This window comes from Mirounga leonina, unplaced genomic scaffold, assembly GCF_011800145.1.
Source record: "Mirounga leonina isolate KUSES-001 unplaced genomic scaffold, KU_Mleo_1.0 Mir_168, whole genome shotgun sequence".
Lineage (NCBI taxonomy): Eukaryota > Metazoa > Chordata > Mammalia > Carnivora > Phocidae > Mirounga > Mirounga leonina.
The window spans coordinates 25,696,222-25,755,021 of record NW_023270426.1 but is presented as its reverse complement, the minus strand read 5'-3'; the positions used below and the strand labels follow the sequence as shown (position 1 = coordinate 25,755,021).

Here is a 58,800-nt window from a genome sequence, read left to right as displayed (position 1 = left end):
TGGATGGATGGATGGATGGATGGATGGATGGATGGATGGATGGATGGGAGGGAGGGATTATTTCACATGCTGTAATAAAGGAGGGTGGTTTTCTAGAATTGCAGCTTCCTATAGGAAGACCTCCTTGAGTTGGTGACCAAAGAATGGGTAGAGGGGTCCAGCAGTATTACCTAGAAAGAGACTAGAAGCAGGGGCAGCACCCCTAATCATAGCCAAGACCACCTAAAGGGCATTCCAGGGATGGATTTCCCTCCCAAGGACAAGCTTTGGAGGTTGGCGTCCAGGATGAGAGAGACCTGGGTCCTTCTGGTCTGGCTGTCTAACCCAGGTAAGTGCCTTCCCAGCTCCAGGCCTCACACTTGCTTCACTTAGAAACGGAACACTGAACTAAATTCAGTAGTCTCAATCCTGGGTGCAAAATAGAATTCTCCAGGGTGATTTTCAAAAGCAATGATCCCAGGTGCCTGGGTTGCTCAGTCCTTAAGCGTCTGCCTTTGGCTCAGGTCATGATCCCAGGGTCCTGGGATCGAGCCCCCCATTGGCATCAGGCTCCCTGCTCTGCAGGAACCCTGCTTCTCCCTTTCCCACTCCCTCTGCTTGTGTTCCCCCTCTCATTGTCTCTCTCTGTCAAATAAATAAATAAAATCTTAAAAAAAAAAAAAAGCAATGATCCCCCTGATCCCACCTCAGACCAATGTTATCAGAATCTCTGACAATGAAGCCTAGACACTGGCATTTTCTTTAAGGCTCCCTGGCTGACTTCAGTGTGCAGCCAGAGTCAAGAGCCAGTGACCTAGATGATCTCTAAAATCTAGGTTTAAAGTGCAGTGAGAGCTATTTGGACTTAGTGTATAATCATTCACATCATTGAGTACTTGCCATCTACCATATAATGTACCAAATATGTCATGCATGTATTTTATTTAAGTTACAGAGGAAAACCCTACCAAATTAGATAGGTACTACTATTATCCTCATTTTACAGATGAGGAAACTGAGGTACAGAGAGCAAATTTGGTCAAGAGCTTGAAACCTCTAAGCTGGAGTGCCTTTCCAGTGACAAGAAGCAAATTTCTACCTAATGGAGTTGTTACTCACACAGAAGAGCTACCAAGAGAAGAGCATGGGGTACTTCGAGTGAACACATCTTGGATGCAGGCACGGGACTGGCCTGGTCATTCTCATAGCCCCACAGTGTGCACGCCCAGAGTGCACGTCCCAAATGATAAGAGTGTAACTCTAAGAAAACAGCCTTTCATGTTTCTCTGCATTGATCTTGGTCATTTTCAGAGATGATTCCCATAAAATGTGGGGTTTTACCTTAGGCAGACAGAGGAACCATTTGGCTGGGTGAGGAGAAAGAACTTCCTGTGTACCCCAGTATGGCCAGGACAGAATACACTCACCCGCCCCCACTCCTTCCCATATGGGGCCCACCACCGCCTTTCCCACCTTTTGACCGCCTTCCCATTTGTGCAGTTCTCTGAGGCAGGACCCAGAGGACGGCATGTTAAGTGGGAGCTGAGAGAGGTTCCCAAGGAAGTGAAAGATCAGTGAAAGCAGAGATTAGGAAAAAGGGAAGATGGTCTATTCTTAAAGTGGAATACTGTGCTGCCATTAAAAAGGGGAGAGCTGTACGGGTAGATGCAAAAGATGCTTGTGATACACAAGGTACAGAACAGGATCTTCTCACTGATATTTATATAAACACCACACACACTGGGCGCCTGAGTGGCTCAGTTGTTAAGCGTCTGCCTTCGGCTCGGGTCACGATCCCAGGGTCCTGGGATCGAGCCCCGTGTCGGGCTCCCTGCTCGGCGGGGAGCCTGCTTCTCCCTCTCCCACTCCCCCTGCTTGTGTTCCCTCTCTCGTTGTCTCTCTCTCTCTGTCAAATAAATAAATAAATAAATAAATCTGAAAACAACAACAACGAAAAAAAAACACCACACACACACAGACACTAGCAGAACCATCTGGAAGGACAGATTCCAAACTGTTACTAGTGATGACTGGGCAGATGCACGGGGGTGGAGCTACACGGTAGGGTAGTGTGTTGTATTAATGGCATACTTTTACTTTCTCCATTAATCACCCTATTATTTAAACTGTTGACAGCAACTGTATATTAATTTTTTTAGATAAAGGGACATCAATTCATAAATCAAAAGAAATACTAAAAAGGGGAGCATAAAAGCCCATGCCAGGTCCCGGGAATTCTGTCCAGGATAGGCCCCCAGCAAGGTCATCTTTGCCAAGCTTTCCAGCCAGTGTTAGTGACCCCATTGTTCTCCCCTGCTTGCTCTCTTCTCAGCATGCCATTCCAGTGGCAGCCTCTTACCTGGGTCAGCTGCTTCCCCTCCAGGCAGGGAGTGGCCCAGGGAATTTTGGGGTTGCAGAAGATGGATCTGAGAGCTAGTGGCCCCAGTTGATGTAAGAGATGACAAAGCTTATTTGGGAGGGAAAAATTGCCCAAGATGCTACTTGCCAGCAGAGGTGGGTAAAGGGCGGGGCGTTCATGTTAAGGCCTCTGACTTCCCTGCGCTTCTGTGTGTTGCTTTGGAAGCTGAGAAATGGAAACTGACACACCAAGACCTGAAGAAAAGAATAGTGCTTTGTGGTCAGAACCATTTCCCAAAAATCCAAAAGGCTAGGGGCAAGGGTCCGCTTATAACATTATATGCAGGACAGTCCCCCTCTCATGAGGACCTGATAACTTGGCAACTTCATGGCCTGCATGAACAGCAGGAGGTGGACTTTCCTTCCCTAGGGAGGAATAGTCTAGCCACTCTCTGCTTCCTCTTTATGTTTTCTTACATCTTTGTCATTTATAAACAGCATAATGTTGTGGTTAAGAGCAGGAGCTAAGAAGACAGAGAACCCAGGTGGGATTCTGCACCACTTCCCTAAGCCTCCATTTCCTCTAAAATGGGGATAATAATAGTACTTACCTCATGGAGTTGTCTGCTAAGAATTAAATGAGATAATGCAGGAAAAGTCCTGAGCCCTATACCTGGCACATGCAGTGAATAGTAACTGTTGGTTTTATAACTAACAATAACAAGATCCACAGCAATTATGAACTGTACCTTATGAACTGTACCTTTCAAATGACAGTAAGGAAGGTGACTGACGTTCACACACTTACTCGTTTACACATCTTTTTTTTTTTTTAAGATTTTTAAAAATTTATTCATTCGAGACATAGAGATACAGAGAGAGAGAGAGAGCACGAGCAGGGGGAGAGGCAGAGGGAGAAGCAGGCTCCCCGCTGAGCCAGGAGCCGGACATGGGGCTCCATCCCCCGTCCCTGGGATCATGACCCGAGCCCGAAGGCAGATGCTTGACCATCTGAGCCACCCAGGCGCCCCTCGTTTACACATCTCTAACATAAGTCCGAATCTAAGCTTCTAGAATTAGAAGTCTTTTTTTTTTTTTTTTAGGATTATTTATTTATTTATTTATTTGACAGAAAGAGACACAGCGAGAGAGGGAACACAAGCGGGGAGGGAGAAGCAGGCTGCCCGCTGAGCAGGGAGCCTGATGCAGGGCTCGATCCCAGGTCCTGGGACCATGACCTGAGCCAAAGGCAGATGCTTAACGACTGAGCCACCCAGGCGCCCCTAGAATTAGAAGTCTTCCACAAGACCTGTGTCCACCAAAGTCCTACATAGCTGAGCTTCCAGTGCATCCAAAAATTATCACCTTCCTCTGAAGTCATTCAGTAAGACCCTAATTTACTTGGCTTTTACATTTGCTAGCTGCTGTACAGACTGATCAGGACAAATAAATTCCTTCCTTCCAATCAGGCCTGGCCATCTTGGAATCTTCTCAAAGCCCTTAGAAATAGGAATCCTTTCTTTCATTTTTTTTTTTTTTTTTAATCTCTGTTCCCTCTTCAGTCTAGTTAGGAGAAAGAAAGTTTCTGGGGGTAGGAGGTTTAAACTGATGGGCCATTAACAGGATAACAAAGCAAAAGGAATTTTCCAGGTCACCAGCCAACGACTTTAGAGTGGTATTTAAAATTCACTTGCTTAGGGGGAGGGAAAGAGGATGGTCAGGAGAGGGTGGGGAAGGATTTCTCCCAGCTGATGGGGAACTGGGGAACGCCCTTTTTTATGGTTAGCAAAACTAGTAAACACCTTAACAAGCTGCTTGGTTTCTGGGCTGATCTTTTATCATAGTACTTAAGATGCAGATACTGAAAAGAAAACAAACGTCAGTCTGCTGAATTCATGAAGAAAATGGTCTCCTTGGTTTCAGATTTAGGGAACATCTGGATCCCTGCTACAATACAACATATCCATAAATTTCTTCTGAGCCCACTGAATAGACAAAGACACAGACACACACAAACTACTCTCTCATCCATAACTTGCCTTATTCCAGCTGTGACAAAGTTCAGTAGAAGAGTCATGGTCATGCTGTGTTCCCCCACCCCAAGTTTGTATTTTGGAAAATTTATTTGTTGGCAGTCTGGAAGTCATTGGGGAAGGCAGTTTCAGCACTTAATTGGTAAAAAGAAATACTCTTCTAGGGATCACCTTTGCTGCTGAAGGAAGAATGACCAGCAAAGAGTCCTGCTGGAATTTGGCAGCTGAGCCTTTCCACCTCCCTATTCCACTCTCTCCTCTCTCACAGTGCACTGCTTCAGGAACCTGCACAGCCCTCGCAGCTTCTGGAAGCCCCACCAAGTTACACAAGGCTGCTTAAGTAGTAGTTGTACACAGTTTTAGGTTTTTCTAGTACAATGATTTCCAAACTCTTTAAAACTCAGCAGAATCCTTTCCAAAGGAACACAAGGAAAAATAGATTGATTAAAACTATTGCTTCTGGGGCGCCCGGGTGGCTCAGTTGTTAAGCGTCTGCCTTCGGCTCTGGTCATGATCCCAGGGTGCTGGGATCGAGCCCCGCATCAGGCTCCCTACTCAGAAGGAAGCCTGCTTCTCCCTCTCCCACTCCCCCTGCTTGTGTTCCCTCTCTCGCTGTGTCTCCTCTCTCGCTGTGTCTCTCTGTCAAATAAATAAATAAAATCTTAAAAAAAACAAACAAAAAACACAACTGTTGCTTCTGGTAGGAGCCAATCACAAGGTTGCTCAAACGGGTCCTTGGGATTAAAAAAAAAAATCACTATTTTCAAATATCACTCCACTATTACTTTAGGTAATTTTGTCATTACAATCAAGTCCAAACTCCTATTAGATCTTTAGAACCCTATTTGATCCAGCCCCTGCCTACCTGAGCTTCATTCGGTTATTCCCATGTTGTCGGCTCTCTTGATTTACTCCTTGATTTTGGTGGTGCAGGTCCTCCACTAGCTTCCTGGGAAGAGATACATGGGAGGTAAATTTTTTTGAAACCTTGTATTTCAGCATATATCTTGCCTTTTGTTCTCGCTTCATAGTTTGACTGGTAGTTTTTCCAGGTATAAAAATCTAGGTTGTAAATCATTCCCAACAAGCCTAGGCCTCTCCAGCATCTAGGTATTTGAACTGGAAGTTCCTCTTTTTTTTTTTTTTTTAAAGATTTTATTTATTTATTTGAGAGAGAGAGAGAGCACAAGAGGGGGCAGGGTCAGAGGGAGAAGCAGACTCCCCGCTGAGCAGGGAGCCTGATGCGGGACTCGATCCCGGGACTCCAGGATCATGACCTGAGCCAAAGGCAGTCACTTAACCAACTGAGCCACCCAGGCGCCCTGGAAGTTCCTCTTGCATAGAACACACATGCCTCATGCTCACCCCCTGCACTTGTGTAGATAATACTTCATTGTTCTTTTTCTTTTTTAAGAGTTTATTTTTTTTTAAGTAATCTCTATACCCAAAGTGGGGCACGAACATACAATCCTGAGATCAAGAGTCATATGCTCCGCCAACTGAGCCAGCCAGGTGCCCCACACCTCATTATTCTTGTCAGGGAAACTTACCTGCCCAACCACATATCCCTCTTAGTTGCTCCCACAACTTGGTGGTTACCCCTCGTTACACTTCTTACACCGTATTATCACTACCTATTTACTTATCTGTGCCCTGTTCTAGTTTGTGAGCATGAGGGCTAAAAACACAGAGCCACAGTGCCACTCGATAAATATTTGTAGAACAACAAAATAAATGAATGGTTGTGATATTTTTTTAAAGATTTATTTATTTATTTGAGAGAGAGAGAGAGAGAGAGAGAGAATGAGCCCAAGCACGAGTGGGACGGGCAGAGGGAGAGGGAGAATCTCAAGCTGACTCCATGCGAAGCCCGGAGCCCAATACGGGGCTCGATCCCAGGACCCTGATATCACAACCTGAGCCAAAACCAAAAGTCAGACACTCAACTGACTGCACCACCCAGGTGCCCCAGATGATATTTTTTTATTATAAGACACAATGTACAGTAAAATGTTTGACAAATGCCCTCACCAGCTGGTACATGCTGGGGGAGTAGAAAGCAGGACTAGTCTCAGGGAAGATATGCCACCTTGAGACTAAGAGCATAGTAAGAACACTTATAATTTCTTGCTCAATATGTGCCTTTCATGAGGACAGGGACCACATCTGGTCCCAACAATCAGACCATAATGACAGCTTAATAAAGAACTGTTGAGTGAATGAACTGGTCCAGACAAAGGGAGTCCTATGCACTACACGACCAAGAAAGCAGAGAGAAAAAGTCCCTACCCTGTCTTACAGTCATAGGAAAAAGGGAGCTTTGGAATGAAAACACAATTCCTCATCGGCTCCCACCCCACCTCCAGCAGCAAACCCTCTCCCGATTCCCTGTTCCAGATATAGACATTCCCTTCTTTGGACACAACTCAACTACCTGGCTTGAATCCTTGTTTTTGTAGTCTGTTTATTTTCAACCAGCAGGTCCTGTTGCCTCCTCTTCCTTCTCTCCCTTTACAGCAGCTTTCACCGCGACCCTCCTGCTTCATTCCTCTAGTATGGAGGAGTGAGGCCTCCGTCACCCCAGGGAGGCCTCCGTCACCCCACACCTACATTTTCCCATGGCTCTGTCCTTCACTCCAAGTCATTTTGACGCCTCTGTCAGATTAATCTCTCTGAAGCATCACTTTGCAGTGTCTCCTCACTGTCCCAAAATATCTCCAGAGGCTTTTGACTTCCTCTCGTGTTAAGTCACAACTCTTCTGCCAGGTTTCAACCTTCAGAATGACTTCTGATGCTCTGTTTTCCCTCCTCACACACACCACCTCACTTATCACACATACACAACTCTCAAAGATTAGGCAAGATGCCTCACTGTCTCAGAAACAACAGAGCAGACTTCTGCACAACTTGTGCATTCTCTTCTCTGGAATGTTCTCCCCACCCCTCTCTTAATCCAATCCATCCTTCCAGACCTGATTTAAATCTTTCCTCCTCCAAGATGCCTTTATTTACAACTTCAGGCCTTGCACATCTTCCCAAATTTAAAATCCAAATAGCACTTATCATCTTTGCAGCCCAGTTACATCTGGATGTGTGCCTTATATAAAACACTATATAGCCCACATGCATTGGTGCAGTCTTCCCCAACTAGCCTGACCGCCCCTTGATGGTAAGGATGTCCTGTTCTTGGACCTGAGGGCCCTAGAGTTCAACACAGAGTAGTATGCAGGGGGTGGTAAGAGAGCTGCCTTCAGAAACAGACAAACTAGGGTTAATCCCAGCCCTACCAATTCTAATTGTATGTATTTGGACTCTCTGAGCTTCATTCAGTATTCTCATCTGTAAAACTGGGATAATAATAGTGCTATCTCATAGGTTTGATGTGAAAATTTAAATGAGATAATTAAAGCAATTTGCGCATTGTTTTGATACAGGATAAGTACTCAGTACATGTTAACTATTGTTATTAGAGACTCCAATCCCTGTTCTTGGAGTTGAACTTTGGCCTTGATTTTGCTTGAGACTTTCGGTCACTGAGCCAGCCTTGCAAATAGTGATTTCCTGCCAATCCCTGCCTCTGTGTCCACCCTTGGCTGGTCAAAGCATTCTCTGTAAGCAGTGGCTAAGAGAAAGTTCCATCATGCAAAGTCATCTCAGGCCCCACCTGTGGTTCCTCCTGCCCTCAGCACTACTGGATTCAGTGCTGAATTGTTTAGCACCTTTGGTTTGTGAACCTTAAGCTTTTCTTTTTTCCACTTCTTCTTTATCACTATCATTGTATTATAAAAACAATATATGCTCATTATTTTTTTTTAAAGTACATAAAAATATAAAGAGCAAAAGTCTCACTCCGCACCCAAACCTCCATTCCTACTCTTTAGAAGAAACCAGTTAGCAGTTTCTCATGTGTATTTCCAGAAAACACAGCTATAGAAACATACACACACATACACTTGTCTGTGGCTTTATTCACTTAATAATCAGTCTTGAACATCTTTCTCTACCTATACTTGATAGGGTCACCACACACTGTTCAATGGCAGCTTAGATTTTTTTTTTTTTTTAAGATTGTATTTATTTATTTGAGAGAGTGTGAGTGGGGAGGGGCAGAGGGGGAGGGAGAAAGCATCTGAAGCAGACCTGGCACTGGTACAGAGCCCAACATGGAGCTCAATCCCACAACTACCAGATTACAAACAGCTGAAACCACAAATCGGATGCCCAACCAACTGCACCACCCAAGTGCCCCTTAGATTTCTTTTGTAAAAAGCAACCAAAGTTGATTTCGTCAATCCCCTACAGATGGGCATGTAGGTTGCTACTACTAAAACAATGTGATGAACATCCTTGTATATATATTTGTGTACTCCTTAAGTCTTCAGGGTTCTGATTGCCAAATTAGACTAGATTGGGGGTGATTCATCAAATTTGGTTCTACCTCCCAAGTCTCCACCCAAATATAGCATTCAGTTCTTATACCCACTGACTCACTGCTCAGTGGTGTGACTACCTTCCTCTTCACTTTAAAATAGAAGAAAGAGGTCACTGGACTGTTTCCTCATGATCCCACTCAAAAAGAGTTCACAGAAGCCATGTTTCTCCCTTTATCTGGAACCAGAGGGGAAATCCCAGGCATTGGGGAATATGATTTCAGAATCAGGCTGTGTTCTCAGGTAGCCCTGAGGTAGCCCCAGAGAAGGAAGGAAACACGTTTTTGGTTCATGAGACACAATCCCAGCTGTTTTCAGTGGGGCTGAGAGGGATGTGAGTGTGACAATAAGGACAGTAGCTGAGACAGGCTTCAGGTAGTAGTTGGGGGATGGTGAACACATAGGGCTTTCATCAGCAGTGACTCGGCATTATTATCCTAGCCCACATCCGTCCCTTTACACCATGTCCTTGCTCAGGCCAAGGACAGGATGGAACAGCAGGAACTTTGCTTATCCCCAGCTCAGCCTGACTCATGCAAGACCCCAAGCCAGCCCCTTACTGTACCCTGGGTGAAACTAGGGCTGGAAAAAGTTGTCCCTGGGATGTATCTAAGTTGTTTACATATAACTCTATGACCCACAGCGAGCTACCAAACCATTTTAAGCTTCAGTTAGCCCATTCCCCTATCTATAAAAAAAAGTAAATGCAACACCAATAGTCCGTGTGTTACACTGTCCTTGAAGGCAGGAGGTATACCAAGTACTTAACAAGAACATGGCAGTGCATAAGCAGTCAATAAATCTCTGATACTTGCTTCACTGATATCTCCTTCTTGCCTAGCACAGTGCCCGATTCAGAGTAGGTGCTTAATTAAAAATTTTTTCAATGAATGAATGAACAACCTCTTCATCTCTGAAGGGCAGACAGGAAAATTGCAAAATAACCCCCAAGGCCTTTCCAACCTCATGTCACCCTATTCTCTTCCTTACAGTATGGAAGTTTACTGATAATGGAGTTTGGTTGGGTTCATTCAATTCATTTTCTCTCTCTCTCCCTCTCTCTCTCTCTCCTTTTCTTCCTCCCTCCCTCCGAGAAAAGATGTTCTATTCCCCCTGGTTTGTCCTCAAGACCGAGCCACATCAAAGAATAAGCTCAAGGGCAAGGTCCTGGAATGCAGCCTCACCTTAGAGTTTCTAAAGAGAAACCAAGTCCTAGGACCATGGAAAATCAGAGGAGGGAGGAAAGAAAATTCATTTATTCATTTAATAAATATATATGTGGAATATCTATTGTGTCTAGAAGTGAAACCAAAAGCTTGCTGCTTGGCCTTCATCTACTCTCTTGCCATGCTGTCATCTTCCTCAAACCCTCAAAGCCTGATCTCCAAATGCCTACTGAAAAGGCTTCCTTGTAGGTAGTCCTCAGGTACTCCCACTGTTAATGCAGATGCCCTTGCCCCTTCTTGTTCCTCACTACCTCTCTCCCAGCACCTTTCTCATCCTTTGGTTTCCCTCCTCTGCCCCTGATTCTTACCTTCTGTTGTGAGCCTAACTGCATCCCTCCAAAATCCATGTTATAATCCTAACCCCCTGCACCTCAGAATGTGACTGCATTTGGAGATAGGGTCTTATAAACATTTTATTTATTTATTTATTTGAGGGGGAGAGAGAGAAAGTGAGTGAGCATGAGCGAGGGAAGGGGCAGAGGGGGAGGCAGAGGATCTCAAGCAGACTCTGCACTGAATGCAGAGCCTTATGGAAAGCTCGATCTCATGCCCCTGAGATCGTGACCTGAGCTGAAATCAAGAGTCAGATGCTGGGGCGCCTGGGTGGCTCAGTCATTGGGCGTCTGCCTTCGGCTCAGGTCATGATCCCAGGGTCCTGCAATCAAGTGCTGCATCAGGCTCCCTGCTTCTCCCTCTCCCTCTCCCACTCCCCCTGCTTGTGTTCCCTCTCTCAGTCTCTCTCTCTCTGTCAAATAGATGGATGAAATCTTTAAAAAAAAAAAAAAAAAAGAGTCAGATGCTCAACCAACTGAGTCACCCAGGCGCCCCTGGAGATAGGGTATTTATTTATTTATTTATTTATTTATTTATTTTTAAAGATTTTATTTATTTATTTGAGAGAGAGACAGACGAGAGAGAGTGAGAGAGAGCATGAGAGCGGGGTGAGGGTCAAAGGGAGAAGAAGACTCCCTGCTGAGCATGGAGCCTGATGCAGGGCTCGATCCCAGGACTCCAGGATCATGACCTGAGAGGAAAGCAGACACTTAACCAACTGAGCCACCCAGGCGCCCCTGAGAGAGGGTCTTTAAAAAGTAATTAATAAAGTCATTAGGGTGGGCCCTAATTCAATATTACGGGTGGATTTATCAGGACACAGGCAGAGGGCAGACCATGTGAAGACAACGAGAAGATGGACATCTACAAGCGAAGGAGGGAGGCCTAAGAAGAAACCAACCCTGTTGGTATTTTGATCTCAGACTTCTAGCCTACAGAATTGTGGGAAAATAACTTTCTATTGTTTAAGGCACTCAGTCTGTGGTACTTTGTTACAGCAGCCCTAGCAAACTATTACAACCCTGTATTGTAAGTCACAGTCATCACCCCCAAAGATCCCATCCTCTTCTATTAACCCACCTCCATGGCCTAAACTATCATCCCTCCCCTTCCCAGTGGCCTACTCAGGTTAACACATCCATACACTGAAACCTGAACTCTCATTCAGATCCCAGCTCCAAATTCCAGCTGCCTACCAGACTCTTATGCCTGAATTGTTTTGCCAATCCTGAAACCTTAAGAGGTCTAAAACCACAAAATCCCTGTAGGTCAGCCCAACCACCTTGCTTTACCCATAAGGAAACTGAGGCACAAAACAAAAACAAACTTGGCTCTCTTCCCGACTTCCCTATTCCTAAAAGCACCATCTATCTGGTCACTCAAAAATGTGGAATCATCTTTTACTCTGCCCTTTTTCCTCCCTCAGAGCCAATCAAGGAACTTCCAATGGATTCCAAAACAAGATAGAGCTAGGGACACCTCAGGAATGGTCCAAGCAAATACAAATTCTCTCTAAAGGACTACAATTTTAACCAATGCATTCAGGAATGCCCATAAAGTCCTAAGAAACTGGGCCTAAGCTAAAAACCACAAAACACACAAGGAAACAAGGCACCATAAGTGAGAATCAGCAGGAACAACAGACCTACATAATCATATCCATAAAAGTATGACACAGAAATTATCAAGTACAGGGGCACCTGGGTGGCTCAGTCGTTAAGCGTCTGCCTTGTGTTCCCTCTCTCGCTGTAAAAAAAAAAAAAAAAAGAAAGAAATTATCAAGTACAGAAAGTGAATATATCTTTCCTTCCTTCTTTCTTTCTTTTCTTCTTTTTTTTTTTTTTTTTGAGAGAAGGAGGGGCGCAAGAGGGGGGAGGAGCAGAGGGAGAGGGAGAGAGAGAATTTTTTTTTTTTTTTAGTAAAGTGACATAAATTTACTAAGTTAAGATACAGAAAAAGCTCTCAAGAATGAGAAGGGTCCTGACAGTGTTGCCCAGGAGAGAGAGAATCTTAAGCAGGCCCCATATTTCAGCACAGCACCTGACTCTGGGCTCAATCTCATGACCCTGAGGACCATGACCTGAGCCAAAATCAAGAGTTGGATGCCTTACCGACTGAGCCACCCAGGCGCCCATATTTCAAGAAATAAATGTGAGCCTTAAATATACGAGCCAGGGGTAAAAGACTAAAAAAGTAACCAAGCCAATTTTGAAAAAAATTGAAACTAAGATGAATCCAGTAGCAGATTAGATACTGTTAAAGGCAGAATTAATTTACTAGAAAATGGATCTGAAGAAATCTAAAAAGTGACCCAAAAATATAGAGAGATGAAGAATACAAAGAACTATATATGTGACATTGGAGGATAGAATAAGATGGTCTAATATATATTTAATTGTATTTACCAAAGAAAATGAAGGAAAGAATAAGAAAGAGGAGTGTTTGTAGAGTTAGGACCAGGACTAGAGTGAAGTGAGTGAGGTACCTAGGGCATAAAATTTATTTTAGACACTCATTCTCAGGGCCAATTCTGCATTTACACAAGCTCAAGAATGAGTGTCTCCTAAAATTTGGTGCCCCAGGCACCTCACTGGCTTCACATTGGTGCTGGCCATGCTGAGAATTTTTCCAAATTGTTGTAAGACAGCAAACTCCGGATTCAGAAGTCCCAAGAAGGATGAAGAAAAATATATTCACAACTACTTACATCACAGTGAAACTGCAAGGGCCTGGGACAAATATAGATCAATAACAAAGAAACTGCAGTTAGACTGACAGTAGACTTCCCAGCAGCCACAATGGGAACCAGAAGGGTATCTTCAATGTGCTGAGACAGAGTAACTGTTGTTCGAGAATTTTATTCAAGAATTTAAATATGAGGGTGAAAGAAAGTAAATTTCAAACCAATGAAAACTGAGAGAATTTACTACCAACAGACACTGAAGGAAATTCTAAAGGATGAATTTCAGGCAGAAGGAAAGCAATCTCAGACACTCTTATAAGAAGGAACAGGGAACAAAGAGATTAGTGGTTCTGTAAGCCACCAATGAACAATATTTGACCATAAAAGAAATGATGTCTTATCTCTCCTGAAAAAATGAAAAAAATTAAAAAGTAAAAAAGAATGAAAACACTGAACTATAGCAGAATATAAAGGGGGGGTAGGTAGAGACTTAAGGATTTAAGTTAATTTAAGGTCTTTGTATTAAATTGTTTAAGAGGGTAAAAATTGTGATTAATTTTTAAATATCTAGGGGATCCACTAAAAGAATAGAGAGACTGTAACTTCCATGGCAATCAATAGGAAAGAATGGGATAACTAAAAAACAAAACAAAACAACAAACAAACAAACAAACAAAGCAAAACAACTCAGTCCACAGGACGAGAAAGTAGAAGGAAAAGCAGAAATAAAAACCAGCACCTAGGGGAGGCTATGCACGTATTGGGGTAGGGAGTATATGGGAAATCTCTGTACTTTCCTCTCATTTTTGTTATAAATCTTTTTTTCAAAAAGATTTTATTTATTTATTTGAGAGAAAGAGAGACAGAGAGAGTACCAGTAGGAAGGAGAGGGAGAAGCAGGCTCCATGCTGAGCAGGGAGCCCAACTCAGGGCTCGATCCCAGGACTCTGGGATCATGACCTGAGCAGAAGGCTGATGCTTAACCGATGGAGCCCCCCAGGCACCCCTCATTTTTGTTATAAATCTAAAACTGCTCGGGGTGTCTGGGTGGCTCCATCAATTAAACATCTGCCTTCAGCTCAGGTCATGATCCCAGGGTCTTGGTATCGAGTCCCACATCGGGCTGCCTGCTCAGCGGGGAGTCTGCTTCTCCCTTTCCCTCTGCCCCTCTCCCTGCTCATGCTCTCTTTTTCTCACACTCTTGCTCTCTCTCAAATAAATAAATAAAATCTTTTTAAAAAAAATCTAAAACTGCTCTAAAAAGTCATCTTAACACATACATACACATGACAAATAGCACAAAATAAGACAGAAAGAAATCTAACTAATTCAATCATTTTCAGTTCTCGTATAAATACATGCAAATTGAAATGTACTGCTCTGCATTGAAAAGACAAAGCTTGTCAGGGTGGCTAGAAACCAAAATCCAGTAATATGTGCTTGTTACAAGTAAAACAAAGGAGTTTAAGTAACTGCTAAAGTTTCCTCCCGCTTCATCCAGCCAATGTGATTGCCCCAGAAAGTCAAACAGAATAAATCTGGTCATCTGAGGAGAGTCTGATAAAGGAACTATTTGCAAACATCTGGCCGGACCATAAGGAAACCACACGAATAGTGAGTGCGACACCCTGGAACTGGGAAAAACTGGCCTCCAATATCACCTCTAGGACAGAATGACATAGTCCCTAACACACACACTCACACACATACATCCCACAGCTTCAAGACTTTCAATAGTATCCCGTGGTCCTTAAGAAGGATCAAACTGCACATTCTTACAGAGCCTCCAAAGCCTTCTATGATCTGACCCCTCTCTCCTATCTCTAGCTGTTTCTGGGCCCAGAGTCCACTGGATTTTCAATCCTTTAGTCACAGTGGCTTTCTCTTACAACCTTGGGTTCACCATGCCTGCTCCCTCCCATCTGAGGACCTTTGCGTGTGCTGTTCTCGGCCTGGACTACTTCTCGCTCCACCCTCCAAACCCACTTACCACCAGCCATCCTCTGGGGCTGAGCTCAGATATCACTAGATACTAGAGGAACTTTCCCAAAGCCCCGACCTTCATTATATACCTTCAGGGCATTGATACCTCTCCTGCAGAGCACTGATCACTGGTGTCACTTTGTATTTATACTTGTGCAACTGTTTGATAAATGTTTGTCTCACTAGACTGGAAGCTCCATAAGGGTAAGAATGGCACTCTTTATACTCACATCTGTGCAGTGCCTGGCACCTGGCGCCTAGCAGAAGCTCAGTCAATACTGATGAATAAAGGAATGAAAACATCCTTACTAAGAGAAGGGCACTTTGCCCAGAAACAAGTGTTCCATACCCTAAGAAGCTTTCCCCAGCTTCATCACACAATTTGCATTCATTCATTCACAGATTACTTACTTGCTCTTTCTCTGTGTCAGAGAAAATTAAACACAGCCACCTTCAAAGGCCTTTCCTGAACGTAAAAACACTCCCTAGGTTGTTTATATGGCAAGAACATGGTAGGAAAGCCTCCAAGCCAAGGCAGTGGACGGCATCTCAGTAAACCTGGTGGACACTCAAGGTGGAGGACAGGGAACGCCTCCCCATTCTTGACCCATCAGACCCAGAGCAAAGGCAGATGGATTAACAATCAACCATGAGCCTTTCCAAGGGCCCTAAATGGTGGATGGGGCCACAGCCAATGGTACCCAAGTGACTGAACTCTGGGCATTTTGGCAAAATGGGGCTAAAGGAGTTGAGTTTGGTTGGCTTCAGACAATTGCTGACCACAGAGAAAATCTTCTTCATTAAAATTCCCGTTTGGGAAAGGGACAACGGAAAGCAGTTCCTTTGATTAATAAAATTTACAATCCTGTTCCCTGATTTGGTTGACTTTACACATGAATGGTAATGGCTTCCTGATCCTCAATGAGGATGAAAATTTTTAGATTCTTTAAAAGTATCAATAATAGGGGCACCTGGGTGGCTCAGTCAGTTAAGCGGCTGCCTTCGGCTCAGGTCACGATCCCAGGGTCCTGGGATCGAGCCCCCCGTCGGGCTCCCTGCTCCACGGAAAGCCTGCTTCTCCCTCTCCCTCTGCCTGCCCCTCTGTCTATCTGTACTCTCTCTATGTCTCTGTCAAATAAATAAATAAAATCTTAAAAAAAAAGTATCAATAATAATAATAGCAGTAGCAGCTACTAATATTTACCAAATATCACTCTATGCCAGACTCTGTGCTAAGTTTTTATATATATATATATATATATATAAACTTGAGGATATACATATATGAGGATATACATATATATATAAAATCTCTTTTAATCTTCATGTAAATTAGCTCATGGTGGTCTCCTGCTTAAGACTCTTCAATGATTTCCACTGATATTAGAATAAAATGCGGAGTGCCTGTGACTTGGTCAGTGGAGTGTGCAACTCTTGATCTTGGGGTTGTGAGTTTGAGCCCCATGTTGGGTGTAGAGATGACTTAAAAATGAAAAAACTTAAAAAAAAATAAGGGGCACCTAGGGTGGCTCAGTCGATTAAGTGTCCAACTCTTGATTTCGGCTCGATCATGACCTTAGAATAGTGAGATTGGGCTCTGCACTCAGCAGAGACTCTGCTTGGCATCCTCCCTCCCTCTCTCTCTGTCCCTACCCCTCACTGACCGCTCTCTCTCTCTCTCTCTCTCAAATAAATCTTTAAAAAAATAATTTAAAAATTAAAAAATAAATAAAACGCAAACTCCTTACCACAGCCTTCAAGTCCCTGCATGACCTGGCCCCTGCCTATTTCTGCTGCTGTATCCCAAACTGCCCACCCATTAGTCAGTTAGCTACAGCAGGATCAACCTTCTTTCTGCAATTCACATACACCAAACTTGTTCCTACCTCATGGCCTTGGCACCAGCTGGCCCTTCTGCACGGAGTGCTCTTCCCTCAGAGCCACCCACAGCTGCCTTCTTCTGATCATCTGGGTCCCAGCTCAGTCACTACCATCCCGACTGCCCTACGACCCTCCCCCCATCGCTTGGTCAGAGCACCCTGTTTTACTGCCTCCCTAGCATGTATCACTATCTGAAATTATCTTAATTATTTGCTTCATTATTATCTGCCTCCTCTAACTAGAACATACATTCCATGAGGGCAAAGCCTCATCTGTCTTGTTCACCCCTGAATTCTCAGTGTCCAGAACAAAGCGCACACAGGAGGCATTCCACAAATGTTTTTCGAGTAAAGGAATGGGTAAAAGACCCTGCGAGATAAGAACTACTGTGCTTAACCAATTTTACAGATGAAGAACTTAAGGCCTAGTGATGTTGGGTGACTTGCCCAAGGTCACAGAGATGGCAAGTAAATAGAGGCGCTGAGTAACAATTGAATCCACTTGTGCTCTTAATCACTACACAGATTGAGACTCATCCCATGAATCATGTCATGATTATCTCTCCTCTATTCATTCTTTTTTTTTTTAAGATTTATTTATTTTAGGGAGAGAGAGAGCGTGCACGAGAGAGCATGAGTGGGAGGGGAAGGGGGAAAGAGAATCTCAAGCAGACTCCATGTTGAGCACAAAGCCCCATGTGAGGCTCAATCTCACAACCCTGAGATCACGACGACCTGAGCAGAAACCAAGAGTTGGACTCTTAAACAGCTGTGCCACCCAGGGGCCCCTCCCCTATATTCATTCTTTTTGTAGAACCTGGCCCAAGAGCTAGGCAACAAGGAAACATATTAAAGCAGTACAGAGAGTGTGAATTACTATAACCACTTGGGATAACTGGAAGTACTCACTAAAGCTAAACCAGTCCTCAGTGTATATCCACAGATACATAAATATGTGTTCAATAAAAGTCATGTACAGAACTATTAACAGAAGCAACATTCTTTTTTTTTTTAAGATTTTATTTTTAAGTAATCTCTACACACAACATGGGGCTTGAACTCACAACCCCAAGATCATGAGTCGCATGCTCCACAAACTGAACCAGCAGTATTCTTCTTTTTTTTTTTTTTTTAATTTATTTATTCTGTTTGAGTAGACTTCATGCCCAACGTGGGCTTCGAACTCAGGACCGAGAGGTCGAGGGTCACATGCTCTACCCACTGAGCCAGCCAGGGGTTCCCAAGAAGCAGTATTCTTAAAAGTAAACACTGGAGGGGTGTCTGGGTGGTTCAGTCAGTTAAGCATCTGACTTCGGCTTAGGTCATGATCTCAGGGTCCTGGGATCTAGCCCCAGGATCAAGCCCCACATCATGCCTACGCTCAGTGGGGGGTCTGCTTGTCCCTCTCCCTCTGCCCCTTCCCCCAGCTTGTGCTCTCTCTCTCAAAAAATAATATAAGATCTTAAAAAAAAGTAAACACTGGAAACAATATACATATATATATCCATCAAAAATAGTATGAATAAATATACTGCAATACAATTATATAGCAGAATAGTATACAGCAATAAAAAAGAAACTACAACTACATGCAACCACATGGGAGAATCTCACACACAAAAAAGTATCTACTATATAATTCCATTTATAGAAAGATCAAAAAATAGACATTAATCTGTGGTGCTAAAAGCAAGACAGTGATTACTGTTGTGGGTAGAGGTGGGGTATGGTGGTGGTTAGGGACGGGAAGAGCATGAATATGGCTTCCAGAACACTGGTAGTGTTTTCTTTCTTGACCTGTCCACTAATTCCACAGTTGTATTCATTTGGGGAACATTCACTGAGTTGTACACTTGATTTATGCAGTTTCTGAATGTTGAATCACATGAAATTTATGTTGAATTGCACAAAATTGCCATCATTGTACATTAAAAGAAGCTGAATATCGGCAATTTCATGTGGTTCAACTAATATGTTATACTTTTTTTTTTAAAGATTTTATTTGTGGGGCGCCTGGGTGGCTCAGTCATTAAGCGTCTGCCTTCGGCTCAGATCATGATCTCAGGGTCCTGGGATCAAGCCCCGCATCTTTATTTATTTTTTCTTTTTTTTAAAGATTTTTATTTATTTAACAGAGAGAGACACAGTGAGAGAGGGAATACCAGCAGGGGGAGTGGGAGAGGGAGAAGCAGTCCTGCTGAGCAGGGAGCCTGATGCGGCGCTCGATCCCAGGACCCTGGGATCATGCCTGAGCCCAAGGCAGATGCTTAACGACTGAGCCACCCAGGTGCCCCTAATATGTTATACTTTAAAAAAATATATTACTTAAGAAAAAAATATCCTATCCGGTTGAATTGGTTTGTACACAGATCTGTAAAAACTGGTTTTGAGAAAGAGCCTGTGCCTTCCAAGGGTTCCTTGGCAGGTGGTAAACAGGCTCAGGATGGTTGTAAATTCTTCCCCAGGGCCTGAGGCTGGTGCACTTGGCTGTGTACTCCAGAGTCCAGAGCCTGGGCCAAGCCCCGGTGTGATGCAAGTCAGCTGGAGGAAGCCAGAATGTCCTAGAGCAGAGATGAGAAACTCCAGCCCCAGGCCCAAGGCGTCAGTATTCCTGGAACACACCAGTTCTTGCCTGCCCTACTCTCTGCACTCACAGTGCCCTCCTTCCTGAGCATTTCCATGGCTCTTGCTCTTCAGCCTTCAGCCGGCCCAGAGACGCTTTCCCTGACCTCCCTAAAGGGGCCAGCTCCATCCCCCAGTCGCTGTCACATCCCTTTGTTATTCCCTTTGTAGATTTTACTTTATTTTATTTATTTTTTTTAAAGATTTTATTTATTTGACAGAGAGAGACGCAGCGAGAGGGGAACACATGCAGGGGGAGAGGGAGACAGAGAAGCAGGCTTCCTGCTGAGCAGGGAGCCCAATGCGGGGCTCGATCCCAGGACCCTGGGATCATGACCTGAGCCGAAGGCAGAAGCTTAAGGACTGAGCCACCCAGGCACCCCTCCCTTTGTAGATTTTACCAACATCTAAAATTGTTATTATTTGGGTGTTTACTTTTGATAATCTGCCACCACCATTAGACTAAGGTGTATTAGAACAGGGGATTCCTAGAACTTCTTTACTGTTGTATCCTCAGGGCCTGGCATGGCACCTGCGACCTAGAAAGTGTTGAATGAATGAGTGAGTGAACGGATAAATGACCAAAAGAAGTGGCATCAGTGGAAGTCAGGGGAGAAAAGGTGGCCCGAAGCACAACTGTCAAGTCAGAAAGAAGGACACAGCCCCCATCACCCTCATGATGAAAGATGGGCCTCCAGAAAGTTGCTGACGCCCCTAGTCTAGACATCCATTCTTTATCCTTGTGTTTTCCCAGGGTCCCCATTCTGTTGTATGAAGGACAGAGGCATTTATGAGGTATTTACTGGACCATTCTACAGAGTAGGAATGAATCATCATGCCCATTATATAGATATGATTGAGGGTGTAAAGGATCAGTAACTCACCTGAGATCCATCAACAGTTAAGTGTCCAATTACTTTGGATAAAGTCTAAGTCTGTTTATTCCTAAAGCCAGACCTTGCCAACCACTATATCACCTGATTTTTCAATGTTACTAGGGAATTTCTGTGATTTGCAAGCAAGGACCAAGAGGGCTACTCTTGGCCATTTTTTTTCCCTTCTCTTTCTGTCCACTGCTCTCAATGGTTGCTTTCGATTTAGCTCCCACACCTGAAATGAACAGTGTGCTTGCATTTTATGTGAATTTGAACTAAGGCAAATCTGAACTGTGCCACAGAAATATATTCACAAAAATCTTGACTCGGTAGCCAAAACTGATAGCATGCAAATCTGACTTCACAGTCACACCCTATGAGGAAATTGCTCTTGAATTACGTGAGGTCTTCTGGAATGCTTCTTTTTCGTACCATTCTACTGCCCTGCTCAGCAAACAGTGAAAACCCAGGGTCTCGGAGGAAAAATAGGGCAAAGGAAGCTAGAGAGCTGTATTATCACAACCAAGTTAAAATCTGAAAAATATTCCTGTTACACAGATTAATTTGAGGACCACAAAAATGTGCACTTGGTTCTCAGCTAAGTTACTTGAAAAACATCATGTTTAGTCCTCACAACTCTCTGAAGCAGATACTATAACTATCATCCCCTTTTTTACAATAGAGGCTTGAAGAGATTAAGAAATGCAAAGTCACCGGGGCGCCTGGGTGGCTCAGATGGTTAAGCGTCTGCCTTCGGCTCAGGTCATGATCCCAGGGTCCTGGGATCGAGACCCGCATCGGGCTCCTTGCTCAGCAGGGAGTCTGCTTCTCCCTCTCCCTCTGCTGCTCCCCCTGTTCATGCTCTCTCTCTGTATCTCTGTGTCTCAAATGAGTAAATAAAAAAAAATCTTAAAAAAAAAAAAAAAAAGAAATGCAAAGTCACCAAGTGCTTGATACAACAGAATCATCATTTAGCACACATTCAGCATTATATCACACGTGCACTACTGCCGAAATTCAAGCATCTGTATTGGCCATGGTTAAAATCAACTCTTGGGTCAACTGTCTAAGATACCCAGCCACACAGCTGAAAATACCGTAACTTTCGTCCTGCAAAATTGTACTAGTTAAAGCAGTGATGACAGCCACAGTATTATGGTTTTAACTGTTTATTAACAACGAAAACCTTGTTTACAGTTTAGGTTGTTTTTCTCTTTCTCAGGTTTTGATACACCCACATAAATGGACTCCTCTTAAAATTCTAACTCATTCCTTGCATCAAAATGGCCGGGTATTTTGAATAATCACCTAAATGCATATTTGGCATTTACAATTTGCCAGATGCTGTTCTAAGTGCTTTATGTACATTTTTCCATTCAATTGCCACTCAACCCTCTGCGGTAAGTACTACTATTAGTTTTCACATTGCAGAGGAGGAAACTGAGGCACATAAAGTTTGGATCACTTGTCCAAAGCTATGGAGCTTGTAAGGGTAGGACTGAACTCAGCAGTCTGTGGTCAGTGTCTGCACATCTGTCTTTCATGGTCTCCAGCCTTCAAAGCTGAAACAAATGAACACACTGAGCCAGAAAGCCCAGGAGCTAGGGCCAGAACAGAGCTTTAACTCAGGCCTGACATACCCTCCCTTCCTCAAAGGACTAGGGAAACTGTAGCTATCTTCAGTTGCTCTAATAGTCCTTGAGACTTCTTTCCACTTCTGAGCCTTCTGTCACTGAGCCCAGCTTGGCAGAGACTGCATTCTGCAGATCTGAGCTGCAGGGAAGCTTCTCCAGAGCCCCTAGGCTGTGTCCCCCTACTTCGCTCTCTGCACTCTCTATCGCATCACTGATGTTAACTATAATTAAATCAGTCTTCGATCAATGGTTTGTTTAATGTCTTATGTTCCCTACTTGACTACGGGGGAGGCAGGTGATCTGTTTGGGTTGAAGGGCTTGGCTTCCAGTGCTTAGTATGTGCAATAAAGTTGAGAAATGTCAAGTGAACAAAGAAATGAATGAGGGCGCTGATGAAGATTATGGGGGAAAGCACACCCTGCCCCGGCCCTCTTACCACTGACTGAGAGCTCTATAAAGGCAAAAATTGTGTCTTTCTCTTTTATCACTATAACCCCAACACCTGGCACTGTGCCTGACTCACAGGAAGTGCATAATAATTTTTGGTGGAATTTAATAATTGAAACATAGCCTCTGACTTCTTATTTGACAAAGAGGGAGAGTAAGACCCAGAACACAGCTTTTTAAAGCAACAGTCCACATGAAAACATGCTGAGCACAGGCATGGCACACAGCAAGTGTTCCATGAATGTCTGTCATTCAGTTGGAATTCCTGCCTCTCCTAACGCTCACTAACTCAGCTTCTAGGTCTTGGCAGGGCCAGGGGCTTAACAAGAGGGCCAAGCCCAGAAGTGAACCCCCTCGCCTCCCCTGGCCATGATCTGGTAGGGGTGAAGATGTTTACATTGAAATTGGGGTGAGAGGACTGTAATTAGCACAAGCAGGAACACAGGGCCGTTAGCATCTGCCTCTAACATAAAAGTTATACCTGGGCAGGAGACAGCCCCTTAGGAGTAAACAAAGTCAGATGAAGTAGAAGAGAAAAAACAGCACAGGCCTACAGGCCACCCAATCCGAAATAACAAATATGGCACCGTCAGCCTGTCAGGAGCAAACATCCTGCATTCCCCTGTCACTCTGTCCCCTCACCCCCAGCCACCAGCCTCTGGGCTGCTACAGAGGTTTAGAACACAAACCAGAATATGTCATGACGCTGCTTGAAACCCTTGAGGGGATAATATCTGAACTCCTCACCAGGCCAACTTCCACCTTGTTCGCCAAGCTGTGGCCGCAGAGGCCTACCATCAGCACTTCCACGTCAGGTTCCCACACAGGGCTTCCACCCAGGCTCCCTCAGCCCCACCTGTCTCCTCAACCTCCCTCAGGCTCATGGCTTCTCAGATTTCAGGTCTCGACTCAGACCCCCTCCCAGCACTTAGCACAGCCTCAAATTGTGAGGTCTGTCTGTCTCCTCAAAAGATAGTGAGCTTCACAAGGGCAGGGAACACGGTCTGTCTCTCACCACTGAGTCCCCAGAGTCAGGGCAGGCTCCTAACAGAATAATATGTGAATGCATGCATGCATGAATGAACACATGCACACACTTCTCATAACACTTGCTCCAAACCTCTCTTTAGGTTCCAAGTAGAGGCAGAATATAATCCTCACTTACCTCCCAGACACTCTGAATCACACTCTGCTTACAAATCAGGGGCCCTGCCCAGCCCAGGCCTGGGGGCTCCTCCATTCTCTCCACTATATCACCAGGGCTGTGGTGTCTTCATCTCATCCTTCAGTAAAGCTGAGAAAAGACCAGGAATGGAACCCCATCTATCTCTTGGCTAATTCCTCTAAATAAAGGAAACAGAACAGCAAACACACACTGCCACCACCATCTTGCTTTCCTTTGATAGTTTAGGAAGGATGTATTTACTGCCATTCTTTTAATTGTTCAAGCAAGTCCCAGAGTGAGCACTGGCTGCAAAATTACTACTCCAACTTCCCTTGTTTAATGTGCTTAAATGACTTAAAAAAAAAAGAACAGGTTTTGGGTTTGTGATGCCAAGAAGGGGTGGTAGCAAAGTAGAGAGAGTTAGGTTGCAAAGATCTGGAAAATCAGCTCTACATTTACTAGATCTTCCATTGAGCAGGTATAGGACTCTTGCCCTCAATTTCTTTCTACCTCTGACAAATGGGAATAATGATACTGAATTCAAGACCAGCAAAGGTCATCCTAAACAACTGTACTAGTAAAGAGTTTTTCTTTTGGCTTTAAGTAAGGTCTTAGCCTTGAAAGACTGTGGTCCTCTAGGGAAGGGGGGGTTCTGCCCCCAAGAGCTAAGTAAGTAAATCACATTGCAAAAGTACCTCTGAGTAGCAAGAAGACATTTTAGACTGAGACTCTGTGACCCCGAGTCCTAGTCTGGGTTTGCAAAATGTCCTTCACGGCCCATCTTCAGAGCCCCAGACCCAGCTCCAGCCCAAGGCCAGACCTCTGACCTGGACTGGAAGCCTTTCATTGGCTCCTCGGCAGCCAAGCGCAGTCCTTCGGTGGTGTAGAAAGAAAAAGACAGCTCACAACCTCGCGGTCAAGCCAGAACACCAGCAAGACAAATTTACGGGGGATTCAGGCCCTGGCCTAGCTCTTATTCAGGCATCAAAGCCATCCACATCCCCTCCGCCCCCCTCCCCCCCCAACTCTCCTCCCCTCCCAGGCTACAGTCTCCTCCGTTCCTGGGCGGAGCTGGGCCTGCTGCTGTTGTGAGGGCTCCCAGCCTTCCCGGAGTCAGGCCTAATGGCGGGGGCTTTTCTTTTCAACAGCCTGGGCTCATGCGATACCCCCCACCCCACACAGCATCATTAACTGCAAAGAAAGATCCCTGGCCCTTTCCATTTCCTCTGCGGCTTCAGTACCCTGTTGTTATTTAATCCCAAGGCCACTCCCGCAGCATCCTCTGCTAGGCCGACTCCACCCATCCACCTGGCTAATTCTGGGCTGTTCCCGCTTCCCCGGAGGGTAGCTGATGGGGGTGAGTGGGGATAGGCTCCCACCGCAGCAAAGGGCAGTGGCCTTCGGTGGACAGAGGCTCCTCAGGCCCGCGTCCCGTGAGAGTTGGGAAACGCAAAGGGGTGCAGAGGGGAGCAGCTAGTCTGGGCAGCCTAGGGCGGGCAGGCGCCAAGGCACTGAGGACATTACACTGGGGTATGGCGGGGGGTAAGTGGCGCTGTGAGGCTAGAGCCCGGCCTCTAGCTGAGCTGCCAGCGTCGGCCCGGGGACAGGGGGTACTGGAGATGGAAGAGGCCTAGGCCCTGTCGCTGTCCACACCCAAGAAATGGTGGAGTGGGGGTGGGGTGGTCTGTACTCACTCAAGGAAGAATCTGTCTTAGGAATGGAACCAGATTCATTCAAGCAACCCCCACAATGCCCTTCCTTGCTATGGACATTTGACATTTTCTTAATTTTTGGTAAGCGCAGCTTCAAGACCCCTCCCCCCGACGCCCCTAGGCTAGAGAAAGATAAGGACCCCCGTAGGGGTCTTCCCGTCTCCCGCCCCGCCCCCCACCCCTGCGGCGGGTCGAGATCCCTAGATCTAGCTGACTCCTCCCCACCCAGCACTCGACCCAGGATTCAGAGGCTGCAGTGCCCCCCGCCCCCCAACGACACTGACGGTTCCTGCCCAGGCCCGCAGTGGCGTGAAGGTGGCCTTTACCTCCTCTCGCAGGCTGGGAGGGGGTACAGCCCGCGCAGCTGAGCCAGCTGCAGCAGTCGCCGCCGCCCTCCATTCATTAAAAAAAAAAAAAAAAAAAAAAAAGACAACAACAACCTCCACCCCTTTTTGTAAAAGAACGACGGCCTCTGGAGGAGCTAGAGTCAGCCCCAGCAATCAGGGGTTAAGTTCTTTTCCGGCCCCCCATTCATAAAAAAAGGAGCGCGGCGCATGCGCGCGCGGGGTCTCTTGTGCCCACCCATTCATAGAATCGTGAACGGAGCGCGTGCGCACTGGAGCTCCCTTCCCTCCCATTCATAAAAAAGCCATTTTCCCAGGCAGTGGTTGCAACACCGCCGCGGAGGCAGCGAGAGGAGCTGACAGCGCGGAGCTGGCCCTGCGGTGCGCAAGGAGTCCTATCGGTTTCTCCCGCCGACGTCTGCGTGAACAGCGGCGTCTGACCCGCCCGGGTTCGGGGATTTACACAGGCGTGGAGCAATGCTTGTGGTTCTGCGGCTCCTCAAAGTAAGTCCCTGGCCGGTTTCGGGATCCGAAAGTACCCCCTCTGAGTCGCGACACGACTCCCCCTCCGGCTGGGGCAAATGGTGCGCTATTTCTAAGCGCGCCTCAGTGTTCCTTCCCTCTCCCTGCGCCTCCTCGAGCCGCTGCGGTGTGCCGCAGCTCCCTGACGCCCTCGGCTGGGCCGGCACGGCGCCGGGGGTGTTCACAGCCTGGCACCGGAGTTTCCGACCCCGGGGCACTGCCAAGCCCGACTTCCCCACTCTGCGACTCAGAAAGCCCCGTGCGTGTCCCGGGAGTTTGCTTCTGGCCTGGTTTCTTTTCTCCTGCCACCACCCGCCTCGAGCGTTGGAATGGGAGGCTCTGGGCTCGGTCAGGAGCCACCTCTTGGGTCCGGCGGGCGCTCTTGCCCTGGGCGGCTTGCCCACCCCGGGCTCCGTGCCCACGGTGCCAGCTCTGCCCAGATCTCCCCAGCCCACTGCAGCGGCCTATGCTCGACGTAGGTTTTTCTTTTCCCTTCGGAGCCGTGACGGACTGGGTTTTCTACCCTTCTGCCTCCTCCTCGATGGTCAGCACCGAGATGGCTCGGGACTGGGCATTTCTGCTCCCTCTCTTTGGCGAGGCGGTTCCTCGCCGTCTGACCTTTGATCTGCTGCTGCATTTTATGCTGTGCATGCCTTGCAGTTGTCTTTCCCTTCCCCGGCCTCTGCAGGGCCAGAGGCCCCTCGGCCTCCTCGTGCCTCCCTTCTCCGGGCACCGAGCCGTGCCGGGCCCCGGGGCCGGGCCGCGCTGGGGCTGTGGTGGGGGCTGAAGGTGCGTTTACATAACGCCGGGCGTGTGGGAGCTGGAGAAAGAGGTTGCATGCGTAGGAGAGATAAGGTTCCCGCTTTCCCTCCTTCTTGGTGGTACCAGGTTGACATCACCGAGAAGAGAGAAATAGAGAGACGGTACGTTCTGAAAATTCTGACTCTCCAAGGCCAAAGGGGCAAAGAAGGGGGGCAAAGGCGGGTTTGGGCATCCAGGGCAGCTGAGGTTGGCTTCATCACTGGGGCCAGGGCTGTGCCCAGTTCCCCCTCTATGCAGACGATCAAAAAGCATTTAGACAGTAGCTGCTCTTGTGCAAGAAGACGATTTCTCAATTCTCTGATTGGGGCTGGGGGTTGTGGGCAGAGAAGGCAAGAGAGACGAAAATGGTTGCATGACTTGACGGCTGAGTGACGGCCAGAGAAGCAAACTGGGCCGGTGGGGCTGGATGGTGGTGATTAGAGGGGAGAGCTGCTGGCTGCCTCATTCACCAGCTGCTGGATGGGCGTCCATGTTGCCAAGGCTGGGTGAGGGCAGGAGGCTGCGTTCTGGCGCACTGAGTCTCCGGGAACCCCCAAGCATGGTTAGCGTTGAAAGGAAAGGTGTGGGTTCAGTGGGGTGCCCAGATCCAGTGGGAACCCCCACTTTCCTGCCTCCAAATCAGTGGTGTGATTCTCTCCCGTTTGGGGAGGGGCAGGAGCAAGTGCATGCCTGTCTGGTTAGCTGACCAAGGCTCTCCAATCTTTCTGATGAAAGCACACAAAGCTGGAAGGTGAAGGCCTAGAGCATTTAGGAAATACGGCCTTATCAATCTCTTAATAAGCTCAGTCTGGCCTGCAGCCCTACCCAATATTGCACTGGTGATTTCACAATGTTTAGAGTTCTCTGGATCTTCACATGAATGGAGCATAAACATCTGAATTGTTCAGTTTTTTTTCCTTTAGTCTGTGGGTGTGGGGTGGACTAGGAAAGGGAAGGCTGCAGTAGACTCTTTTAGCTCTGTTTCAGCAGAAGGGTGGGAAAGACGTAGACTTGTCCAGTGTGAAATCTAGTTTCCTCTCTTTGCCAGACCTTGGGAGCAACCTCACTTGCCAGCAGGCTTCAGACAAATCCATTAATGTAGGCAGTGCACACAATGACCAACTGAGATGCTACGTTTGGCCAGTACCTGGTAGGAGGCATTTTGATGGCATATTTCTGAAATATCCATGATGGACAAATGTTGGTCAGTTAGGTTGAGGAAGACTTTCATAAGACATCTCTTATTTTCCTTTTTTAGATTCTGAACCCAGGAGTCATTCCTCTTTTTGTGGAGTGGAAATCCTCCTCATTCCCACGACCTTTTCCAGATTACCATCATTTTGAAATGACAACATTTCCTTAAAGCTTTGGTTAGGCTTGGTGGGAGGAGACAGAACACATAGACTAGAATGATTCCTGGCTAAGCAGGACAGAAACTGGTGATCATTTGGAGCTTACAGATGCCATTTTTGTTTTAATCCTTCCAGAATAGGTATTCCACCCTCTGTCCAGCGTATTTACTCACTCCTCCATCTCCATCCCCCCCCCCCCTCCCACTCTGGTAAACCTGACTGATTTAGTCTTTACCCAGAGGTGTGGCTGACTTGAATAACAAATGAAGGCAGCCTTTCAAAGCAAAATTCGAAAGTGAGTGATTCAAAAATAAAGGGAGGAAAAAACACTCATTAACACCTTCAGAAGTGGCCCTTGAAGGGGTACTGCTCTGCGGTTTGATACTTTGGGATAACACATGGGGACTTCCGCATCCAATTCCTGATGCTAGCCCCTTGGTGTGACATCTTCTAGCCCCAAGTGTGGGGCCCCCACAAGCATTTTTCTTTCCTCAGGCCATCCTCTTGGGTAGGACCTAGATGTTTTTACCAAGGAGGTTTGGAAAGGAGCCCCCTTTCTTTAGTCAGAGAAGTTCAGTGTTCTTAGAGCGTTAAGGCATTTAATCTGGTTCTGACTCCAGAGTGCCTGTCCCGTTGTCGCTTCGGAGTTGGAAGTTCCCCTGTGAGGAAAACTTCAAGGAGTCTTGCACAAAGCTGGATTTAGGGACACGGTTGAAAAATTTGGATTTGGGATGTAGATATGAAAGTGTTCTTAAGGAAAGGGCGAATGGCAAGAGTGGAAAGGTCCCATCTCAGGGCAAAGCTGGATCTCCCTGATAGAAGGGAAAGCAGTGACCTGTTGGAATATATTTTTGGTCTTTCAAAAGAGCCAGAGGAAAAAGGTGATGAAGAGCAACATACAGAAAACTATTACTCCTTTCAGACCAAGCTAGGGGCCAGGTCAGAGCAGATGAGTAGCTAGGAAACCTCCTAAGTTTGGGCCTTAGTCTCTCCATCTGCAGAGTCGGGGAGGGGCGAAGGAAAGAAACTTCCCAAGGGGGCTGGGCTGGGCTGGGCACCTCAATGAGGACCTGGTTCTAAGGGAGCCACTTCCTACACAGGAGTTGCATGAGGTTAGAATATGGGGTATTCTTGGCTCTCGGGGGCCTGGGGCCACCCTGCGGATCGGACAGCTGACAAGGCTGGGAATGTATCCGGGACATGTGGCTGGATTTAAGAGGCTCCACCATTCAGCTGTAATCGTGATTGTTCTTTCCAAGGACAGTCAGTGGAGGAAGCAAGGGCACTGGGGAGGGAGCACAGATGTGCTGGATCTAGTGGAGAAGGGAAGAGGCCCTTCTGGGGCAGGTGGCCATTTACAGAAGAGTGGCTTCCCTTGTCCGGTAGTCTTTCTTTTTCTGGTTGGGAGAAGGGGGCAGTCATCTCCTGCCCCATCCCAGGAGTAAACTAAAATCTATTATTAGGAATCTATTATTAGAATCTCTTAGAAATCTCTGGTGGAGGGTGGTGAGACAAATTATCTTGGTGTCAGTGAGCAGGGCCCCTCCAAACTTTGATGTGGGCCAGGAGTTCCCAAACTGTGATTTCTAGTATCTCTTTAAGGGGATCTGAGCAGATAAACAATGAAACCAACATTTAAAGCCAGGTAGAACAGCCCAGAGCCAAGTACAGCAAGACCCTCCCCGCTAGCTAGTCCTTATGCTGGGGCTTTGGCGCTCAGCTGACTGGTTGTGGATGAGGAAGAGGAGAGGGTTGGGAACTGCTAGCTGGTAATGGCACAAAGGGATGAGAAGCAGCTGCTTTCTTTTGTGATCTCTAACGGATTATGGCCAGAGGTGAGCTCCTTAGTGCTCCTTGGTGCTGGAGAGGGGTGGGATTCTCTGACAAATCCAGCTGCATCAATGCTTTGTTCTCTGCAGAGATGCAGAGATGGTCTTCCTCAGTGGGGTGTAGGGAAGGCAGGTCCCTGGCTTTCCTCACCACCACCACCACCCCGCCCCCGCCAAAACACCTTTTAAAGTCTTTTTGAAGTAATAAGGCATTATTCAGTTGGAGTTTAATTAACTAAACTGGGCTGTTGTCACAAAGAACCAAGTGGCAGTGGGGGCGGGATCCCTGGCAGCCTAGAGACCTTGTCTTCTGACCTGATAAAAGGGTTAAACAACCCTTTTCCTGGGAGGACCTGCCGAGACTGACTGGAGCAGTGCAGAAATGGCCCATTCATTCAGAGCCTCTTGCCAGTCTGTCATGTGCTGACCTCTAGGTTCGAAAGCACAGCTGTCAGGTTTTCCAACTATTTCCCAACTCCTCTTCCCAGGGTAAGTCAAGGGGAAGAGGTGGGTGGGCGGCGTGGACCTTTCACACACCCCTTGATTCTTTTCAGCCTGCCCACCTCGTGAGGTCTGCATCCTGACGCTCAGCCCCTCCCACAGGTACACAAGCCACAGACCACAGACCCCCAAGTGGCAAAGACACGAGTGTATGTGCTCTGGGCTTTGCGATATCCTGCTGATTCAGTATTCTAGGACTGGCTTCTGGCTCCCTCTTACTCAAGCCCCTCCCTCCCTTCCCCACAGACCTGGAACAGAAAGCTCCATCTGAGAATGTGCCCTAGGGACCCTTAAGTTCAGCTTTGTAGGAGAGAGGAGAGGGAATTCCCTCCCATGTCAGGACCTCCTTTAAGAGACTGCTTTGTGGTGAGATCCTACAAGTGAGACTTTAAAAAAAACCCAAAAAACTAAAAATGAACACACTTAGTAAAGCAGCGGTGTATGAGGTGACAGAAGGGATGGTAAAGAAAACTGAATTGGAAGCCAAGGTAACTTGAGCTCTGGGCCTTCCTGTAATGACAGATTTCAACACCCCCCCCTCCCCCCCGCCGCCAGCCTCCACTCTGCACGGTGAGAATTCCCTCAACGGGGGCGGTGGAGGGCGCAATCTGATGTAACCCCTGTCTGGCTTCATTTCCCTGCTGGTTTGGTTAAGAACCCCATGAATGGCCTGATGAGGCTCCCTGAGGGCTGGTGGCAGACTGGGGAGACTAGTAGAGTTCTTGGCGGTGAAAGTGATCGGGGCTTTCCTGCCTTCATGTGAATACCCAGACGTTACTGTAAGTCAGGACTGTGGGGTTGAGGTGGCAGGCTCTGGAGCCTTTGCTGTCTGGGTTCAAATCGTGACGTAATCACTTAGCCGCATTATGACCCTTTGTTCTTCATTTCTTCCTTGCAAAATGGGTGTTACTCTCCAAGGTGATGGTGTGAGGATTAAATGAGAAAATCGCTGAGGGCTTAGCACAGACAGCCTGACACGAAGATATGTTTCATAAATATTAGCTGCTTCCACAATTATTGTTATTTATTATGAGAAGTTGGGAGTCGAGGTAAAAGTTTCCTTTCCTTATGCTAATCCATAATAATGCCACCTAAAACTCGATAGTGGTGCTTCTCTGACTAAGTGGAGTGCTGGCTTTGTTTCTCTGTCCACAGTCTTCCAAATTGGCCATCAGTCTTCCAAAGAGCCTAAATGAGGCAAAGCCTCCTCTCCCCTATTTATATTATAAATCTCTTCCTTCCTTGCAGGGGAAGCAGAGTACATATTAAACTGCACTTAAGTTCCTCAGCATTGCTTAGGCTGGAGGCAGGGTGTGTCCCAGTGAGTAGAGATTGATCTTCTAAACCAACTGAGGGTTGGGGGTTTTTTTGAGACCTCATTTAGCTATGCTGAGGGGTTATCAAACAGGCTGCTCAGGAAGTAGTTTTTCTCGGTCAGCCAAATGAGTTCTACCCTCCTGTGGAAGTCCCCGCTAATGGGGCGGTAAGGCAATGAGGCTGGAGGAGGGTTTTGGGCACAGCAGCTCTGAGCCAGCCACTGGTTTTTGCTGAGCTGGTGGCCGGAAGGAATCCGACATCAGGTTATGATAGGGAAGATGCATTTTGGAATATGCCTGCTGGAGCCCTCTTGGATGGAGCATGTCCCAGGAGAGCTGAGTCATCATGGACCAAGCTCCCACCCCCATGTCTGGCCCCAGCTCTAAGTCCAGATGTTGACAGCTACCTCTGGAGGGTGATGGGAGCCTGCTGAGGCCAACATCCCATTGCCTGCAGGCTCTGCGCCCACCCTGGCATCCTGGTGGGAATTTTCCATGAAGGTGCCTTCTGATTCCAGGGCCTGTTAAAGTCCTTGAGCATTGCCCATGCCTTTTGTTTTACCCACAAAAAAATGTGGCTGTTTTGAAGAATCCCAGGAATAGAACTGGAGGAAGAAGAGTGGATAATTTTCTTCTTTCCCCTTACTTTTTCCAACAGCATGGCAAGTCGCTATCCTAGCCCTAAGAGACAAAAGCCCAACTACATGGGATAAGACCCTGAGCAGTCATGACCCAGGCTTCTGGAATAAGGGAATCACGTTGTCTTTGTCTGGGGTAGGGGTTCAGGCTGAGACACCTCTTGGCTGGTGCCAGAGAGTCTCATCCTATGCCTCCGTCAGCATTTTCCCTTCTTGTGCCCAGTCACACCTTTTCCTCCAGGCAAAGTTCCTAATCCTCGTCTGTTGACCCTAAACCCATTTCTTTTGGAGCTTGGAGCCCCTGCAAAGAGTAAGTGGGCTGAGAGAGCATTCCCTAAAGTTCTGCCCCACGGTTGGCTGGGTCCTTGGAAAAACTCCTCTCCGTAGATGCATATTTGACATCCCCCCCATCCAGCCCTGACCACAGGGTCCCTATAAGAGGCTGCCTTGGTAAATGACCATTCTTGGTGGCAGAAGTGCCAGACACTTAAGGCTAATTCTGCTACAGGGAAGTCTGCCATTTGAAGAAGATGCTCTCCTTTCCTCCGGAGGGAGTGTGGAGACGGGAGGCAGGTGTTGCCATTAGGCAGACTTGGTCCCACATGAGAAAAACCGCACAGAAGTCCCGGCATCTTTTAAGTAGGTAGAGCCATGGGAGCAAAGCCCCATGGGCATACATGCCCCGTGCAAATGGGAAATCCCAGTTGACTGAGCACTGAGCCTTATGGAAAAGACTTGATGCTTTTTTTGCATTTGCAGTATAGATGAAATACAGATGAGAAGAACCCTGTCGTAAAAGTGGGTAAAGTTCCCTTTTATCCCCTTCATGAACTCTGCATCTAGAGCTAGCTCTTTCTTTTAGACAGGTCAGAAAGCATCTATAGAAGCCCTTCCCCCAACAATTTCACCATTTCTGATCAAATATTGTTTCCAAGTAGGGGAGTATAAATGAGTTATCCTGAATGCCTGCCCCCCCCCCCATTCCTCAGTGTAGACATTGATAAGTGTGGATGAGTTACCTGGGGCAAGGTGTCATTCCCGTGATTGGAGTACTGGGATAGACCAACTGTGTACCCAGTCTGGAGGGGCAGGGGGTTAACTGGAAATGGAAACCTGTCAACCTCCGCCCTCTTCTTAGCATTACCTCTTAGGCCAGATGAACCTCACAGCAGAGGCACAGGGACCGCTCTCCTAATGAGAACCTCATTAGCATCATGAAAAGGCATTTACCAAACTCTACCCCATAACACATTTATTCAGTGGTCTGTTCTTTTTTTTTTTTAAGACCATTATCTTTCCCTTCTATCCGCACCTTGTTCTGTCTCACACCCCCACTCCCTAGTGGACTCTTCCCAGAGTCTAATCTTTCTCTTGGATTCCAAATTGTGTCCCCTTGGGCAGAGGTCTTGGCCTTCTGCTGCTATTTCTTTAAATTGATCTCCAGCTGAATTCCGAATGTAAAGGTCAGCAGGCGAGGAAATGGCACTTCTAATAGAAAACAATGTGCACTTTCTAAATTTGAACCAAGTCGTTTCCGCTCTTTGATTTAAGTGACTTCCTGGGGTTCCGTGTCAGGCACTGCAGTTGAATCTCTGGCGGGATTCCAACTTAAAATTGCACTCTCTTGGTGAAATTAGAAACTGATCCAGAGTTGGCTTAGCTATTCTAGTAAATAGCATTTAGGCTGAATGTTCAGCTCAGCATTTGGAAATGGGTGATGTGAGTGCCCCTCGAGAGGATTTCCCATCCAAGTTGTCAGAAGTGCTCCTAGCCAGGGGTTATTAGCCACTGGAGGTTGCTGCTCTTAGAAGTGGTGGTACTAAGTTAATATCCTGGATGTGCAGGCATCCCGTACAGCCCTTCCTTCTCTTGTGACTCTGTGAAATAAAGACTTGTTTATCCAGCTGATACACTCCATGAGAGCTTACCGGGGGTATCTGTCATGGTCACTACATCCTCAGCACAATGCCTGGCACACAGTCCTTTGGGTGTTCAGGAAATCCAAGCTGACGCTCTCTGGAATAGTGACAAGATTACTGGCAGGCAAGATGCTAGGTACTGGATAGCATTTTCTCATTTAATCCTCACAAGAACCCATTTTAGAGATGACAAAACTAAGGCATAAAGGTTACAGAACCTTACTTAGGGCAACATTGCTAGGCAGGGGGTGAGAATTCAAACTTGGATCTGATTCCAGAGCCTGTGTTTATAACCACTGAGCTATCTATCTTGAAAATAGAGCATATTTCACAGCCGTTGCAAGAATGAGTTTGGTCGGGCTAGGTTTGAACTCCTGCTGAGTTCTGTTGATAGTTTTGTGTGCCTTTGGACAAGTTACTTTGAACCTTCGTTTTCTATAAGTACAGAAGGGATAATCATAGTAGTTACGTTTTAGAGTGACGCGTCAATGACGTAATATATATGGTGCTTAGCAGAGCGTGTCGCTCATCAAGTGCTGAATAAGTGTTGTTTCTGCCACTCATTATTAATTGTTATTATTAATCATCTAAGCCTCCATGCTGGAGAGTCCACTCAGAGAATCCAGTTTCCATTTCATTTGTACTCCCGACTACCTGTTGGGAGGGGTGGGGGTGTTAACAGGCCAAGTACTGATGCCTGGAATCCACTCTCTCTTCCTTTTCCCCACCTCCCCCCACCCAGGGCCCCTAGAAGCCTGTTCCTCTGCACAGTCCAGGACCTCCAGCCCCATGGAGCCCCCGATCCCACAGAGCGCCCCCTTGACTCCCAGCTCAGTCATGGTCCAGCCCCTACTTGACAGCCGTATGCCCCACAGCCGCCTCCAGCACCCACTCACCATCCTCCCCATCGACCAGATGAAGACCAGCCACGTGGAGAACGACTACATAGACAACCCTGGCCTGGTGCCCCCGGTTGGCCCCAAGCGGACCCGGGGCGGGGCCCCAGAGTTGGCCCCGCCACCTGCCCGCTGTGACCAGGACGTCACCCACCACTGGATCTCCTTCAGCGGGCGCCCCAGCTCCGTCAGCAGCAGCAGCAGCACGTCCTCTGACCAGCGGCTCTTAGACCACATGGCACCCCCTCCCGTGGCTGATCAGGCCTCCCCGAGGGCTGTGCGCATCCAGCCCAAGGTGGTCCACTGCAAGCCCCTGGACCTCAAGGGCCCGGCGGTGCCCCCGGAGCTGGACAAGCACTTCCTGCTGTGCGAGGCCTGTGGCAAGTGTAAGTGCAAGGAGTGCGCATCCCCCCGGACCCTGCCCTCCTGCTGGGTCTGCAACCAGGAGTGCCTGTGCTCGGCCCAGACCCTGGTCAACTACGGCACCTGCATGTGCCTGGTGCAAGGCGTCTTCTACCACTGCACCAACGAGGACGACGAGGGCTCCTGCGCCGACCACCCGTGCTCCTGCTCGCGCTCAAACTGCTGCGCCCGCTGGTCCTTCATGGGCGCCCTGTCCCTGGTGCTGCCGTGCCTGCTCTGCTACCTGCCGGCCACCGGCTGCGTGAAGCTGGCCCAGCGCGCCTACGACCGCCTGCGCCGCCCTGGGTGCCGCTGCAAGCACACGAACAGCGTCATCTGCAAGGCGGCCGCCGGGGACGCCAAGGCCAGCAGACCCGACAAGCCCTTCTGACACTTGGGGTCGAAGCCCCCGCGCGCCCCCTGAAAACCTGGTTCCCTTCTGACACCTGAGAAGACCACAGCGGGGCCGGAGGTTTTAGCGTCCCGAGGCTGACCTTGCCGGTCCGCCCACTCCCCACCCTCCGCTTCGGAAGCCGTGGGGACCACCGCTGCCCGCCCTCTCGCCCTCTCTTCCCCGAAGGGATGAAGAAGCACTTCGAGTCGTGTTTCGGTTTTCTTTTTCCGGGCCCTGGAACTCTGTGGCAGGGGCGTGGTGTGGCGGGGCGGGGGGGGGGGGGGGGGGGGGGGGGTTTTTGGGAAAACCCACACCAAAGGGGGGCCCAAATCGGGGAGTTGCCCCGGCTTGACCCGCCTCCCCGGCCCCCCCCCCCCCCCGCCCCCCCCCGCCCCTCCCCTCCCCGCCCCTCCCCGCCCGCCCTTCCGTTCTCTTCGGCTGCTGGGAAGGAATCATTAACTGCGGGACCAGGGGACCTTTGAAGAAGACCCTTGGAACGCTGACGTTCGTACTGCTCCTCCCCCCCAGCCCCGGTTGCCCCAACACCCTGGGGAAGGCGAAGACCCTGGCAATCCCTGTTGTATATACTTGGGACCCCCCTCCGAGCAGGGGCTCATTCCCCACTCTGCCTCCCTGGAGCTGCAAATGGATTTAGGAGCCACTACACCGTGCAGTTCTCCCTTCCAGCTTCATCACTAACTCTCGGGGGTGTTGCGCCCATAACACCGTCCTTCGGTTCTTACCGAGTCACAGACTCACCTGCCACTACGTGCCCCGAGTTCTCTCTACCCAGATCCTTTCCAGAAATTTTATGGGTAGAGAAGGCCGGGGCGGCACACGCGAGACCAAATATCATTTTGCCAATGAGTCTGAGGCTGTGGTCTCTGGATCCAGTCATTATGTTTTTATAGAACAATTAAACCAGATGCTATAACGGTGTTAAAAAAAAAAAAAAATAATGAAACACTTGCTTCCTTTTGGGCCACCCCCCAGGAAGGGCTGATTTCAAAATCTGGGGGGCGAGCAACCTCAAGGACCACAATCCCCCTTCCCACCAAGAAGAGGATTTTAACAGCAAAGAAGAGAGGCAACACCTGTTGGCAGAGTGACAGAGCCAAGCTGGGTGTGGGTTCCTTCTCTTCTGAGTCTGCTGCTTGCTGTCATAGCCTTTTGTGTACAGTGATGTGTCTGTATCTTTAATGTAAATAGACAGATGATGAAAAAAGAGTCTATTTTAGTGTTAGGAAGCCCTGGCGGGGAGTAAGAGCAAGGGGGGTCGGAATTCTCCAGGGGCTTCTTGGGATTGAGCCCTGCTTCTGTGTGTGGCCACACCGCCTGCCCCCTCCCAGCAGCCCCCAAAGACGTAGCAACTCTTTCTCTCAAGGTGCTAAAGGACTCAAAGTGCAGCACGTCCAGTGGGTAGGTACTTGTTGCATGCAAAAGCTATATTGTGTCTGGTCCTTCCTCCCCAGCTGTTGTGCAGGGGGTTTTGCCTCGTGTGATATTCTGTGTGTCGTCCCACCCCCATGAGAGGAGGTGGCCTGGGTCAGAAAAGCTACCCCAGGTGAAACTGGAAGTGTATTAGGCAGACCTTGCGTAGCATTTCCAGTTTGTTCTGTAGGAACAGAACTGCCTCCAGGGCGGAGGCAAAGAGGCAGGTAGCTGTGATTGGCATGCACCCAATGCTCAAGGACTTTTTTTTCCTTCTTGAAGACTAGTAACATCTTATGATTTAGAATAAGTTAATCGTAACCGTAGGTATTTATTGATTGGAGGAAAGGAGGGGAGGGTCTTATTATTTTAGGCTTTATTTATATAACATTTGCTAGCTTGTAAAAAGTATGAAATATTGCATCTGCATTTTTCTAAGGCTGATTCATGTAGCTACCCTTGCCATAGTCGTGATGGATGTATGGATGTTCTTGCACAAATAGGAGGGAATGGTAGGAAAAACACATTCAGCCAACCACTTATTCTAATTGAATGTATCAGATGTGTACTGAAGGGGCTGGAGATGTTTTCCTCGGAATAGGCGTGCAGAGGTTACCCCCAAAATAAAGGGCACGCGTCCACTCTTGGCAAGGCTTCAGAACTTTTCCCAGGGCCCCTCTCAAATGTCTCCATGGGAAACTTGACCCAGTGGCAAGTTGCACTTTGGTGATCTTGGTGTTCTACACACCCGTTCTGTGGAGAATTGATTTACATAAGCTGTGCACACACACACACGCACACACACACACACACACACTACAAACCTACCCCACCGACCCTCTATCTACACAGACCCTGTTTCCTGACAAACAGCCTCCTGACCCCTGATGAACCCTGACTTTGTGTACATAGTTGTAAACACAGATTTTTCTGGTTTGGGTTTTCTTTTTTCTTTTTTTCTTCCCCCTGTTTTGCCTTGTTCTTTTTGGTTTGCATTTAACCTGCTAGATGGATGTGTGCCGAGCTCCCGGTGTCCCCTGTGCTCAGTGGTAAAGGGAAGCAGTGAAGCAGCTCTGGTTCTCCCAGCTCTGTTGCAGGGCAAGCCCTCAGCATGTTTTTCTCAGCTTCTTGGCAAAACAACAAAACTGGCTTGCCCGTGGGTCCTGGGGGCCAGTCAAGGGCCACTGAGGGACTGAACTCTCAGAAACACGACACATTTCTCTGGGTGCTCTGGCTGATTGTGTTTCCATCGGCAATAGCTTGCTTGGCTGGATTATGCCTCATTTTAACCTTTTTTTTTTTTTTTTTTTTTTTTTAAGAGCCAGCTGGTTCCCACTTCTGTTCAGCCTGGGGTGGGTGGTGGTTCTGCCTGGAACTGGGGATAGGGTCCACAAGCCTGGGTCCAGGACACATGTCCCAGTAGGCCGTGGCTGCTCCCACCCTGAGGGTGGGTTTGTGAAGGCCCAACACTCCAAGAAGCACCCTGAGAACTGGCTCTAGGATAGCCCAAGATCTTCCGGATGGATGTCAGGGTGCAACCAAGGCTTCTCACAGTCCCTCGCTGGAAGGAGGTGAAGACCAATCCCCGCTGCTGGTATGGGCCCCTTCACAGCCAACAGAAGTGAAAGACCTTCATGTGACACGTCTAGTTCTTCAGCGCTGTGGAGTCTGCGTGGGTCCCCAATGTACATTGAGTGGGGCCCAGTTAGATAATGACTGGCCCAAGTTTGCACAACATGGAAGGTATTGGTCGGGAGCAAACACCCCGTTTCCATCACCTCGAAGCTTCATAGTCTCCCCCGCTGCCCCAGGAAATGGCTGATGGGGTCGGGGCAGCATGACTTTGCACTGTACAGTTCTCTAGGGCATCTCCCAAGCTTCACCGGCCTTCTGGTTCATGCCTTCGGTAAGCATTTCCATGCCCTCTGCTTACTGTGACAGTTGATGACAAATCTTGCGCTGCCATGTTTGCTGTGGGTAACTCCGTGTGGTGTCTGTCCTACTTTGCTTTCTCTTCTCACTGCCCCACAGTTTGGTTTTGTGTTACAAACAGAAAAAGCTGTTCCGAGATTCCCACCCCACCACATTCCTCCTTCCTGTTCCCTCTTCACTGTAGCCCCTTCTCACCCCACATCAAAAGTTACCACAGAAGGTTTCCTTTGTATAGAATATTTATTTTGAAGCTCTATTTTAATAGTATTTATTTTAGAAAGTCTACTATTGTAAGAGTTCTTCTGTTTGTGAAGAAAAAAACAAGTTAAAAACTGAATGTACTGATCTAGAAAATATATATAAATATATATTGTTAAATATACACAGGACTGCCGTTTCCCGTGTGTTTGTGTTCACACCCCAGCACCCTCATCCAACAAGACTCTGAATTTGTCAGAGTTTGTCATCAAGTGGGAATGCGTACCCCAGCTCTGGCAGGACAAAGGGGCAGAGAGGGGGCTCTTTGTGCCAGAACAGTCCCTCGTTCTGCCTCTAGGACACACTGATAACCACTGGAGGTGAGCTTCACTTTCTTATCTAGCTGAATTCTGCCAGGTGCTGCCACCTCTTCCCTACACAGGTGTGTATTTGTAACAGATGACAAACCTCAGGGAGGCAGAGGAGGTGGTAAAGGGTCATCTGACCTGTCCAGTTTAGAAAAATTGTGCAATTTTCTCCTTTTGGTAAGCCCTGGTGCCCCCAAAGCAGATCTCAATGCACACAGACACATACAATGCTTTGAGAAGGCAAACAGAAAACCTCTGGTTGTTTCCTTATTTTCACCAGATTGGTGGATATTGTACAAAAGCAATTCCTTTGACTAAGAAGTCTCCCATTTAATGCCTTGCCTTTGCCCTTCTAACGTACCTTCTATGTGTTTCCCCTGTCCCCACCCCATCCCCTCAAAAAAAAAAAAAAACAAAACTGGTAGAGACCTGGCCACTTCTCACTTTATGTACCTGGGGGAACTTTTTTTATTTTGAACATGTGAACACCTGCCTCTTGTTTTCTGAAAGAAAAGGAGTTGAGTGATTTTTTTTTTTTTTTCTGTTGCCATTAAGCACGGGCACACAGGCAACAATGATGGGCGAGGGGGCCTGGAGGGGAGGAAGAGAAGGAGCCCAGAGTCCAGTTCTGGTTTTCTCTGGAGTCATCAATTTCTGGCATCTTCCAACTCTTGGTTAAAGTCTCAGGTTCCTCTTGAGATAGCTAAACCCATTCCAAGGACCCTCTGGTCAATGCCAAAGAAGGCACAAAGGATGTTTGTCCTCAGCGTGGTCCTGTCTGCTCTAGAATTTTAAGAATAAAGATAGGCTCCCATTCCCAAATGGATGGATGAAGAGTAATCTGTACTCTGAAGTCTCCCTGTGCTGACAAGGTAAGTGTCACATTGCTGATGCTTTTCTTTCTAATCCCCCTCAGTCCCAGTTGCTGTATATCAGGCTTTGATTCAGCCTTGGATTTTCCTGATGCTTGGCCTGACCCTGGTTTTACTTGGTCTCTCCTATTCAGAGATGAAAAATAACAAAAGCCTATGCAGGGTGCTGGGTGGTTAGAATCTCACTAATCCAAGTGCTGTTTAAACAAACATGCACTGGGGGCGCCTGGGTGGCTCAGTCGTTAAGCGTCTGCCTTCGGCTCGGGTCATGGTCCCAGGGTCCTGGGATCGAGCCCCGCATCGGGCTCCCTGCTCCGCGGGAAGCCTGTTTCTCCCTCTCCCCCTGCTTGTGATCCTGCTCTCACTGTGTCTCTCTCTGTCAAATAAATAAATAAAATCTTTAAAACAAACAAACAAACAAACATGCACTGGTTTTTTAAAAACTCGATGTCCAGAGAAAAAGTTCCACATCTGCCACCCTTGTCTTTCCTTCCCCGACTGGCCCTTCCTCCCCTTGCTTCCCAGTTACAAAATGACTTTGGGTAATAATAATAGTTAGCATTTGCTGAATAGGATGTTTTCTTTCTGCCCGGAATTGACTGATACACGGCAGATAGTACTTTTAGCTACCTCTTACAGGTGCAGACACAGGCTCATAGACCAGGGCTCATGCCCAAGACATGGTTGGGAGTGGATGGAGAAAACAGGGAGTTGAAGGCTTAGCAGCTCAATTTGTGTTAGAAGCAGAGAATAGAGTAAAAAGGCTCCCCAGTGATTGAATTTTAAAATAAGGGGGAAGAAGCAGAATTTCTACCCTCTCTGTGCTGAGAACCACATATTCCTAAGAGGTACTACAGGCCTGGTGCTCATTCCACAAAGAAAGGGGGGCCTTGGTTTGCCTGCACTGGGGGCAAAAAACAAGATTACCCCCTGGACAACTCTGTTGTATGGCCAGGAAGCCCCAAGCCCCGCCTGTAGCTCCCCAGCCGTCCCCTCCAGCCTGCTGAACCCACAACTTAAAATGAGCTCCACTTTCTGAAGTACGTTGGTGAGGTAATCAAATGAACCCAGGCAGACCGACAGCTCCATGCCGGAGGTGTGTGCCAGATGAAAGCCAAGAGGACATTTTTAAGAGTCTGAAGTTTATTCATCGGAACTTTAATAAAACAATATGTCCATGGCCTGGGGCAGGTATAATTTTCATAATTTATGGGTCTCCGAGACAGGAAGAGAGCTCAGGGTTTTATTGTGTTTTGCACGATAAATGGCATTCCAATTGTCTACATGATGTACCTTAAGGACTCTCATCTGGCAGGAACACGGGCCTTCTGGAGCCCACCTGGGCCTCAAGGCCCAAGGCGAAGGATAATTATGAATACATCTGTATCTGTTAAGCAGGAGATGATAAACTCCCTCGTTTCCTTCTGTCCTTAGAAGACACTTCCTATGCCGACACCCACATTAATATTTAACTGTTGCAAGGTTTGGAACCCTCCCTGTTCTCTTCCTCTCCACCTTCTCCTCCCTTGGGTCTGGCCTCTCCTTCCTGCCTTCCTGTACGTGAAGAGACTCAGGTCAACTTATGACTGGCTCCCCTCCCAGGGAATGGTGAGGGAGGGAGCGGCCTCGGACTCTGAACAGAAAAATGTACCATCCACGGAGCAGGATAATGGAGCTCCAGATGACACGCTAATTGAGATCAGTAGTCAGAATACCTACCATCTTCTGGCAAGCCTTCAACAGGGGAACAAGAATCAAGTGGCCAAAAAAGAAAAAAAAAAAAAAGAATTAAGTGGCCTTATGAAATCACTACAAAAACTACTGCTTCTGAGCAAAGATGCTGTGTTATCATCTACAGTCTTGAAAACATTCAAGTTAGGGTGATATAATCAGTCTCATAGATGAGAAAGCTGAGGCTCAGAGAGGTTAAGTCATTTGCCCAAGGCTACACAGCTGATAAGTGGTGGGCCTTTCCCCGGAGCCTGTGTCTTATTTTAATTTCCAAACCCAACCCAAGTAACACCTCCCCTTGGATACTTTCCTGTGTTCCCAGAAAGGTTTCCTTCCGCTTGTGCTTTTGTACAAGTTGGCAGAGTAGGTGATCTTTAACCGAGATTTCATGGACTAATTGACAAGAGATTTGAATTCTGGTCTAACCACCTCACCACAGCACGGCATTTGAATTTTGAGGCTACATCTCCAAACCGATCTCAGGAGGGATCCTCCGTGACCACATGACATTACAAGAACCCTCCCGACATTGCCCCTGGCCAGGCTTCCTGATTCCTTGTGCCATCAAAAGAGGAACTGTTTCCCCAGATTATGGAATTAATTTGGGCTGTGGTGGCCAGGGACGAGAATCCTACAGGGAAGTGAGGGAGATGTAAGTTGCCCCTTATAATTCACACATGCGTTCTGCTGGCCTCGTGGGTGAGTGGGGCAGCAGCTATGAGAGGAGAGATGCCTACCCAGGGTGAAGGGCATAGGCCACCCCTCTGCACGTCCAGGGGCCAAGTCACATTCTTTGCACCAGTCCTGGGGCAGGTGGATGGGGCACAGATCAGGGAGCCAGAGCAGTCAGGGTGGAGATGGAGGGTGGCAAGGGTAGGGGGCCCCTAGTTAGAAGCAGTGCTCCTCCCAACCCCCCAGGCTACTGCTTGATTGATTTCCAGGCAATGCTCCAGCCAGCCCTGGATTACTAAAGCTCTTGGAGATGCCAGGCCTAATCTGATTAGAGAACTAGTATCTATCCAGGCAGGGCTAGTCCCCAGGGTGGGCACAAGCCTCCGGGCTCTCTGAGTAGTGACTGCCACTTCCACAGGCCACCCCTCGTAGGGCAATGTGGTGAGAAGAGCACTGAGCCTTAGGGTCCCTAGTGCTCAGGTCCCTGTTCTGTCATCTTCACTAGTGTGACCTTGGGAGAACGCTTGCCCTAATAACTGTTGGAGGATGAGATAGTGGCTGTGCACAACCCCGATAAATGCTGTTCCTACTATCAGAGATGAAAATGGAGCTCACGTAGGAGGGCAGGGAATAGAGGAATTTAGGTATCTATTCTTGAGCCTCAGTTTCTCCATCTTATGCTGGCATCCTGGACCATGGAGGCAGGAAACCACAGAATGCTGGTCCACAGTGTTTTCAAAAACTGATTTGAAAAATAGATTTTCAAACCCCATATACAACTTCTCTTGGAAAATACAAACAGCTGGTGCCTCTGAGCCCCCATTCCCCATGGTAGGAATTGGCTGGAACGGAAAGGCAACTGCCCTTTCCAGACTGGGCAGGGTCCCCTTGCCTTCCCATAGCATCCCCTCTCCTTGCACTGCCCAGTTCCCCTGGGTTGAATGCTCACCAGCATTGATGACATTTGTACCATGATGTCCCTTGATCCAGCCTGCTTCTCTTTTTTTTTTATATTACCTGCCTGGCTCTCCACTCCTGATGCTGGCTGGTGTTAAGTCTGATTGGCCTCGCTGGGCACTTTAACCCAAATCATGATATCCCAAACCCCATCTGGAGGCTTCCTAAGGCTGTCCACCCTGCAGGCTTGTCACTCAGATACATGTACCAGAGTCGTGATTCCAGAAAGCACATCTAAGCTCATGGAGGCCAGTGGTTCTTAGCCCAGAATTTGGGGAGGTTTAAAGGGAGCCATTTGACATTGTTAGACAAATTTCTGTATGTTTGTGCTTTTTGTCTGAGAGACACTTGTGACCCTCCCAAAATGTTAAGAATCCCTGGTGCAATCCACCCACCTCCAATAAATGGACGGGGATGTGAGACCAAGTGGCTTTTCCAAGGTCACATAACAGGTTAGCTGTAAAGCGAAGAATAGGAGCCAGGTTTTCTCTCTAGGGAACAGTTCATGGTTTTCAAACATTTATGAGCCAATCTATAGTGTCTCCTCCAAAAAATTCCCCCAAAATGGCCTCAACCATAATGATACCATTAGTAATCACCCGACTGTCTTGCCCCGACTCTCTCTGATCTTTATTTGGCTCTTCCTGTCACTTCTGCAATATGCAGCGATTTGACGACCTGTCTACTTGTTCGCAACATGTCTCATCCTCACTAGAGGATGCATTCTGTGACGGTGGGAAACTTGGCTTCTTTTGCTTGTGACTTCAGTGCTGCCTGGCCTTTGTCACAGCACACAGAGAAACTGCCCCCTCAGGTAAACCGGTAAGGTCTCCCGCCAGTGATGGGCAGCAACACCCCAGAGTCCAGGGGCTCCGTCCTCCCCAAGCTACACCCACTGCCCTGAACATCCAGGGGATCAGTGTTTCAATACACCCCACATCCACTGGGAAGCTTCCAGCACAGCATCTGGCACATGAGGGGCAGTCAATAAATATTTGTCAAATGTAGTAATCAATTAATGATACACTGAGAGGAGAGTTAAGAAGGAAAGAACAAGGGGCGCCGGGGTGGCTCCGTCAGTTAAGCACCCAACTCTTGATCTCAGCTCAAGTCTTAATCTCAGGAACATGAGTTCAAGCACCATGCTGGGCTCCACCCGCGTGGAGCCTACTTTAAGAAAAAAAAAAGGGGGGGGAATGAACAAGTGGTCTCAGGCTTTATTTCAGTCCTAAAGCTAGCCATGTGAGAGAATGTAGCATTTCATAATCATAATGATATGAATAAGACCAGCTTCCACCTTAATACGGTCGAGTATAAATACCTGAGTATTTACCACATGCCTAGCACCATACCAATCAACTGCTTTTTATCCATTTTTCCTTTAGTCCTCACTCTGTCTTAGTACTTTTATTTCGCCCATTTTACAGATGAAGAAACTGAGGGTCTAGAAGGTGAAGTCATGTGCTCAAGGTCACACAGGCCTGACTCCTGAACCCCTACTTTCCTACCCGAGTGCCCAGCCACGGACGCTGGGAAGAGGCATGAGCATGCTATCTGGGCAGCCAACTGGGGGTGGTTGAGGAGGAGGAGGGAGGAGGCCAAGTAAGAAGGCCTAGCTGCATTGCTCTAGAATCACTCATGGACTGTGAAGGTATTGGGGCCTGGAGTTTGCAAAAATGAATCTGACGAATTCCCAGCCCTGAGCTCCCTTCACCATTTGCCTGTGACAAAATATCCTCAAAGAGTAAATGAGGAGGCCAGTTTAGGAACCTATGCCATTTGGTTCTTCTGACCTTTCTAGAACATGTATGGTTACCAGAAGTGTTTGTTAATGGTCAATAGTGAACATTCACTACTTAGACCAGGCCAGCATAAGAAGAATGATTATTGATCAGCTTCAGGAAAAATAATCAAGGTGGCACTTAGTTTTTTTTATATATATTTTAAGGAATGAAATATATTTTTTAAAAAACAACATGACTTTTGCAAAAAGGAAAACAACAGAAAAAAATAAAATTCCCCACCAAATTCCCAGCTTCAATCTGACATTTTGGAGTATACCATTCATTCATTTAACAAACAGTGAGTGTGCAGAAACTGTCCTTCTATCTTTCAAACCATACGGGGGAACACCGTGCAGAAAACTCTTCCATACAACACATGTGGATGGACTTCCTTCCATATCTCGACAGCTCCACTCTCGTTTTTAGTAAGTGGTGTTGCATGGCATTTCATTTTACAGCCTTCCCACTCCTGTTTCCACCTCCGCTTGTGATAGCTCAGCTCTCCATACCCAGCCACAAACCTCACGTGGACCACAGGACACACACCCTCTGCTTGCCCTGCGCGAGGAGGCCAGTGATCAAAACTAGGAGCCCTGTTGGCCCATGTGAGCGTGGGTGGGCACAAGGGGTGGGGCTTCACACAGGGCAGCGTGTTGGAGCTATTACTGGGGGGTACCGGAAATTCCTCTCCTTCCAGAAGACCTGCCACGTGGCCTATCTCTGAGTTAGGACAAAATTTAGATGGTATGACAGTCTCCTTAAAAGATGACCACAAAAATCAACAGGAGAGAACATGAAAGACTGTGGTCTTCAAGATACACAGCTTTCACCGGGCCATCATTTCCAGGTCTGTGCTATAGAGAAGTGTATTCCAAAGTAACCATCATTTATTTATCCAATCCCTTCTTGTCACTGCCCTTCTTAAAACCTTCCAGTTTCTCCCTCCCCTTGAGTGTGGGCTGGACCGGGTGACTTGCCTCTAAAGAACAGAGCATGGAACGGGGACAACGGTAACTTCACAGTAGAGAAATCTGGCAGATGTCACCTTGACCGAGTGATCAAAGTTAAACATCACCAGTAATAAGTCACACTGACGTCATATACTCCCTGAAATCATGTGACAGGAAGGCACATCACCTCTCTTATTCTTCCCCCAAATTCATAGCCTTAGTGGAATCATGAGATAACAGCAGACATACCCACATTGAGAGATACTCTTCAAAATACCTGATTAGTGCTCTTTAAAAGTGTCAAGGCAATGAAAAGCAAGACTGAAAAAATGTCACATACTAGGGAGGACTGAGGAGACATTAGCACTAAATACAACATGGTGGGAAAAAATGACAAAATCTAAATAGAATTCGTATAGTATTGTACCTGGGTTAATTTCCTGGTTTTGAGCAATATACTATGGTCATGAAAGATGTTAACATTAGGGGAAGCTGGGTGAAGAATATAGGGAATTTCCTGTACTATCTTTGCAACTCTTCTGTAGATCTAAAATTATTTCAAGATAAAAAGTTTTTTAATAAGTAATTAAAAAAAAAAATCTTCAGTTTCGGGTGTCTTGGTGCCTCAGTTGTTAAGCATCTGCCTTCGGCTCATGTCATGATCCCAGGATCCTGGGATCCAGTCCCGTGTCGGGCTCCCTGCTCAGAGGGAAGCCTGCTTCTCCCTCTCCCACTCCCCCTGCCTGTGTTCCTGCTCTCGCGGAATCTCTCTCTGCCAAATAAATAAATAAAATCTTAAAAAAAAAAATCTTCAGGGGCACCTGGGTGGCTCAGTCGGTTAAGCGTCTGCCTTCGGCTCAGGTCATGATCCCGGGGTCCTGGGATCGAGCCCCACATCGGGCTCCTTGCTCTGCAGGAAGCCTGCTTCTCCCTCTCCTTCTGCTGTTCCCCCTGCTTGTGTTCTCTCTCTCTCTCTCTGTCAAATAAATAAATAAAATCTTTAAAAAAAAAAAATCTTCAGTTTCTTCTCATTGAACTTAGAATGAAAGTCCAACTCCTCACCAAAGACTACAAGACCTTGCCTAACCTATGCCAAGTTTCTTCCAGAGTTCATCCCTTCACTGTGTGATTAAGGGAAATGTAATTCTAGTCACAGATAAACTCTAAGGAGTGTAATCAAAGCATGTTGGCCCCAGTCCCCTTGCCAGTGACTGGTTCTGCACGGACATGTGGTACAGTGACAACTAATTGGATGCAGGGGGAAAATCTGCTGAGGGTTTCTGGGAAGTTTCTTCATAAAATGAGACACAAGGAAGAAAGGAACACACTGTAGTGTCTTTGTGACATGGGAACTGCAATCTTCTTGATACCATGAAGGGAGCTGATCTGAGGATAAGGGCCAGAAGCTGGATGGCAGAGAGAAGACAGGGAGAGACCCTGGCACCTTTGTGATATCACTGGGCTGCCTAATTAGCCAATCCTGAAGTCACTATATCTGGAGACTTCTTTTATAGAAGTGAACACATCTTTCTTATAATTAAAGCCAGTTTGAGCTGGGTAATTTTCATGACTTGTAATTGAAGGCAACCTAGCTGATGGAGTTGGTACATTCTCTGCTTCTTGAGAAAGTTGGCATTTAGAAAGATCCTAGGTTTGGGAGGGGCCTTAAGTCATCTTAACTATAAATGCGCTGAACAACTGTGTAAGTACAAGAAGTCATTGTTGTCAACCCTGTCTGAGATTTTCCTTGGAACTAATGTTACCATGTCATGTCTCTCTCTCTCTTTTTTTTTAACATTATATATATATATATATACTTAAAGATTTTATTTATTTATCGAGAGATAGCATGCACGCATACACGGAGGGGCAGAGGAAGAGGGAGAGAGAATCTCAAGTGGACTCCGCGGTGAGTGTAGAGCCTGATGCGGGGCTCGATTTCATGACCCTGAGACCATGACCCAAGCCAAAATCAAGAGTAGGATGTTTAACTGACTGAGGCACCCAGGTGCCCCTAGATTTTTTTTATTTTTAAATAATCTCTACACCCAACGTGGGGCTTGAACCCACAGCCCTGAGATCAAGGGTCACACACTCCACCAACTGAGCCAGCCAGGTGGCCCTACCACGTTATGTCTTAAATGGGCCAGTAACTTTTGTAGAGGGCTATGTCCAGTTCTAGAGAGTCATCTGCAGCATCAGAGTCTGGCTACCAGACTACCCATAGGTAGTAGCTATTTCCACCCCCAAGTAAACAAATTAATGTAGAAGGAGTGCTACAGTGTTTCAAAGTGTATCCTATTAGTTAATTTAACATTCCCTCTTTTCAAGGTGGGCTACCCCCAGAGCTACAACTCCTAAAACCTTCCAAAGTAGATTACATAGAATGTTGTCTCTGAAATCAAAATAATGTTTTCCTTGTAATTCCAGGAAGGAAAGGGGAAGTCAGATCTTAAATAAATCCCAAATTAGAAACAGTCTTTTCTTCCCCCCCTCTGCTGAAGCTACACGGCCCCACAAGTCTTTCTTGTGGACTTTCAGACTGGATCACTGCCAAAAATGTGAGCAAGAATTTGGCCCATTGTTACTTTAAATATCCTGTGTCGCAGGCCATCTAGGAATGTCTAAGTATGGGAATTTTCCTTCTGAGGTCTGGGATGGAGCTATAAATAACTCGTTTGTTAGAAGCTGTCTCCATCCTGCCTCTCCTGGCTTTGGTGGTGTGAATAAGCCAGCCTTGTAAATAATGATTACCAGTCCACTCAGGGTGAGGCCAGCAGCGCAAAGCATCAGGTGAATGTTTCTCACCTGCTCTCCAACAGTAACTTCTCCCTGCGAGGTCAGGCCAGCAGGTGCACAACTACGTCCAAGTCTGCCCCAAATTTGTCTTGAGAACGTTGCCTGGAAGACCGCAGTGTAGGTTGACCCATCATCATCTTTCTAGCCCCTTGTTGAAGTGTGAAGAGTTTGTGCTTCTGGCGGGGTCAGAAGGAGCGAGTTTTATTGAATCCTTCTTGCCACTTCTTTCCCCAAAATGGTCTGCTGGAGTCAGATTTCCAGTCATATTGTCACAGATGAACAGGTAGATGCAGTTTGTAGGTGCTTCTCTCCTCCCACCTCTAACTTCCCCAAGTTTCTCTGGCCTTCAGGTCACAACTAAACCAAGCAGGCCTGCAGACAGCACCTGGACAGAGAGCAAAGGGACCCCCCACTTCTCTCAGGAGCAGAGTGCACAGGAGGGGTGACTGCAAGGTGTGACCTCACAAGCCCACCCATCCAGGCACCCTGTTGGCCTTCCCAGCCTCATCTTCATCTGCTCCAACAGGAGATCACCATGTCCTCAGAAAAGAGTATTTGTTTTCTGTCAGAACCATGGCCTAACATAGAGCATAAGCACCAGAAGATCTGGGTTCAAATCCCAGCTGGACCATACACTGGCTGTGTGAACAGACAAGTCACAAAGCCTGCCTAAGCATCCATTTCCCCATCTGAAAAATGGGGACAGTAATGACCTATCTCACATAGACTCCTGTCAGGGGTCAACACGTGTGTGTGTACATATAGCAGTTACCATGAGGTAAAACACTTTAAAATAAAGAAGTCAGAACCCGGCGCCTGGGTGACTCAGTCAGGTAAGCGCCTGCCTTTGGTTCAGGTCGTGACCCCAGGGCTCCCTGCTCAGTGGGGAGCCTGCTTTTCCCTCTCCCTCTCCTGCCACTCCCCCTGCTTGTGCTCTCTCTCTCTCTCTCTGTCAAATGAATAAATAAAATCTTGAAGAAAAAAAAAAAAGAAGTTAGAGCAAGGAGAGGGAGGATGAGTGGGAGACCAGGAAGAAGAGAGAGGGAGACAGAAATAGGGAAACAGAGGGACAGAGAGGAAGAGAAAGAATCACAGAGACAGGGGCAGGGGGAGAGCAAAGAAAGCTCAGATCCAGAGAGGGACATGGGGAGGTGGGGTCTGAGGTGACTGGGAAGTCCTGAGGGGAAAAGAGGTACAGACAGAGCAGCTTCCTCTCCTGGTGGAAGGTCAGTGAATCTCTACTACTTCAGCGAGTGAAAAGTGTTACATGGAAATCAGGTGACCTGGTAGAGAATGACCCACATAGTGGTCAGAGAAGGCTGTTCTGAGGTGTGAGCCCTGGGATAAAGATAGGGTCTTCCGTGGGAGGGCCTCCCAGAACCTGGTCCCTACAACACGCACACACCCCATAAAACAAAGTCAAAGAGAAATCTGCAAGAACTGCCCAAATAAAAGATGGCTGAGATGAATTGGGCTGGCAGGTTTTTAGAACTCAGTCACCCCCCTCTCACGTGGCAAGAGCAGGAAGAGGCTGTGAGCCCCCAGGGTGGCAGGGGATGGCAGACAAATGGTTCAGATAAAGATCTCCCTGCTGTGTGCTATTTTCCTTCCTAAGGGATAGCACCTCAGCTCACTGAATCACCAGGCCTTCCTCTGGCTGGGGAGAGAGACTTCACACTTCCCAGCGCAGGCCCCCAACCCACCTCCACCTTTCCTGGGGCCAGGGGGGACTATAATCTACATTAAAAAAAGGGCTTGGGGGGGGGGGGGGGGGGGGGGCGTGTGGGGAGGGAGGCAGGGAGAGAGTTCAAGGCAGGATGCCTCCCCTTGACCCCAGTACAAGTTGAGGTGAAACTGCTCTCTTCAGGTCAAAGCTGCCAAAACAAAGTTAAAGGTGTAAAAACAGTGTGAGAAGGTCACACAGGGATAGCCTCTCTCTGGAACCCTGGGTGGAGTGGGGGGAGGGGGATGTGGGAGAGGGAGGGGGAGGACTTGACTGAGAAGCACCTTTTAACTATTTTAACCACAGATGTCCCTCAACTACAATAAAAGCATGGGAAGGATGGCCAGTTTCATCCATTCAGCAAACACGCATTTTTACGTGCTTTAAACAAGCCAAAGTTGTGACTTTCTCTCCTAACCTGCTCTTGCTGCAGCTTTCCCTTATCTTAGCAAATATTTAATTTACCCAGTAGCTCAGCCCCAAAATCTTGGGCTCATTCTTGGCTCCTTTCTTTACTTCCAACCCCACATCTGAGCCAGCAGCAAATTGCGTTGGTTTGCATTCAGGTAAATCCAGGATCTGATCTGTTGTCACCACCTCTCCCACCATCCGAGCCACCCATCATCCTCTCTCATCTCCATTATTGTACCCGCTTCCTACCACAGCTCCCTGCTGTCTCTTGCAACCCCTACAGTTAGCTGATTCTCTGCACAGTGGCCAGAGAGAATTTACTGAGAACACTGAGCAGCTGGGTGACCTTAGGCAGGTTTCTTTCATTTCTTTGTGCTTCAGTGTCTGCATCTAAACAAGAGGGAGAATAATAGTACCTGCCTCACAAGACTACTGTGAAGATTAAATTAGGTAAGAGTGCCTGGCACATAGTAAGTCCTAGTATTATGATTTGTCTGTCATTTCACTTACCATGCTGTGTCATAATTAGTTTTTTAAGAGTCCTTTCTTCCCACTAGATGGGGTGTTACTGGAAGGCATGGACCATACTAACTCCTAACACAAAATCAGAAGTCATTCCTCTGCTCACACACTCCCTACTGGCTTCTCATTTCATTTAAAACAGTATCTAAAGGCTGATTTAAAACAGTAACTGAGGCCAATAGGGTTTCCTATGATCTGTCCCTGACTATACCTTCCCTGACTCTCCTTCCTTTTACTCACTTCCTTCCTGCCACATGGGCTTCCTTGAGGTTCTTCCATCTCCCCAAGCATGTTCTGACTCAGGGCATGCATTTGCTGGTTCCTTGGTCTAGAAAGCTCTTCGCCCAGATATTTGCATATCTCATTCCCTTACTTCCTCAGGATTTTGCTTAATTGTCACCTCTTCAGAAAGGCCTATCTCACCTCCCTGTCCCCGAACAATCCCCATTTCAACCTCCCACCTCCTATCATCCTATTTTACATTTCGCCACTACCTGCTCTTATATTACATATACATTTTTGGTTACTTTTTTATTGTCTGTCTTGCCCACTAGAATGTAAACTCTATGAGAAGGCAAGGAGGTTGTCTTTTTATTTCTATTTTTTTAAAGATTTTATTTATTTATTCATGAGAGGCAGAGAGAGACAGAGAGAGAGAGGCAGAGGGAGATGCGGGACTTGACCCCAGGACCCTGGGATCATGACCTGAACTGAAGGCAGACACTTAACAGACTGAGCGACCCAGGCGCCCAAGGAGGTTGTCTTTTTTTTTTTTTTTTAAAGATTTTATTTATTTGACAGAGAGAGACACAGCGAGAGAGGGAACACAAGCAAGGGGAGTGGGAGAGGGAGAAGCAGGCTTCCCGCTGAGCAGGGAGCCCGATGCGGGGCTCGATCCCAGGACCCTGGGATCATGACCTGAGCCGAAGGCAGACGCTTAACGACTGAGCCACCCAGGCGCCCCCAAGGAGGTTGTCTTTTTAACCACTATATTCCTAATGTCCAGGACAGTGCCTGGCTCATGGTAGGTGCTTAATAAAAATGTGCTGGATGGATGAATGAATGAATGAATGAATGAATGAATTTGCTGAACACTTATGAACCCTGGCACTGTAGAAGGCATTTTACAAACTACACATCCTTTTGTTCAGTCCTCAAAATTATCATACTACTAAGTGGGACTCATATTTTTTTCTTTTTTAATATTAAAAAAGAATTAAATATTTATACTTATCAAACTGAAGCCTATGAATGCATCATTGGTCCTGGGCAAAATTCTTGATTATATTGGTAAACTAGTGACTTATGAGCACCTAGAAAAGAAAGCTATGGTCACCAGAAACCAGCACAGATTCACAAAGAGCAAATTCATTGGACTTCTTCTTTGATAAAATTACTATCACAAAAGTATGAGCCAGTTCAAGGCCTTTGTGAAAGTCTCATGAATTCTTTTGAATACAACTGAAAAATGTAGGTTGAGTGAAATACAACAAGGTCCTTGATAAATGATGATTTCAAAATCTGGAGGGAGGTACATCTTTCTTGTTTCTTTCCTTTGTCCTCCTCAAATGAATATTTTGATTAGTGATTTGATTAATGATAGAGAAAGAAATGCGTAGAAAAATATCAGTAGATTCCATGAAGATAGAAGGAATATGCATACTTGGGGCACCTGGGTGGCTCAGTCGGTTAAGCGTCTGCCTTCGGCTCAGGTCATGATCCCAGGGTCCTGGGATTGAGTCCCGCATCGGGCTCTCTGCTCTGTGGGGAGCCTGCTTCTCCCTCTCCTCCCCACTTGTGCTCTCTATCTCACTATCTCTGTCTCTCTCTCTCAAATAAATAAAATCTAAAAAAAAAAAAAAGAAGGAATATGCATACTTGGCTATCACAATAAGGTTTTTTTTGTTTGGTTGGTTTTTTTAAGATTTTATTTATTTATTCAAGACAGTGAGTGAGAGAGAGGGAGAGCAGGAGTGGGGAGAGAGAAGCAGACTCCCGGCTGAGCAGGAAGGCCAATGTGGGGCTCGATCCCAGGACCCTGAGATCATGACCTGAGCTGAAGGCAAAAGCTTAACTGTCTGAGCCACCCAGGTGCCCCCACAATAAGGTTTGAATAATTTTTTTTTTTTGCTAAAAACGTAATTTTTTTTTTTTTAATTTCAGGTGGGATTCTTATTTTAAAGATTGCAAAGGAAACCAAGTCAAGTGGTGAACCTTACAGAGCTGGACAAGAGCAAACCCCAAGTAGAAGGGACCCCACATGCTGTTCCCTCCCCTGCTCACTCCTGCTTGGTCTTCTTAGCCTACTGGACCTTCAAGATCAACTCAGACATCTTTTCTTCCATGCAGCCACTCCAGCCCTAGGCTGGCCGGGCACCCCTCTGACATCCTGTACGGTCTGCCTGGCTTCCCATCCCACTTCCAACCGCTGGGTGGACTTGGGCAGGTTACTTCACTCCTCTGTGCTGTAGTTCCCACATCTGAAAAGTGGAGAAAATACTAGTATCTGCCTCATGAGACTGTTGTGAAGATGAAATGAAATAAGATGAGTAATGAGCTTCACAGAGTGCCTGGCATATCCTAAGTCCTAATATTGTGTTCCATTTGTCATTTCATCTACCATGCTGTGTTGCAGCTGGGTGTTTCACGGGCCATTTCTTCCTACCAGTGGGGTGTCACTGGAAAGCATGGACTATATCCAACACCCAGCACAACGCATGGCACAAGGTACATTAACAGTCACTGTTTGCCAAGTCAACGACAGCAACGGTGAAAGCTTACATTTAGTATGTCCTCTTCAGGTGCCAGCTTCCATGCCAAACACTTAAAAATGCATTCACTCATCTGAGCCTCACAACAAACTATGAGGTGCTACATTTTTGGCTGTTTTACAGATAAGGAAACTGAGGCTTTCAAAATTTAAGCAAATTGCCACCCAAACAGTGAAGCCAGCATTCAAGCTAGAAGGAAGGGTAGGAGCAAGGGGAGGAAGTCAATCTGACCTTTCTATTGGCTCAGCGAACCCACAGCTCAAGGGGATTAGTGTACATTTGTGTGAAAAAGGGAAGGACAGAGCTAATAAATTTGCAAATCTCCCACCCAAGTCCCTAACCTCACTCTGGCTCCAGCCTAAATAACACAACATCAACTAATTGTTTCCTGGTGCTCAGACACTATCTCTTTAGCACTCAAGCACCCAGCTTGGGGTCCAGGTGCAGAGCTGGAGAACTGTCCTTGTTCACCTCTGGGTGAGGGGTGAGGGGCAGCGGGGGACTGGAGCCCCAGGAGTCTCCTTGTGTCTCCACTTCCCTCAACAACAGATTCCTCCAGAGGAGTGTATGTACCAAAGCCACCTGACAAATAAATCACCAAACCCGGAGGAGCCCAGCCCAGACTGCAGCCCCAATCCTCCAGTTTCAAGACTGGGAGAGAGAAAAATTCCATCTCTGAGCACGACACTGGGGGAAGTTTCCACTTGCCCTGCGCTTCAACCCCCTTCGGGGACTGTGGGAAGCACGCAGCCCAGTGCTGCCAGCGCCCAGCACACAGAGCAGTTTGGGCTTGTCCACGGCTGAGAACACACTCTGATGAGCTGGTCTAGCCTTTCAAAGTGGTCCTGCTAGCGCGGGAAATGGGTGCCGGGAAAAGAACAATAGAGGCACAGTTTGAAAGCCACAGTGGGCTAACCTGGCCAGTGCAGGAAGTGTGGGGTAATTCAGAGACCAAGGATTCCAGGGCTGGCCTCAGGTTCAGATCATGGCTCCGCCGCCCACTGACTGGGGAACCTGGATGGGTTACTTGTCCTTTCTTCACCTTAGTTTCTCATATGTAAAATAGGGACCCTAATTCTCCCCTTATACGGCTGGTGTTGGGGTTGAAAGGAACAGTGGCTATAAAATGTCAATGACAGAGGACTTGGTAGGTGCCCTGTAACACGAGAATGCACTCCCCCAGAGGGAGAGGGACCTCTGAGCCAGGAGGCCCAGAGCAGAACTAAGGAGAGCTGCTCACACAAGGAATCCCCTTCCTTATTGCAGACATGCTCTTTCATCATCGCTATCCAGGTCCCATGGCCGTGACTTACCTGCTGATTCTGATTCATTATCATATTCCTAGGAGCATGAATTTACTTTCTGAGGCCTTTGAGATTCAAAGCATGTGTTTCAAACATGCCTCCTAGACACTGAACACGGTGCTCAAGGCTTCTCTTCAATAATTAATTCATCCGGGCGCCTGGGTGGCTCAGTTGGTTGGGTGACTGCCTTCGGCTCAGGTCATGATCCCGGAGTCCCGGGATCGAGTCCCGCATCCGGCTCCCTGCTCGGCAGGGGGTCTGCTCCTCCCTCTGACCCTCCCCCCTCTCATGTGCTCTCTCGTTCTCTCTGTCTCAAATAAATAAATAAAATCCTTTAAAAAAAATAATTAATTCATCCAATAAATATTTACTGACCGCTGATGACTTGTCAGGCCAGGATCTGGGATGACCAACACAGACCTGGAGCCTACCCAGGAGAAGCCTGGCCATCTGGGTGGGGAAACCAGACACAGGCGTGATGGGAAAGCCGAAGGCAAGGCCACAGCGTAAGTTCTGCTGGTGAGCCCGCGTATTACGAATTTTTAGCAGAGCCCCTTTCATAAATATGGCGTGAAATGAATATATTATTGAAATGAAGATAAGGGAACACATTGAAGGAGCACCCACAGTGTTCCAGAAGGCAAAGCATGTGGTGTCAGCCTCTCAGAGCAGCCGGTAGAAGAGAAGGACCACCCCCCGCTCCTCCATACAGGCAAGGCTGCTGAGACTCTGGGAGGTTCGTTTCCCCAGCATACGGGACTATTGGAAGAGCCGGGATTTCAACACTGGCTTTTCTTGACTCCCAGTTTGGTGTTCTTTCCACTGTTACAGGCCATGAATACAGTATGTCCCCATTCTCTGAGGATTTCAGACCATCTGAAGATGGTCTGACTGTGGGGGATTTTAGGATCAGACCTTAGCGGCCCTTGAGTACTAAAATAACATGTTCAGTCTTGATTTTTTGAGCAGGGCGAATGACAAGTTAGGAGCCGTACTCGAGAAAGAGAAGCACTGACTGGGGGCAACAATCACAGAAAGAATATACCATCAGCTACCATGGTTGCATTCACCCCAGTCCTGCTGTTATCAAGCTCATGTTAGAGGTAAGGAAAAGGAGGATAAGAGAGGTTAAGTCATCTGTTCAAAGTCCCAGGGCTGGTGAGAGGGGTTTGAATTCATAGCCCATGATCCTGACCACTTCCTCACCCATCAGAATATTCTGAGAGGAGACGAACTAGACAAAAGGCTGGGGAAAAGGTGAGGCTGGGGCGCCTGGGTGGCTCAGTTGGTTAAGCAACTGCCTTCGGCTCAGGTCATGATCCTGGAGTCCCTGGATCGAGTCCCGCATCGGGCTCCCTGCTCAGCGGGGAGTCTGCTTTGCCCTCTGACCCTCCCCCCTCTCATGTGTTCTCTCTCATTCTCTCTCTCAAAATAAATAAATAAAATCTTTAAAAAGAAAAGAAAAGGTGAGGCTGGTGGTCTGTGGAAAAGACCTGCAGAGAAATATCACGAGTCTTGGGCCTCCACAAGCCTGGTCCAGCCCAGTGTCAGTGTCCCATGACAGACTCTGCCTTTTCTACTGCATCCCCCTCTTACAATCCTTCCTCCTTCTTGAAAGCTGACCCACCTATCCCAAAGGCCACTCTTTCCCCTGACCCCCCACTGCTCTTGGCGCCTCTGACCCCCAACCCAGCATTTGAAGCCAAGATCAGAATCTGGACCTGTCACCTCTTAGCTGAGCAACGTGGGCTAGTCTCTGCCTCGATTTCATCGTCTGTCATAAAGATGTCATAAGACCTACTGGAGTTCAGTAATTAAAGGCAATAAAGATGTGCTCTAAAAGAAACAGTGATGTTTTTATGTGACGAGCAAAACTTCCCATTTTTGCCACATTACCCAACTAGATTATGAGATTATAAACCAAGGTTTTTGTCCGTCCCTCTGCGGCAGACCGCACAGCTGACCAGTCACGCGAAGGCCTTCACTCTTGGTATCTTGCTGCGGAAAGGCCCTGGGAACCAAAGGAGCCAGCCACGGCCAAGAGGCCAGGCTGCCTGGGCCTCCCCAGAGCCTGCCAGTTCTTTCCTGAGTCTGCTGGGCC

General features: G+C 47.3%; 1 protein-coding gene across 1 annotated transcript; it reads left to right on the top strand.

Annotated features, from left to right (window-relative positions):
* Positions 1-26,037: 26,037 nt before the first annotated feature.
* SPRY4 (sprouty RTK signaling antagonist 4) lies at positions 26,038-36,650 on the top strand. The gene is made up of 2 exons (XM_035014357.1): positions 26,038-26,208; positions 35,325-36,650. The coding sequence occupies exon 2, from the start codon at positions 35,372-35,374 to the stop codon at positions 36,269-36,271; it is 900 nt and encodes a 299-aa protein (XP_034870248.1). The 5' UTR covers positions 26,038-26,208; positions 35,325-35,371; the 3' UTR covers positions 36,272-36,650.
* The last annotated feature ends 22,150 nt before the right edge of the window (positions 36,651-58,800 follow it).

Coding starts and splice junctions, on each gene's coding strand:
- SPRY4 (XM_035014357.1), top strand. CDS start 35,372: ATGGAGCCCCCGATCCCACAGAGCGCCCCCTTGACTCCCAGCTCAGTC.